The sequence below is a fragment of the Caretta caretta genome, chromosome 1 (assembly GCF_965140235.1).
Source record: "Caretta caretta isolate rCarCar2 chromosome 1, rCarCar1.hap1, whole genome shotgun sequence".
NCBI lineage: Eukaryota > Metazoa > Chordata > Testudines > Cheloniidae > Caretta > Caretta caretta.
In genome coordinates, this window is record NC_134206.1 from 54,853,105 (window position 1) to 54,925,193 (window position 72,089).

General features: G+C 41.0%; 2 protein-coding genes across 3 annotated transcripts; one reads left to right on the forward strand and one right to left on the reverse strand.

The window, feature by feature from the left end:
• Window positions 1–1,501: 1,501 nt before the first annotated feature.
• PROSER1 (proline and serine rich 1) lies at window positions 1,502–33,623 on the reverse strand. 2 transcript variants are annotated; one of them, XM_048848494.2, is made up of 14 exons: window positions 33,286–33,623; window positions 32,484–32,815; window positions 24,229–24,294; window positions 23,110–23,178; window positions 22,553–22,647; window positions 18,778–18,871; window positions 18,097–18,207; window positions 17,315–17,398; window positions 16,235–16,313; window positions 12,265–12,360; window positions 12,105–12,149; window positions 6,312–8,067; window positions 5,518–5,665; window positions 1,502–3,193 (listed from the first exon to the last, which is right to left on the reverse strand). In XM_048848494.2, exons 2-14 carry the CDS (start codon window positions 32,526–32,528, stop codon window positions 3,071–3,073), a joined length of 2,811 nt encoding a protein of 936 aa, XP_048704451.2. In that variant the 5' UTR covers window positions 32,529–32,815; window positions 33,286–33,623; the 3' UTR covers window positions 1,502–3,070. The 2 variants fall into 2 exon arrangements, with proteins under 2 accessions (XP_048704451.2, XP_074984253.1); XM_075128152.1 differs by having other exon boundaries at window positions 32,484–33,287.
• A 51-nt stretch (window positions 33,624–33,674) lies between these two features.
• Window positions 33,675–57,742, forward strand: NHLRC3 (NHL repeat containing 3). The gene is made up of 7 exons (XM_048848527.2): window positions 33,675–33,897; window positions 43,624–43,776; window positions 46,409–46,556; window positions 47,064–47,264; window positions 49,970–50,061; window positions 52,516–52,628; window positions 53,376–57,742. Exons 1-7 carry the CDS (start codon window positions 33,805–33,807, stop codon window positions 53,602–53,604), a joined length of 1,029 nt encoding a protein of 342 aa, XP_048704484.1. The 5' UTR covers window positions 33,675–33,804; the 3' UTR covers window positions 53,605–57,742.
• The last annotated feature ends 14,347 nt before the right edge of the window (window positions 57,743–72,089 follow it).

Genomic DNA, 72,089 nt, shown 5'->3' on the forward strand with positions numbered 1-72,089 from the left:
AGACAGCAAGAGACTCAATGTGAATGAGGATACTTAAAAAAAAAAAAAATTGTGAGCATATGCAAACCACAATTTCAGGAAAAACTACTAGCTCTGAGACAAAAAATACCTTGGTACAAAAAAAAAGTTTCAATTATACTGTAGTAAAATGTGTAGATTATGGAAGTTTTTTGGGAGTTCTTTTCCCCCCCAATGTTTCTAATTTTTTTTAAACTTGATTTCATCCTGGTTTTAATGTTTGGAAAATAAAATAAAAAAATTCTGGGAATGTGTGTGTTTAACAAATAAAAACTGAAAACATGGAACTAAATACACCGCACTGTTGCTTGCAGTAACAAAATCAAGGTTACTGAAGTTCCTTATCTATGATTCCATTACTCTATGGTAAAATAGTCACAAATCAGTAATTGATGTGGGAAAGAGTATGGGAAGCAAATTGACATTGGCTCTTCTGTGAACTGCTAACTTTGCTTAAAAGGTAACATTTGACTTGCACTTGGATGCCTGACCCAAGGCACTCTAGTGCTTTATAGAATTCATCTCAAGAGAGTTGAAATATCTGCTGTATCTTTGGAAAACAGATCTAACTGAGGTGGTCCACATTTTAATACAGCTGGGTCAGAAACAGTCTCCCTACATGGGGAGTGAAGTGGGTAGCTAAACCACAGCCAAATTTTCTATGTATTGTGTACAAGTATCATATCTGCTGCCTAATATTTGTTGTAAAGCACAATAATAGAGATTTGATGGGCAAACTCAACGACATAATATACCAGGGCCAAGTTCGGATTTGATGGAAACAGGTACAGCCACTGCACTGTCTTCGATGGAGTTGCACCCACTTACACTAGATCCAAATTTGACCAATTGCCTTAATGTTCTTGGACATGGACTACATATCCTGGCCCCAAAATGGTGCAGGCTCTATGTCTGACAGTATGGATCCTCACTGGCACACAATGCTTACCTTCCAAGATATTAAATTGAAACGAGAAACCTTATCTGTTACCTTATCTTCCTCCTCCTGAAAACTAACAAAGTGCTAGACAATAATAGTTGTGCAGTAGCTTTGGAGAAAAGACAGCTGAACCCGCAAGATGACCTCAAAGGAAAATGAGGCTGCTCAGCACACTGTAGGATTACGCCCAAGTTGAAGAAAACAGTGAAGAGACATCTCCTCTCCCAGCTTCAGTATCAAAGCATGCATGCAGCAACTGTTCGGTCTTGCTTTGGAAGATTTTCATTCACCAATAAGTTATATCTCAGACATTTGAAAACAGCTGTGTCACTCTTATCACTGTTGACAGTTACATGCAGTTTAAAGTATTATAGAATCAAATAATGTATTTAAATACTGGTCTGATTCAGACATATTCAGCAGGATATTTGCTGTAGTATCGCACTGTTGGTTTTTAAGTAACTACATTATATTCAGCACAAAATTCTACATTATACCATAGAATCTCTCACTTCCATTAATCTAAGATAAAACTTCAGGAAATTTTTTTGTAAAAAATTGTTTATTCAAGTGTTTTATAAACTACTAGGCAAACAGTCACGAAAGCCTTTGTGCCATGAGTGTAAACTTATTTTAAAAAATTGTGTTAAAAACTAATACAGGAATTCCCATTAAGGTTTTAAAAAAGTTTGTTCACACATTGAAAGAAAATACATTAGCAACGTCTTCCAGCAGAATCCATCTTTAAAAAAGTAAAACTCTAGGTGCAGAACTGTTCTACAGTGTATCTTCTACAGTTTATTTTAAAATCACATGATTGCATATCATCATCTCTACTGTCTTTTAGAACTTGATCAAGAGTTTTTCTTAAACAGATGATATTCAATGATGTGTTACACACTGCCACAGGTACTACAATTATTATGAGTGCACACGCTGCATTTTACTTACAAAGCAAGATCTTTCCATATGCTGTGTCATACCATTCCTAGCCAATGCAGTTAATTCAGTTATTTACCTTTAAAATCATGTAAGTTTTCCAAGGAAAAATGCTAAAAATCCATAGCCCAAATTCTGCACTCACTCACACACTTGCTAGTCCATGGAATATAACCAAGTTTTGGTTACATGAGTGTGACAGTAATATTTGGTCCATGACTGTAAACATTCACAAAAGCCTACGGCAAACAGTGATGGATAGGTAGTCTGTGTGCAATACAATTACTTCCATTAACATAGGGGGATGTTAAAGAGCATATCCTGGAGGCAAAATGAAAGGCTTGTTTGCATTTCAAAGAAGTGTTCCTCGCTAGCTAAAGTTTACTCAATTAAAAGTAACTAGTTCCTATCCCAGAATGGAGTACAGCATCATTGTCTGGCTTCCTTTTGTTCTGACTCAGATAGAGGAGTATTCAGTTCATCAGCAGGTCCACAACAATATTTCATATGGCATTTTAAGAATCTGATCTAGTCTCCCCTTGACATACTACTGATGCTAATAAAGAGTTACTCATGCATATGAAGGAGAGAATAAATCCCAAGAGCCATACACGGACCTTGATCTGCGCACACAACTCTTACTGATGGTAACCAGAGATGTGTATCTACACTAAGGATTGTCTACAGCTTTAAGTGTCTAATTTCAATCTAGATGTTCTTTCTACATTACCACATATACCATACACATTTGAGAAGAATGATGGGTGAAAAATACCACACACTATTTAGAATACCATTTTCCCCATACCGTTTCGCTGCAAATCGTTTTATTTACACAGGAAGTCTGTGTTTAAAGGGCCTGGTCCTATGAGGAAACAAACATCCAACTCCCTAGCTACAGAGGAAGTTGAGGATGTTCAGTACATCACAGGATCACGTCCTAAATTGTTTCAAAGCAAGTAATCATGGAGTTTGTAATCTGACACAAGAACAGTTTCCCAGAATCTCTTCACTCTCTTGTCTTCCTTCTCTGTCCCAATTTCTGGGCCAGATCATGTCCCCATTGAAGTCAATGTGTATTTTGCCATCGACTTAATGGCAACAGGACCAGGCTCTGTCAAGCCACCACTGCAGTCTTCAAATATGTCTTGCTTGTCAAGAAAAAGATGATATTTATTGCCATCCACTCTGGGGTAGACTTGTCTGCAGTGAAAACGGTGTTCCTGGTGCAGAGGGATAGCTAGCAAAACCATCAGGCTGAGCTGGATAGTTCTCTAGAGCTGAAGCTGAATGTGCCTTCAAGAAAGAGAAAGCAAGCAGGTTAGGAAGGAACTTTAAAAAAAAAAAAAAAAAAAAGCCATGCGGAGAACTATTTCTGTTCATGCTACAGAACTCTTAACAAAAGAAGTTTCAGAATAGCGTGTTGGGTGTGCTGCGGAGGAGGGAGACAGGGGCAGGAAGTATGACAGGGGCAGGAAGTATATCTAAGTGTAGGCGGTTCTTTAATTACATAGCAATTTCCCCCTGAAACAGAGAATCATAGAAATGAAGAGCAGAAAAGGACTTCAGGAGGTCATCTAGTTCAGCCCCCAGCACTCAGGCAGGTCCAAATAAACCTGACAGGTGTTTAAATAAACTGTTCTTAAAAACCTCCAATGATGGGGATTCTACAACCTCCTTTGGAAGCCTATTCCGGAGCTTAACAAAGCATATCATTAGAAAGTTTTTCCTAATCTAAATCTTCCTTGCTGCAGATTAAGCCATTGCTGTTCTACCTTCAGAGGACATGGAGAACAATTGAACCCCATCCTCTTTATAACAACTCTTAACATAATTTGAAGACTTTTCAGGTCCCCCTCTCAGTCTTCTTTTCTCAAGACTTAATATACAGATATTTTTCTTTTTTAGCCTTTCCTCAGAGGTCAGGTCCTTTTACCACTTTTCTTGATCTCTCCTAGATTCTCTTCAGTTTGTCCCTATCTTTCCTGCAGTGTGATACCCAGAACTGGACACAGTAGTCCAGCTAAGGCCTCATCAGTGCCAAATACAGTGGGACAATTGCCTCCTGTGTCTGACATAAGATATTCCTGTTAATAAACCCTAGAATGATATTAGCCCTTTTTGCAACTGAATCACATTGTTGATTTGTATTCAGTTTGGGATCCACTGTAATCCATAGATGCTTTTGTGCAGCACTACTGCCTGGCCAGTTATTTCCCATTTTGGAGTTGTGCATCTGACTTTTTTCTTCCTAAGTGTAGTACTTTGCACTTGTCTTTATCTTCTTGTTGATTTCAAGTCAATTTGTCAAGATTATTTTGAATTCTAATGTTGTCTTCCAAAGTCCTTGCCACCTCTACCGCAAATTTTATAAGCACACTCTCCACTCCATTATCCAAGTCATTAATGAAAATATTGAATAGTGCCAGATGCAGGACAGACCCCTGTGGGCCTGCCCCCCAGATATTTCTTCCAAATGTGACAGCAAACCATTGAGAACTACTTCTCTGAGTACAGTCTTTTACCCAGTTTTGCACCCACCTTACAGTAATTTCATCTAGACTGCATTTCCCTAGTTTGGTTATAAGAATGTCATGTGAGACTGTATGAAAAGCTTTAGTAAAATTAAGATACTATGTGTACCGCTTCCCCCATCCACTAGGCCAATAACCCTGCCAAAGAAGGAAATTAGGTTGGTTTGGAATAATATGTTCTTGACAAATTCATGCTGACTATTCCTTACAACCTATTATCCTCTAGGTGCTTAAAAAATGATTGTTTAATAATTTGTTCCAGTATCTTTCTATGTATCCAAGTTAAGCTGACTGGTCTATAATTTCCCCAGGTCCTCTTTGTTGTATATCTATGCTACAGCCACTACAGAACGCTAGGAAAGCAGTCTGATTCACAGAGACGGTAAAGAGGGGTGGTTTTCCAGATGGCTTCATTTGAGACTGAGGTTTTAAGAAGAGTTTCACTAATTTTCTAACATTAAGCCTTCCTTCACAACCTTATTGTATTTTTACTAAGATCTATATTTAAATTATAATTTCAGTGATCAAAGCATGCAAACAAGAACAATGTCTTCCATTAGTACAATATATATGGGTATAATTTTAGAATCCTGTAGGTAATTTTTTGTTCCCTTATCATTTTCCAGCTGTAGATCTTAAAGACTTTACAAAGAAAATGGTTTCTCCGTCTGTAAAAACCAATGAAGCACAGATTAAGTGATTTGCCTAAAATCACAAAATTAGCGTGAACCCAGGTCTCCCGACCACGTGGTCAGTGCACTATCAAGATACTACAAATTTTACACGTCAGATCTGTCCCCTTCTTTCCTCCTCCCCACTTTTACAATGCCACCCATAAGAAAGGTTTTAACATATCTATAGCCTTTAGAGAAAGTCAGCTGAAGCGCCACTGATGACAGTCCAGTCCCCCAAGAGCAACAGCTATCTTCAGACAACCGAATGTTGGATTATCAGAGTGTACTGTATCAGCCTCGTAGCCAATTCTTTAACGTAAGCTATGCTTTCTAAAAGCAAAGATTTGATATTGAACAATTAATGCTCAGTGGGGCCTTAAGGCAGTGCAATATCAAGAAATATGCAGCTTACCTGTAGTAGCGCTGATTGCGCTGCTGCACTATGCTGCAATTCCTGCAGGGAAGACTGTGCGGCACTTTGGGAAAATCCAGGTATACCAGGAAGAGATAAGAGTCCAGGGAAAACTGTATTTCCTGGGGTTTGCAGCCCAGAAGTCAGGCTGAAATAACCAAGACATGGCAGTTATTAGGAACACTTTCAACAATATTTTATCCTAGATTTCTTATCTCGCTAACAGCACCAGGGTTTCTAAACTTCAATTAACTAAGTTTCCCAAACAGCACACCTAAGCTGCATCCACACAATATTTGCATGTATAAGCCAGGACACTGGTACACACATGCAACTTGAGCATGCAAGCCAGTATCTCGTGTGCAGTTACTGCTTGTGCATGAATATTCTGTAGGTGAAAATGTAGTGTTGGATATTTTTCTTGACACAGAAAAGGCTAGGATATTGTCTGCTATTACCTGAGTATGTAAATTGATACATATTTTAGACCCATTCTTGCAAAATCCTAGCATGTTGTAGGAGGTGCCAAGTACCCTCAACATAGAGCTGAAGACACTCATCACCTTGCAGGATTGGACCTTATAGAAACTGGAATCCTGGACACTAGTTGCAAAATATAGACTGGCCTCCTCATTTAAATTCTAAAGACAGATGGAAATCTACTGCTGAAGTAACCATTTAAAATATTAAAAGTACTTTATAACTATGCCTGGAAATACCATCTATGTCTAAAGTAAATCAATGTTTTGCTGAGAAAGAAATGGTTTTGACCTCCTTCAGAAACAGAAACATACCCAGCCTGTGCAACAAGTGCAGAGTTGAAGTTTGAGCTAAAGGCCGAGGCAAACCCTGGCAGGACCGGAGCCGGAGATGGGGCTGTGGCAGCTGCCGGCAGCGGTGCAACTGCTGCTACTGCAGAAGATGCCTGGAGGCCAGGGAAAGAAGGGAGAGCTGGAGTGACAGTGGGTGTGTTAGAGACAGGGAAACCAGGGAAGGATGGGTTTGATGATCCCAGAGGCCCCTGGGTGACAGAAAATAGGGAGGGGACGGCACTGGACAAGTTAAGCGGAAAGGGTGAAGCAGAGACTGTTGCTGAAGCAGTGAGTCCTGAGAGAACAGCGGCTGTAGAATTCACATGAGAAGCAGACACAGATGAAGCAGTTGTAGATGGAGTGGCTAACAAAGACCCTGGGACAGTGACCGGTGGTGTAAGTGCTGGGTTACCAGTAAAAGCAAAGTTACTGGTCAGAGACGTGAAGGGAGGAAGTCCATTAAATACTGGGGCAACTGGAGCAGAGGAAGCATGTGGGGCAAGGGAAATAGAGGCAAGAGAAGTGGAGCTGTTTAAGGGAGCACTCAAAGAGGAGAGACCCGATAATGCTGGATTAAGGGAACTAGGTAAACTGACTGGCACTGAAGTTGCAGAGGTATATGCACGCCCAAGCGCTGACAATCCTAGCGTGCCATGAGATGGGCCAGCCGAATGAGAAGGGCCTTTGAAGGCTGAGAGAGTAGGGCTCATGGGTTCAGTTTTGACGAGAACTGGAATACCTGTGGCAACTGGGGCTGATGAAATCTGCTGCTCAGGATTAGTAGGGCTTGCACCATGCAAAAGCGCAACGGAGGCGCCACAGCTGACTGGTATAATAGATTGTGAAGTGGTTAATGGTGACTGTGTTGGCAATGTTGGGGGAGTGGGGCTAGGATTGGCTACAGAGGGAGATGGAAGACCCGGGAAAATGGCCAGGCCTGGCGTGGAAGAACGTTGTGGTGTAGGTGTGACAGACGGAGTATAACATTTGTTTACAGAGGAGGCAGGAGGCTCAGAGCTTTGATTAGCAAGAGCAGATAAAGAGGCAAGCTCACTCGTCACAGCAGAAGGTAAAGCATTGATTAATGAGGTATCATTTGATGTCAGAAATCCCTTTAACACAGACAGAATTGGATTAGGCAAGCTAAGTGGGCCAGAGATGCTAGTGGCAGGAGAGCTAGCAATTGCAGAGGGAATGGGACTAGATATCCCTTGAGGAGTGGGGGTCAAGGACAAAGGGAGGCCAGCAAAAACTGATGACAATGGAGTAGGATTATTAACTGAAGCAATTGAAGAGGTTGCAGGAAAAGGGAGGCCAGCAAATGGTGCAGAAGCAGATGCAAAAGCTTCATTAGAGGCAGGTGTGGCACATGGTGTGGAAGAACCTTGTGGAGCTGGCGTAGCAGCAGGGATAGAAGCCAGTCCAGAGAAAACTGCAGGAATAGGGATGGAGGTTGCACTATGAACAGATGTGACAGGAACACCAGGCAATGAAAGGGATTTGATGACAGATGGAGTCGGGGTTGATGGCTGAGATGTATGGATGGAAGAGGAGACCTGCCCTGGGAAAACAGGAAGCACAGGGGTAGACATGCTCATCCCAGAGATGACTGCAGCGGCAGGTGCTAATGGATGGCTTATCGCCTTGACAGGGGATGGGGTAGGAACTGGAGTAGCAGCAGGTGTTGAAGGATTAGAACCATGAGGAGTAAAGAGCTGATTCGCTTGTGCAGAAAAAGCTGCAAAGAAACAAAACTGGTAAGAATACTTGAAACCGACAGAAATGTTTCAGTTCAACACAAATGCATCTTATATAATTATAAAATATGATACACAAGCAGTAACATACATGTTTGTATATACACAATCTACATGGAAGGCTATGAAGATAAAATATAGAGGTATCTACATATAAGTGATATATGCCATGCAGTATGCAGAAAGTAGACTACATGTATCTATGTGTCTCCCTTCAATAATTATCTATTACACGCACGAGCAATTATGTCTAACCCATTCTATGGCATTTACAACTTCTTCATGAGCTAGTGCAAGAGAGTTTAAATCTTCAAATTTGTTCCCAGAGATCTCTCTATGTAAGAAAGGTAAACAGAAATTTCTGCCCCTAACATCTAGCAGCACCCAAAATAGGATGAGCATTCAGCACTGGTACCATTTCTGCTCTCCACATGAGCTCTATATGAGGGTCTACACTAATTCTAGAACAGGTAGAATGCCAGGATTTTACAGAAGTTTGTTGGAATCCAGTCCACAACTGCAGAGTACATAATTTTAGAAGAAGTTTGGTTATTTTATTTTATTGGTAGGTAGGCTTAATTCTTTCACTGTTTTTGATTCTCTATATCACAATCTGGACAGTAGAGGAAGCGCACTATGAGATTCATGTGTGCTACAGGTGTACTAGCTAACACTGAAACCTGCCCATAAAAACAAAGTCTTTAAAAACAGTTTGTTTCAACTGAGGATCAAATGTCCCATCTTCAAGTACCAATGCACTACAGTTAAAACCACAAAGTTCAGCTTATATCAACCCTACAAAGCAAACAAAGAGGGATGCTCTCTGGAGGAAAGCAGGAAGGCACACTACCAGATTAAATGAGAGAGAGGACACTAAGTCTAGGTCTGAAAGTTGGTGTCTCAGAGCTTATTATGGGTCTTGAAACTCTTACTAAATGTGAGTAGCCCCTTCACCTTCAATGTGGGCATTTCCATGAGTAAGAACTGTTTGACCTCAACACCCCAAAATTTGTGCTAAACTGTGTTTTAACTAATTTGGAGTGCTATGTAAATACTACATAAGGATTGAGCCCTTTAATTCTAGTCACTTCCATAGCATTTTTATAACACCTTGCTCTCCCTATAAATGCTATTGTGTTCTTTGTTCCCATTACTTTTAATTTAATTCCCTTGCTCCATTGTGGGTGAGAAATAAGGCATGTTGTAATCACTTTTATATTTTGTTTAGAAATTAACATTTTCTGTTTAACCATGAACAGAACACTGATCTAGGAGGCAAAACTTACGGCTTCTTTAACTCCATGTTATACCCTAAATTTACCTGTGCCCCCTTTATAACCTTAAGTTCTCCACCAGTGAAAACTCAGCCTTAAGATCTTAGGATACTGTTTAAACTGATATATGCAAATACTCTTAATATTTTGAAACTTAAACATCTTAGATATTTGCAAACAAAATGCAAAAAGTTTCACTTCTGTCCTCTTCTACAAAAAACCAAGATCTGTGCTCCACGTTCTGGACTCTCTTTCTACAACCTCCTCCTGAACTCCAAATTGAAGAATTAACTAGGCCTGTCAAGCGATCAAAAAAATTAATCGTATTTTATCACACTGTTAAACGATAATAGAATACCATTTATTTAAATATTTTGGATGTTTTCTACATTTTCAAATATATTAATTTCAATTACAACACAGAATACAAAGTGTACAGTGCTCACTTTATATTTATTATACGTAATTGCACTGTAAAAAACAAAAGAAACAGTATTTTTCAATTCACCTAATACAAGTACTGTAGTGCAATCTCTTTATCATGAAAGTTGAACTTACAAATGTAGAATTATGTTAAAAAAAACTGCATTCAAAAATAAAATAATGTAAAAGTTTAGAGCCTGCAAGTCCACTCAGTCCTACTTCTTGTTCAGCCAATCACTCAGACAAAAAAGTTTGTTTACATTTGCAGGAGATAATGCTGCCCGCTTCTTGTTTACAATGTCAGCTGAAAGTGAGAACAGGTGTTCTCCCAGCACTGCTGTAGGTGGCATCACAAGATATTTACGTGCCAGATGCGCTAAAGATTCATATGTCCCTTCATGCATTCTAGGGGACATGTGTCCGTGCTAATGATCGGTTCTGCTCACTTACAATCAAAAGCAGTGCGGACCGACACATGTTCACTTTCATTATCTGAGTCAGATGCCACCAGCAGAAGGTAGATTTTCTTTTTTGGTGGTTTGGGTTCTGTAGTTTCCACACTGGAGTGTTGCTCTTTTAAGAGTTCTGAAAGCATGCTCCACACCTCATCCCTCTCTGATTTTGGAAGGTACTTCAGATTCTTAAACCTTGGGTCCAGTGCTGTATCTATCTTTAGAAATCTCATGTTGGTACCTTCTTTGCATTTTGTGAGATCTGCAGTGAAAGTGTTCTTAAAATGAACATCATGTGCTGGTCATCATCCGAAACTACTATAACATGAAATATATGGCAGAATGCGAGTAAAATGGAGCAGAGGACATATAATTCTCCCCCAAGGAGTTCGGTCACAAATTTAATTAATGCATTATTTTTTTAATGAGCGTCATCAGCATGGAAGCATGTCCTCCGGAATGGTGGTCGAAGCATGAAGGGGCATACGAACGTTTTACATATCTGGCAAGTAAATACCTTGCAATGCTGGCTACACAAGTGCCATGCAAATGCCTGTTCTCACTTTCCGGTGACACTGTAAATAAGAAGAGGGCAGCGTTATCTCCTGTAAATGTAAACAGACTTGTCTGTCTTAGCGATTGGCTGAACAAGAAGTAGGACTGAGCGGACTTGTAGGCTCTGAAGTTTTACATTGTTTTGTTTTTGAATGGTTATGTAACCCCCCAAAAAAAAATCTACATATGTAAATTGCACTTTCACAACAACGAGATTGCACTACAGTACTTGTATGAGGTGAACTGAAAAGTACTATTTCTTTTGTTTATCATTTTTACAGTGCAAATATTTATAATAAAGAATAATATACACTTTAACTTCAATTACAACACAGAATACAATCTATATGAAAATGTAAAAAACATCCACAATAATTAATAAATTTCAATTGGTATTCTACTGTTTAACAGTGTAATTAATCGTGATTAATTTTTTTAATTGCAATTAATTTGTCTGAGTTAATCGCGTGAGTTAACTGCGATTAATCAACAGCCCTAGAATTAACTAATAACCACAGTTCTTGGCTCTGACCCATCAAAGTTGGTATCAGAGAAATCTAGATTCAAGAGAGCCAAGGACTGTTATTGGTACTCTGCTTTTTGATGAGGATGTTGTCCTTTTAATTGTATTGATTTACCTGTGTATCTATCATAAGCGTATAACAAAGCGTATCTTTAAGTAGCAAAATTCCTGAGCAACTACACCTGGGTACAGGGGATGGAGACAAAACAGAGAGAAAACATTCTCCCATAATTTTTAATGTTAGCTCCTTTAACATGGCCATTTTACTTTGTTTTGGTTACTTGCTTATGTGCATAACAGAAGACAAAAAATTCAGCTTGAAAAAAGTTCAGGTTATTTTGTTTTTAGCTTCTGACACATAATAGGAATGGCACAAGTAGCAACTATGAAACCTTCCCCACATACTGGATTTAAACAAGTTACAATCTGTGCACATATTGTGCTATCAGCAAAATGTGGCGGTTGTGCATTCAAATCTCCCACTGTGACTTACATACACAAAAATGCTACTTGATCAGGCCCCAAATTAGGCAAAAAGCAATTTTTTCAGCAACTGAAAAACAGTGGCTAGTAATGAATTTCAGTGCACTACATTTCTAAGAGTATTTTGTCTTTGTTGTTTGCTATATTATCTGGACGAATATGCACACAATTAAAAATACAAAGTACGAATGTTCATTCAGATTAAGTTAAAAATCTTGAGGTTTAAAAATAATTTATAACTTTCTGAAAGGAATGTTAAATTACATCAAAATACAGCAGATTTTCCCTGAAGAGCTGCTGCACTTTACCTTGATTTTGGGAAGGTTTTGCCTGATTGGAAAGGTCTTCGTTTTCTATGTAGAGAACAACAGTTATTTAAGGGCAGAACAACTTCAGAAATAAGTTATCCATTCTCACATTTAAAAAAATGCGTTTATGCCAGCATTTATACAGAAACACATGCTTTACCTGATCCCACTTGATTAGGAGTATATGGTGGAGGAGCTGGTAAGCTTGGTGCTAGGACACTGGCCATTGGAACTAGACCGGCGTTGTTGTAAGCACCTAAAAAAATGCAAAGACCACACATATGCGTCAAACAAAAGTCAATAAATACAAACAAATGGTTTAAGAGTGGACTAGTCTGTATCATTCTGTTACAAGGATACTTTCAAGGCTCTAAAATGTTCCCTTATTAGTTAAAGCAAAGCTACTTAACCCTACAGGCTGCATAGGATGAGAGGCATGTATTCCAATGTAAGTTTTAGTTAGGGCAGCTCTCTGATGGCTCATAAAAACAGTGTCAACGGGAGACTGAGATAAATGGATTTCTTGCTCTCTGAAGCAATCTAGGAGAGCAAAATTCTTGCCCCTTTCCATTCCATGCTATCTTGGGAAAAGAGATGGGAGAAAGGAAGTGATAATGGTAGCATGACAAATGGGAATGAGGATATGGAGATAGATATTACCATATCTGAGGTAGAAGCGAAACTCAAACAGCTTAATGGGACTAAATCGGGGGGGCCCATATAATCTTCATCCAAGAATATTAAAGGAATTGACACATGAAATTGCAAGCCCATTAGCAAGAATTTTTAATGAATCTGTAAACTCAGGGGTTGTATTGTATGACTGGAGAATTGCTAACATAGTTCCTATTTTTAAGAAAGGAAAAAAATGTGATCCGGGTAACTACAGGCCTGTTAGTTTGACATCTGTAGCGTGCAAGGTCTTGGAAAAAATTTTGAAGGAGAAAGTAGTTAAGGACATTGAGGTCAATGGTAAATGGGACAAAATACAACTTGGTTTTACAAAAGGTAGATCGTGCCAAACCAACCTGATCTCCTTCTTTGAGAAAGTAACAGATTTTTTAGACAAAGGAAACACAGTGGATCTAATTTACCTCAATTTCAGTAAGGCGTTTGAAACGGTGCCACACTGGGAATTATTAGTTAAATTGGAAAAGATGGGGATCAATATGAAAATTGATAGGTGGATAAGGAATTGGTTAAAGGGGAGACTACAGCGGGTCATACTGAAAGGTGAACTGTCAGGCTGGAGGGAGGTTTACCAGTAGAGTTCCTCAGGGATCGGTTTTGGGACCAATCTTATTTAATCTTTTTATCACTGACCTCAGCACAAAAAGTGGGAGTGTCCTAATAAAGTCTGCGGATGATACAAAGCTGGGAAGTATTGCCAATTTAGAGAAGGACCGGGATATCATACAGTAGGATCCGGATGACCTCGTCAACTGGAGTAAAAGGATGAAATTTAATAGTGAGAAGTGTAAGGTCATGCATTTAGGGATTAATAACAAGAATTTTAGTTATAAGCTGGGGACGCATCAATTAGAAGTAACGGAGGAGGAGAAGGACCTTGGAGTATTGGTTGACCACAGGATGACTATGAGCCACCAATGTGATATAGCCGTGAAAAAAGCTAATGTGGTCTTGAGATGCGTCAGGTGAGGTATTTCCAGTAGGGATAAGGAGGTGTTAGTACCATTATACAAGGCACTGGGGAGACCTCATCTGGAATACTGTGTGCAGTTCTGGTCTCCCATGTTTACGGAGGATGAATTCAAACTGCAACAGGTACAGAGAAGGGCTACTAGGATGATCCGAGGAATAGAAAACCTTGTCTTATGAAAGGAGACTCAAGGAGCTTGACTTGTTTAGCCTAACCAAAAGAAGGTTATGGGGAGATAGGATTGCTCTCTATAAATATATCAGAGGGATAAATACCAGAGATGGAGAGGAATTATTTAAGCTCAGTACCAATGTGGACACAAGAACAAATGGATATAAACTGGCCATCGGGAAGTTTAGACTTGAAATTAGACAAAGGTTTCTAACCATCAGAGGAGTGAAGTTCTGGAACAGCGTCCCATGGGAAGCAGTGGGGACAAAAGACCTATCTGACTTCAAGATTAAACTTGATAAGTTTATGGAGGAGAAGGTATGATGGGATAACATGATTTTGGCAATTAACTGATCTTTAACTATTCATGGTAAATTGGACCAATGGCCTGTGATGGAATGTTAGATGGGGTGGGATCTGAGTTACTACAGAGAATTCTTTCCTGGGTATCTGGCTGGTGAATCTTGCCCACACGCTCAGGGTTCAGCTGATCACCATATTTGGGGTCGGGAAGGAATTTTCCTCCAGGGCAGATTGGAAGAGGTCCTGGGGGTTTTTTGCCTTCCTGTGCAGCATGGGGCATAAGTCACTTGCTGAAGGATTCTCTGCACTTTGAAGTCTTTAAACCATGATTTGAGGACTTCAATAGCTCAGACATAGGTGAGAGGTTTATTGCAGGAGTGGGTGGGTGAGATTCGGTGGCCTGCATTGTGCAGGAGGTCAGACCAGATGATCATAATGGTCCCTTCTGACCTTAATATCTATGAATCTATGATACTAAATGCATATGTGGGTCACAGTATTTTTTGTTGTTGTTCCCATCCTAACAACTCCCACCCTAAGGCTGTTACAACCCTTGTTTTTGGCAAGGAGATTTACAAGAGAAAGAGTCTTTTCATGGTAAATGTCATACTTTGGAACTGTCGTCCTTCAGCATCTCTTTAAATGATAAGGTACTAAACTGGAATAGCAGGTGATCTTGATAGATTAGGTTTAGTAAATGTTTCCTATCATAAAAATAGCATCCTTATCTTCCTATAAGGTGTAGTAACTGGCACACACTGTTGTACTGTTTTAGTGCTGAGTTACTGTAGTGAAGAGGGACATCAGAGCTTATATGTAAAGATGTACCTACACTCCCACAAAGGGTGTTAAAAGCATATATGCAAATTCACATATATAAGATACAGACAGCACTATCAAAACCACTCAAAACATGGAAAGGAACTTATGAACATCAAGTAACTTCCGATATGCACACTTTTAATTCAAGTTTTCGAGGTTCCGTCATGCTACAGTATTAAAATTCCTTGCATGACAGTTTATGGCAAAGATCTAAGGAGCAGATTACATTCACTGAGGGGACAAACACTCCCCACCGATATATACTGAAACACCTTACACGTAAGTTTTGCTCATGACTTAAAAACAGTCAAGTGAAGGAAGGCTCAGTTCACTTTATTTACTAACTAATTACAATGCAGTTTCTTAATGCAGTGTAGCATTTGATGAAAGGAGCTTAAAGCAACTGAAATAAACTCACTTATGTTGACGATGTGGTCTTTGCCTTTAAGGATACATCTACACAGCCTGGGGCAGCGAGCCTCTGAGCTCAGGGTGACAGACTCAGGCTCACAGGGCTCATGCTACAAATAGCTTGTAGATGTCATGGCTCAGGCTGGAGCTCATGCTCCGAAGCCTAGAGAGGGAAGTGGGCTTCAGAGCCCAAGTTTCAGCTCAAGCAGCAACTTCAAAGCGGTCTACACAGCTATATTTAGTGGGGTAGCATGAGCCCAAGTCTGTTGACATGGCCTTGAAGGCTCCCTGCTGTAGGCTGCCAGTGGCTTTTCAGACATACCCTAAAAGGGATAGCAGATCTTTTTCATGGCCAGATTCAAAGAACACATCCAGCTTCCCAACAACAAACTCTATATTGGCTTTTATGATACAGAAGTCAAATATTTATATTCAATTGAGTTCTAAGAACTCTGTAGCTATCGTCCTCATCTATTCTGGAATGCATGTCACCTCCAGTAATAAGAGATTCGACAATCAGAAAGGCATTGACAGTTCTTTGAATGATGCAGAATCCGGAAAAGAAGCCCACACACTCATGGTATTGCCTCTACAGTGATAACAGGAGAAGTTAGAGCTAGGACCCAGAATACGCACAGGGAGCACAGCCAACTAAAAAGGTAACTATGGCCAGAAACGTATCACCACACTAGAACCTTTAAAAAAAAAAAAAAATCAAATAGATCAAATAATAGGATCAAGCTAAAGCACAAAGAAGCCTTACTTGGTGCAATAGTTGCATGTGGCCGGCATGGTGGGATGGGGTACGGAACAGGCTTGTGTGGGTTGTATGTTGCTGGAGCCTATATTAAAAAAAAGTGAAAAAGCATTAAGTAATATGTTTCTCTGCCAAAAATTTTAGTATTTAGATGCTTAGATACTGTACAAATCATTGTTATTTATCCTGGGAAAGAGAATTTGCTTATCAAATCATGTTGCTGATTCATTATGTTTGCTTCCCTGTCTCTAAAGCTGCCAATACTTGAATGCTTCTAAAGAAGGTGAAATACTTGTTGTAATAACATAATTGTGTAATATAGCAATAGGACAGGGAAAAAAAGGAAAGTCTTTCCTGATCCATGAAGCTTTCATGCCCTGAAGCATTGGATTGTTTTCCTTCTCTTAATTTGCATAACCACAAATGCAATCTATGGCCATAAAATTATCCAGTCCTTAAAATAAAAAAAAAAATAAAAAATACAGCCACTAGATTGGGAAACACCTGGAAACAGAAGTACTAGTCATACATTTCTGCAACACTTCTCAACTCACATTGAAAACGTCAGATTCAGTTCTTTGCTGTCCATTTGTTCAAAAAAAAAAAAAAAAAAAAAACTTTTATTTTTAATCAGAAATTTAGTTGTGTTGCCATAGAATAAATTTCCTCAGTAAGCACCTTATTTCAGGAGTTGTGTATTAGATTTTGATGTGGAAAAGCCTCACAGATCATGAAACAAAGCCAGAATGGCTGTTAAAACTTCTAGATCAGGTCATGATGAACAACGGGAACTGGCTTGGTTCCTCTTACTAGCCCAGTTGATATTTTGTCCTAGAATGCATGCATATTGTATCAAATGGAAGCCCCTGCAGAATTTCTCTCTTTATAGTGAATAAAAATATAGAAATACTGGGACACTGAATAGCATTCTTATTACAGTTAAGAAGCTTAAGTAAAGCCATCATGCTTAATGACAAGAAAGTAGAGATGGGGCTTCTTCATACCCCCTTCAAGTCTCTCTATTTTCTAGTGATGTGACAGCATTTCATAAGACTTATGATTTTTTTTTTTTTTTTAAAGACGTACTGGTTTGGATGGTCCAAGTATACGGGCTGCAATTCCCTTCCCTTCATTAGTACATTCTTCAGTCTCCTTTTTGATAGGTGTTCCCTAAGACATTAAAAAACATCAGTTATTAAGCATTTATTTAGAAATAAATAGGAGAAAGCGGAGATAAAGGTTTTCACCTTACTCTTATTCTGAATAATATTCAAATTCACAGCTACTTTGAAGTCTCAGTCACACATTCCAAAATACAGAACTGTGTTCTGGATTTGTTGCATCATAATTAAGAAAGTTTCAGTTAGGCTGCATTATAACACTGGACTTTTGTACATAGAAGCATATTAAATCGTCACAGTTTTTGCTATACCTTGAATTCTGCATTCAATTCTGGGGTCCTTGCCACCAGAAAGATAAGCTACAAGGAGTTCACAGACTGCATTTAGCATAGGACATTTAAAACTGAATCAAGACTAGTAAACCTATTGCAGAGATCAATCCCATATTATGTCAAAAAGTTAATCACTCTACTAATAAGCCTTTTACACCTTTAGTTTCCATGATTCTGTATAGCATGTTTGTGGTACAAGATAAAACATTTTCTATTTCTTGTATAAAAGAAATCTGAGTTCTTTTTAATTGTTCAGTATGAATGGTTACTGGGCAAATTATGACAAAAAGTTATTGTTTTTAATTCCACTCAGACCAAGATGTCCTCCTTTCGTTTGAATGAACAGCAGTTCAGGTATACTACAGTACATCCTAAATCAAAAGCACTTTGAAGAACTTAAGTAGACTTCACATACTGGGAAAATTCCATTTATCCGGCTTGGTTTCCCCTTGGGATAAGGGTTTCCAGGAATCATGCCACAGGAAGATATCATAGCATGAGGGGCTTTACAGCCTCCTTTGGAAGCCTGCATCATAACCAAAGAAAGTAGAATTAAAACGCTACAAATTCAGATAGTATTACATTATTTAGTGTCTGAAATTCAGCACTTTTAAAAGGATATGAATTGTAATATGCAGCCTTCATTAATAATGAATATACCTACATGGACATCCAGATTCAAAGCTCTCCATAGCTTTGCTTACCCTGTGTATTAGTTCTTCTTTCCATCTACTCCTCCCCAATTCACTGTATGCCATATGCTCTATCCAGGCTCACCTTGTTTTGATGGCTCCTTTGGGCCCAATTCTACTCCTACTGAAGTCAATGGCAGTACTCAGAATGACTTTAAAGAAAGTAGGACTGTGACCCTAGTAATCTCCCACATTACCATGGCTTTTTTCCTACACAACCCTTATGTGTGAAAAAGTCTTCCTCTTCTCCAACAACCACCAATGATTTGCTCTCCTCCTTCACAGACTCACTTCCTTCAGATTGTCAACAAATAGTTTGCATTAGCTATTAATTATATGGGCCCTGATCCTGCAGTGACCATATGGAGGGAAATAACACAATATCAGCGAACATCTTCTAATACCTGCTCAAGAATTCTCCTGCACCTTTTCTTCTCTGACATGTTAATCCTGAACAGGTCCTCAATAAGGCGGTAATTCTGAGCATCAACAATGTTGCTGCAAAGAAAACGGTTGAACAGTTACTGTCATTTCTTATACCTATCACACACACATGATCAGGACCTAACAGCTACAAGCCCATGCAATTGCACAGGCACAGTGGGGCGTGTGTGTAAAAAAGCAAAAATGGCTGAGAAGTGAAAATTGGATGGTAACAGATCACAAAACACAGTGATGGATCAACCTGGTGATATTCTGAACAAAAAGAGCTCTTGACCATGCTTATAGCTCAGGGGAAGGCAAACTTTGGCCTGAGGGCCATATCGGATTTCCAAAATTGTATGGAGGGGCGGTTAGAGGAGGCTGTCTCCCGCAAAAACAGCCAGGCGTGGCCCAGCCCCTCCCTCCTATCCGCTTCTCACCCCTGATGGCTCCCCCGGGACTCCTGCCCCATCCAATGCCCCTGTCCCCTGACGGCCGCCCCGGGACTCCTACCCCATCCACCACCCCCTACTGCCTGCCCTCTCACCACCCCCGGACCCTCTACCCCTGACTGCCCCCTGCCGCCCCATCCAACACCCCCATCTCATTCCTGACTTGCCCCCAGGGACCCCTGCCCCATGCAACCACCCCTTCTCTCTATCCCCTGACCGCCCTCGGAACCCCTGCCCCTGACTGCCCCCCCGCCGCCCCATCCAACCCCCCCTCTCCTTCCTGACTGCCCTCCGGGACCCCTGCCCCATCCAACCCCTCTGACCGCCCTGCCCCCTATCGACACCCCCGCCCCCTGACCACCACCCCGAACTCCCCTGCCCTTTATCCACACACCCCCCTTACCGTGCTACCTGGAGCACCGGTGGCTGGCGGCACTACAGCCGTGCCACCCAGTGCACCAGGTCAGGCCACAGCTCTGCAACTGTGCTGCCCGGCCACCCAGAGCATTGCACCGGTGGCACGGTACGCTGAGACTGCGGGGGAGGGGCTGGGGACTAGCCCCCAGGCCAGGATCTCAGGGGCTGAGCAGGAGGGTCCCGTGGGCCGGATGCGGCCCGTGGGCCGTGGTTTGCCCACCTCTCTTGTAGCTGCTTCCACGACTTTACATTGACTACCCAGGCATTTTAGGCTTCACAGTGATACACAGAGTGACATTCCTGGAATATTTTATATGCTAATCATTTTTGAATAGTGCATTATTTGTTCAAACAATTCTCAGTAATATACTCAAGAAAATATAATTAATTAGTCTGTGCACAAACTATTATTAAACCTATGTAGTACCGGATTTCTCCCTCTTACAGGTCAAGAAATGAACTCAACCTTACATATGCCACCAATGCTTATATCTTGAATAGGATCTCTCAATTATTTGTAAATTAATACGATACACAGGAAAATACAAACTGGAACTTCGGAGTGGCCAAAACAGCCAGGTTGAAAGGATGAGTAAACCCTAAGTTTATTGTCATAGTTCACATTAGCAGCTCTCACTCCAACTGACGAACAATTCATGTCACAGCAGCAAGGCTGCAGCTACCAGGCTTGGCACAGGCTCCTGCTCTCCACCATCTGGCAGCCTGGCAACACATTCCTCCAGGATCAAAGAAGAAGCAGCTCTTGGCAGTTACCTCCATGCTGTGGAGTGGTGGTGAAACACTCCAAATGTCACAAAATTTAAATAAAGAAATATAGCAGACAACTAACATTTCAAAGTGCAGCAGGCACTCCAATACCAGGGGTCACCGTTTTGCCTAACGGCCCTGGTAGCACCAGCCACACTGCTGTCACAGACGTTCCAGACTAGCAGCAGGGAGAGCTAATAGCAACGAACAACTACGATGATAGTTACTTTCCATTAAAATAGATTTCTTGATAGAGGAAAATGTGGTGTAAATGGGATCATCAGGGTACTGATCAAAGCTATCAGCCACACATAAGCACAATGGTGTAAAATAAAAGTGGATCAAGTTTAACTTTTTTCTGTTTTGTTAGTTTGTACAACAGCCATAACATGAATTGGTCTCTAAGGTGCCACAAGTACTCCTTTTCTTTTAACATGAACTTAGTACATTTTTTTATGGTGTTAATATTCCCTGTTTAACAGCTGCTCATATCAAGAATTTACATATTAAGAAATGCTCAAATAGGCTTTAACACTATGAACCACAGTATAAGAGTCCCCAAATGTAGAGTAAAGACACACCTGAATCCATAGGGTCTGTACCTTACATGGCTCTCTATACATCCAAAGTCTCCTACTTCTCTTTTCTTGAGCAGGTCCTGCAGCAGTGTGCTCTCCACCCACCTTTCACCCTGGCCCTCTAGGTCATTAGGCCCCTGCCCATCCCAACAAGCCACCTGAATAGGCTGAATACCATCCAGCTGGTCTGTCTCCGAACGGCACCCAGAAAACATCTGTACACATACTTCATACCATCCACTTCCTCGCCCTTATGTCCTGCCCCAACACCAAGTTCCAGGACCTGCTGACACCTGAGGAGGGTGAGGAACCTCGGTGGACCAGCCTGTACCCCACTCCGGTATCACGGCTTGCTGAGGATATTAGTTGATGGCTCCTCCATGGAGCCATAAGTACAGGCATGTATTTGGCATTATTTACGAACTCCCAACACCTGTTCTTTTTGCGGTGAGAGGAAGACTCTGGCACGCATTTAACATAGAGTACATCAGGCTGTAGTCCCTCTTCCGGCTCCTCCAGAACCTCTTACTTCACTTTCCCTCTCACTTGTTTATCCTAGCACATCCTAGCCGCAGCGCCACAAAAAGTCACGAGACCTCCTCATCAACCTCCTCTTGGTACTGGCCAAGATGGCCAACCATCATACCAGGAGGAAGAAACTGGATGGCAGGTGCTCTGCTACTGTGGGACCTATTTCTGGTTCCTTGTCCAATCATGTCCCCAGGCAGAGTTCCTCTGGATAGTGTCCACTGACTCCTCAGACACCTTTGAGGAGCATAGGGAATTGTTGAGGGATTCTCTGCTTGGGCTCCTCCTCTGGATCCTTAACTTTGAACCTTTAAGTTTCACTCCTGTCTCTTTCTTAACCCCCATTTGTTATCCTTAATATTTAATTGTGGCCTGGGTTCAATGACCCCTTTCCTTTGGTTTAGGGAGCAAGCCTTTGGCTTTGAGTGGGCTTAGGCCTACCGTCTCCCAGCAACCACAGTAAGTACACGCCCAAGAAGTCCCTCCCCACTCTACACTGCTGTTTTTAGCAGTGTAGTATCCTGCTGCCAGAGTCTTTGCCGCAGCAGGAAACGCTCAGGCAGCGGGGAGGCAGTGGGAAAAGGCTTTGGCAGGGGGAGCTGCTGGGGCATTTCCCTGCTGCTGCCCCCCTGCCAGAGCCTTTCACTGAAGCCTGTAGCTACACAGCGCCCTACATGCTGCTGCTAGTGAGATGCTGGGTAGACATAGCCTAAAAGGCTTTTGAATATATCATTATGTTTGGCACAATTGTCAGTTTTCACTTGGGTAGCAGGGGCATTGCAGTTCAAGAGAGATGAACTTAGGAAGTTTTGGCAACACCTATCTCCATTATTACAAGCTACAGCTATTACTTTTTCCATTCATGAACACCAAATCATTTTAAAGCAAGTACGTGTTTTGCCTTAATTGTCCAAAGTGGTTCCTCTGAAACTTTCCTTTGTCAACATATTCAGACATGAGTAAAAACAGTAACATCTCAATAGGTAAATACAACACATAAAAGAGATACTTACGAAGCTAAGAGTTCTAGAGCAACAAGCTTGTCTTTACTAAAGGTGAAGCAGTTAAGAATATTAACCACTTTTGATGCTGGAACAGCTACCATTTTCTGACAACAAAAGAAGGGAAAATAAAAAATAAGACAGTATACTTATTTTTAGTACAGTATGTAACTTTAAAATCTTCATTATCAGGAATTTCAATAAACAATTAATCATCTTACACTCTCTGGGGAACAGTATTCTTAAGTGCTAAATGCTGAATACATAACAGAACCCCAATTCTGGCAAACTGTATGCTACTGCAAAACGTTTACATTAATTAGTCATAATTACCAAGAACTAAATTATTCCCTGGGATATATGGTACAGAAACAGTAAAATCAAGATACTCCCGATAGAAGCAGAGAGTAAGAGAAGCTACATAGCATGATGCCATCAGAAGAAAAAGAGGCGAAGAAGAAAGCACACAGATTATAAACTATGCCCATGCGATGGGAATATAGATGTGGTTATGGAAATTAAGGGCAGAGGAAACAGGCGGAGACAAGGATTGCTCCATGAAAACATACATGTTGTAAAGCCTTCATTGCCTTTAGTTGTGGTTCAGCCCAAGAAAAGTATCTCAGTAATTCAACAATCTGAAACAGAAAAACCTACAGTTCACCTCTTATATATACACATATGTTTTGCTGACAATGTTAAATATCTTTGCGGCCACTCTAGTCATTGAGTGTGGTGGCATTTTGCTAAGCACTGTGTGCATATATAGGTGATAGCTGATCAGGAATTATTACACAACAGTATCAGTCATTAGCCAGGATGGGCAGGGATGGTGTCCCTAGCCTCTGTTTGCCAGAAGCTAGGAATGGATGACAGGGAATGGATCACATTTGATGATTATCTGTTCTGTTCATTCCCTCTGGGGCACCTGATATTGGCCAGTGTCTGAAGACAGGATACCTGGCTAGATGGACCTTTGGTCTGACCCAGTATGGAGGTTCTTATCCAGTGTATTTTTTGTTTTATCTAATTCCTTAAAACCCCATCGGGTAGCAAGGTAGATTTTTAGGTAATTATTTAAAATAAACATATTTTATAGTCTTCTTTTCATATACACAAATACCTGATCAAATATCACACATGCTAGAGTATTATACACTTTTAAAAAAGAAGCCTTAGAGAAGATTATAATCATTTAGTTTAAAACAATAGCATCCAAATTTATACACACACACACACACACACATATATATATACACACATACATACACATACACATACACACACACACACACAGAAAAACCCATAACATTATTTTACCTAGCACCAAAGTAACAGTCTTTATTTTCTAAGCTTATAAGTAAAGACAGGTTCAAAATATTCCATCATCATTAAGGTTCCGATTTCCATGATAATTAACTGTAGATAATTCCCTCTCACACGCTAAGAGCAAAAATCTGATCTCTATTAATTGGTAAAAATCTGGACCCCATTATTATGTTACTCCAGATTAAAACTGGCGTAACAAAGAATTTATCACAAATCTCCTAAATTAGTAGAAAGACAACTAGTGAAATCTGACCTGGCTTTGCATAGTAGGAGGAATTGTCTTTGTACATGAATGTATAGAGTGAATCCTGAATTTTAATTTTTCCATAAATACATAGCCATATGTTGAATATTATTACCTGTTCACTAGAGAAGTATCCATGCACATATTCTATAGCTTTTAATTTGTATTCAGTCAACACAGCCTAAAAGACAAAGAAAGGCATTTAGTTGACAAAAGAACAATTAAAACATACCAGCTTCAGGACAAATGTATTCAAGAGAAAAACATATCTAATCTCACAAAAGTTTGCATCAATTACACTGAAATATTTCTATACCACAGAATACTCCTTGAACAATTATGTGAATATTTTCAAGTGGAGGGAGATTTAAAATAAATAAATAAGATGAACTTCTTAATAAAAAGAAACTAACAAAGTAAAAGAGTTTACCATATCTCTGTTTAGGTTCAGACTGGAAGAATACCATAATGCTCCTCCTTTCAAGCTTTAGATACACTGGCTTTAATATTGTCTCTCTAATGGCTCTTGAAACCAAGAGATGGCAGTTAATTACTTCAAACTGCAGCTTATATATATTCCTATTTAAGGCACTTAGTTGTATATCTTGCTTTAGTTACTTTTATGAAAAATCTAGACACACTCATTCTGGGCATTTCTTGGGGACAGGCTGCTAGAAATATAAAGGTGATGATAACTAAAATTATGGTCATGAAAGTTAGCTCTAGAAAATGATGTGATTCTCCTGTCACACATGTTTAATACACACTTGTACAAAACATATGGAAGCAGAGTGGCACAGTGGTTAGGGAACTGGACTGGTACTTAGGAGATTGGTTCTATTCCACCTTCTGCCACTGATCTGCTGTAAGACCTTGGACAAATCACTTCATCCTTCTGTGCCTCTGTTTGGCCATCTATAAAAGGGGGATGATACTTACCTCCTTTATAAAATACTTTGAGATTCGCAGGTGAAAAATCACTACATAAGAGCAGTTATAATAATTAGGCCAGGTCTTGGGGTCACGTATGAGCAAAGGGTGCTTTAACTACTCCAAAGGTCCAAAACTAAAAACATATTCAGTGATCATCATTGCATGAGGGTGTCGCAACCTTAGGTAGACAATCCTGGGGCAAGTTATGCTATCTTTAGGGCCCGCACAAAGAAACTGCACTAGACTGACCCATTATTTCTATATTAGATGTTTTTTGATACGATGATATCTGTTAGATGTCCAAGCTTACGGCCCGTAACAAGATCTTCAAACTAGAGGCAATATTATTTCAGTGCATTCCTACCTAGCAAACATAACTATTCTGTTGTGAAACTCAACAATCAAGTTGTTAAATCTAACTTAACCATAACAAAAATAATCACTCTGGTTTTATCCCCTCTAGAAGTCAAGGAAAAGGTAGAAAGGAAAAGAACTCTCTCTTTGTGTACAGTATGTAGCCTCCTTCCCCCCACCCCCTCCAGCTCAGGCCTCTAGGGACTACAACATTAGTAAATGCTCTCTCTGTACCATACCACTCTAGTATGATCAAGCTATTTATAAACAAAATTCATCTCTACCCATAAAGTTGGGACTAAATAACGGCATTCTTACTGAACTCCTAAATTCCTATTCCTCTGCTTCCATTTAAAAAGTTATTTCCAGAAATCAAGACATCATCATAACATGTGGTATGTTTAGAGGAAGTGAAATGGGCTGCAGACCTTAGAATGATACCAGTATCTCTTTTTTGTTTGTTTGTTTGTTTTTAAAAGATTCTGGGAGATTCTTATTTACTGTGTCCAAATATCCAGGAAGATCGCATAAAATTTTAAGATATTACACATCTATACACTTCTGAAAAACCTTGTTTCAGAATTTTATTCAAAATACACAGTTCTGAACTTGTTCCCAGTACTTTGTTTTTATTTACAATAGAACCCACAATGTCCTAGGAGCTGTACAACCAGTCAAAAAAGGTCTGTGCTTGAAGGAGTTTAGTCTCGGGACAGAAACAGACTGGCAAGGAAAGAGAGGTCAGGGGAAAGGTCAGGAGTCACTGTAAGTAGCTCCGCAGAAGTGGTTCTTTCAAAGGGACCTAAATGAGGAGTTTAAAAGCCTTGTGGATGGTCATATGGATAGCGGGCTGTACGGAAGAAGGCAGAGAAATGGTTGTGTAATAAGACAAATGGGTCAACCAGGCTGAGAGCACTAGACGAGTGGAGATTGGCAACATGAAACTTCACAGAGAAGAAAAGTTACGTAGAGATTTACAGGAGGTGACAAGAAGCTTAATTTTAATGCAATAGCAGATGGGGGACCAGTGGAGGGATTCAAAGGAAAGAGTTATCTGATCAAATACATGTGTTCCAGAGTGCAGTGATGAGATTCTGAACCAAAAGGTTTGGCTGCAGGGATGGAAATGAACAGAACGGAATTTGAAGGTTCTGAGAAGGCAGCAGCAGGAGGATTCGGATATGGCCTTAATATGCAAGAGAGCAAAAGAAGTCAAACAGTCACAAGATTATAGGCCTGAGAAATGGCGGGCATGTTGCTGATAGTCATGAAGAACTTCTGTTTTGGGCATATTCAATTGGAGACGACAAAACATCCAAGGAGAGATATATGATTGGAGAGAAGGAGTTAGTGGCAAAGCTATATCTACAAGTCATCAGCATAAAGATAATGTCTTGTGTCATGTGAGCCAATGACTAAGATCGCTTCTTTAAAAGGACTGAACAGTTTTATAAGGAACAATACATTAGTTTGTGTTTTCAGAGATTGCAGGTAAATGCTCAGGTATGTCTATACTACAAATTACTTCGGTATAATTTACATCACTCAGTGGTGTGAATAATCCACATCCCTGCCCGATATAAGTTATACCGACCTTAGCACTGGTGTGGACAGCGCTATGTCGGCAGGAGAACTTCTTCTGCCTACGTAGCTACTGCCTTTCACGGAAGCAGGAGTTATTAAGATGACCAGCTCAGAGTGTCTTCACCAGAAATGCTGCAACGGCGCAGCTGCACCACTGCAGCTGCTGTAGTGTAGACAGAGCCTCAGACACATAGCACAGTTGCTCAAGTTCTTTTCCAGTTAGAAATAAGATACTCAAGTTATAGCTCAAGCATTAGATTGTTTCCTTAATTACACCCCAGCACTTGGAAGCTGGCATTCTAAAGCCACAACTCTTTGGGGAAAAGAAAAAAAATATCAGTGATATTGTTTCAGCTTTAGACTAGCAGTCAATGCTGCACATTGGTAACTCCCCTTGAAAACAAAAGAAACTGAAAGGATATATTCAGGGAAAGAATTAAGTGATATTCATGCCAAAATAGCTTGCTGTTCAATTACAGATCACATTTTAAATTATTTATTTCCAGTTTCATAATAAAAGGATACAAGAATTATTTGTCACTGTGGTACAGACCTGGTCTTAAAATTTTTACACAAGTGGTTCTAGTCAGTCAATGGGCCTACTCATCAATAATTTACTAGAAAGGGACTTGGATTGTAGGTACAGTACTAACAAGAAAAAGTGGTAACCTTTCCTTCAGTCACATGTTTAGAGCGAAGTTGTTAACAGTCTGAGTAACAACAGCATGATAAAACTTGCATTTAAGGTATTTTAAGTTAGACCAAAAAGCAGCTGGTATCTCTAAAATATAACTCAGAAATCTGAACTTTATTTAATGGAAGGCTATGAAATTAATTCTGACAGAAAATTTTACGCTATTGTTACAAGTAGTAGAAGACACCTAAAACACTACAGGAAGCTGAGGTTTCCTTTAGTTTCATCCAGATAGAAAGAATAGTAAATATGGCAGGCGACCAGCTTGGCTTCACAGTGAAATCCTTGCTGATCTTAAACACAAAAAAGAGGCTTACAAGAAGTGGAAGATTGGACAAATGACCAGGGATGAGTATATAAATATTGCTCGGGCATGTAGGAATGGAATCAGGAAGGCTAAATCACACCTGGAGTTGCAGCTAGCGAGGAATGTTAAGAGTAACAAGAAGGGTTTCTTCAGGTATGTTGGCAATAAGAAGAAAGCCAAGGAAAGTGTGGGCCCCTTACTAAATGAGGAAGGCAACCTAGTGACAGAGGATGTGGAAAAAGCTAGTGTACTCAATGCTTTTTTTGCCTCTGTCTTCATGAACAAGGTCAGCTCCCAGACTACTGCACTGGGCAGCACAGCATGGGGAGGAGGTGGCCAGCCCTCTGTGAAGGAAGAAGTGATTCGGGACTATTTAGAAAAGCTGGACGTGCACAAGTCCATGGGGCCGGATGCGTTGCATCCGAGAGTGCGAAAGGAATTGGCGGATGTGGTTGCAGAGCCATTGGCCATTATCTTTGAAATCTCATGGCGATCGGGAGAAGTCCCGGAAGACTGGAAAAAGGCTAATGTAGTGCCAATCTTTAAAAAAGGGAAGAAGGAGGATCCTGGGAACTATAGGCTGGTCAGCCTCACCTCAGTCCCCGGAAAAATCATGGAGCATGTCCTCAAATAATCAATTCTGAAGCACTTAGAGGAGAGGAAAGTGATCAGGAACAGTCAGCATGGATTCACCAAGGGAAAGTCATGCCTGACTAATCTAATTGCCTTCTATGATGAGATAACTGGTTCTGTGGATGAAGGGAAAGCAGTGGACGTGTTATTCCTCGACTTTAGCAAAGCTTTTGACACGGTCTCCCACAGTATTCTTGTCAGCAAGTTAAAGAAGTATGGGCTGGATAGATGCACTACAAGGTGGGTAGAAAGTTGGCTAGATTGTCGGGCTCAACGGGTAGTGATCAATGGCTCCATGTCTAGTTGGCAGCCGGTATCTAGCGGAGTGCCCCAAGGGTCGGTCCTGGGGCCAGTTTTGTTCAATATCTTTGTTAATGATCTGGAGGATGGCGTAGATTGCACCCTCTGCAAGTTTGCAGATGACACTAAACTGGGAGGAGTGGCAGATACGCTGGAGGGGAGGGATAGGATACAGAGGGACCTAGACAAATTGGAGGATTGGGCCAAAAGAAATCTGATGAGGTTCAACAAGGACAAGTGCAGAGTCCTGCACTTAGGATGGAAGAATCCAATGCACAGCTACAGACTAGGGACTGAATGGCTAGGCAGCAGTTCTGCAGAGAAGGACCTAGGGGTGACAGTGGACGAGAAGCTGGGTATGAGTCAACAGTGTGCCCTTGTTGCCAAGAAGGCCAATGGCATTTTGGGGTGTATAAGTAGGGGCATTGCCAGCAGATCGAGGGACGTGATCGTTCCCCTTTATTCGACATTGGTGAGGCCTCATCTGGAGTACTGTGTCCAGTTTTGGGCCCCACACTACAAGAAGGATGGGGATAAATTGGAGAGAGTCCAGCGAAGGGCAACAAAAATGATTAGGGGACTGGAACACATGAGTTATGAGGAGAGGCTGAGGGAACTGGGATTGTTTAGTCTACGGAAGAGAAGAACGAGGGGGGATTTGATAGCTGCTTTTAACTACAGATAGCAGATGTCAGGACAAGGAGTAATGGTCTCAAGTTGCAGTGGGGGAGGTTTAGGTTGGATATTAGGAAAAACTTTTTCACTAGGAGGGTGGTGAAACACTGGAATGCGTTACCTACGGAGGTGGTGGAATCCCCTTCCTTAGAAGCTTTTAAGGTCAGGCTTGACAAAGCCCTAGCTGCGATGATTTAGTTGGGATTGGTCCTGCTCTGGGCAGGGGGTTGGACTAGATGGCCTCCAGAGGTCCCTTCCAACTCTGTTATTCTATGATTCTATGAGTTGCCATAAACCTTTTACATAATGAAAAGCAGAGAGAACATATTTTAAAAACAACAAAATAAAATTGCAAAAATTGACATGGGAATTCAGGGAGAGACACAGTATCTGAAACTACTTTCAATACATTTTTAAAGTTGACTAGATTTCAAGTTCACCCTGAATACTTAGTTTCTCTCTCATATACATATATACCACTTCACTATTTTTACAGTGCCTTCAATACTAGGATCTGAAATCACTTACATATCATGAGTTAAGACTCACAAACATATCTAATGTTGGGAAGTGTTAATCCCATTTTACAGACTGGGAAATGGAGGCAAACAAGTTATGCAATTCATTCATCATCACTGTCATTAGCTCTGCAGAACATTCCAGTAGAACATTTCAGGCTAGCGGTTTGTCAGACAAGAAAACGTTTAACCTACTTTTAAAGATTAGAGACCCAAATTTAATTTAACCAACCAGTAAGTTATTTTTAAAATTGCACTTTTTATGAATTTCTTCTTTTATCATTGATCAAAAGTATTTGCTGGGGAAGATTTAGCCTCATATCCATAATAAGTATTTAATGTCACTAGCACTCAGTAAAATTTTATTTTCAAAGTATTATATCCTCTAAAAGAATTATGGTTTCAAGATTAACAAAATTTTTTTTAAAAAATGCCAGTTTAGGCAGGGCCTTTGACTAATGGGATAACAAATTAATTCAATGTGTGATTAACTTTTAGGGGTGTTCTTTTAAGATACTGAATTAATTTTACTTGAAATCAAAAATTTTATTTAAACGTGGATGTTGCTGCCACTTTACAAACAACTCAATTCTAAACGGAACACCTATGATGTAAAAATGTATGTTAAAGAGAAAGTGTGGGAAACAGATCAAAATAAGATGTATTACATATAAAGACAAATACATGTCAGTGTTAGTCAAATTCCACATGAAATAGTAGCAGTATTTAACTTTCCAACTATCTTCTATCCCATGAATTTTTAGCATAATACAACTTTATAAACATATTTCCTAAATCTGGTCAAGGAAGAAAATGATGCAAATTTAAAATATACCTAAGATAAATGGGTCATTTTGGTGTTCCTTAAATCTTCATCACATCTGGGATGAGAATACAAGCTTTAGAACTGGCTAGTCCATTTAAACAACTTAAAGTTAGCCAGTATCAAACATAAATGTTTTGATAGCGCATGATCCAGTTTAATATTAAAATGCCTGCCAGTTTTCTGAGCAAATGAAAAGTGTTCGAAAACTTGTTCATACATGATCAAAAGTCAGGGAGGGATTACGCATACTTTTTAAAAAAAGTACAAAATGCAAAATATAGCATTAATTTTGAAACCTTTATAATATGTTGAACTTCCCTAACACCTTTCATCTAAGAATCTCACGGTATTTTACAGACATGAACGAACTAAGTCTCATAGCATGCCTCGTTCCATGTAAAGACTGAGGAAACCTGAGGCTTCAAGAGACTGAGGGACTTGTCTACACTTACCGGGGAATCCACACATGGTAATTGATGCATCGGCGGTCGATTTAGCATGTCTAGTGAAGACCCGCTAAATTGACTGCAGATCGCTCTCCCGTCAACTCCTGTACCCCACCTGAACGAGAAGGGCAAGGGGAGTCGATGTGAGAGCATCTTCCATCGTGAGAGCATCTTCTGTCAACATAGCATAGTGTGGACCCCACGGTAAGTAGATATAAGTACATCAACTTTAGCTATATGAATAACGTAGCTGAAATTTTGTAACTTAGATCGATCTCCCCCCGTAGCGTAGACAAGGCCTAAGTAACTAGATAGAGACTGCACAGGAACTCTAGAACAGCAAGAAAATCAAAGCAGGTCTGCTGTCTTTCACTCTCATGCCTTAACTATACAATGTAATATATGCTACTTACAAGTCCAGAACAAAATAATTTAGAACAGTGATTTTTAACCTGTGGTCCTCTGAGCTTGGGGGTCCGCTGACTATATCTAAGAGGTCCATGAAAAGTTGTCAACATGCATCCAATGAAGCGAGCTGTAGCTCACGAAAGCTTATGCTCAAATAAATTGGTCAGTCTCTAAGGTGCCACAAGTGCTCCTTTTCTTTTTGCGGATACAGACTAAGGACGGCTGCTACTCTGAAACTTACAACAGTGGTTTTCAACATGTGGTCCACAGACCCCTGGAGGTCTGCAGACTAAGATTTCCACCTCATTTGAAAATTTTTACAGGTCTGCAAATGAAGAAAGGTTGAAACCCACTTTTTAAAAAATCTATTATACATTTATATTTTTAACCTTTTATGAACTATTCAAGTTTCAACACAATCTCATGAGATGTAATCTCTCTGTCATGAGGAATGCAGATGGAAGCAAACATGCCACACAAGATGAATCTCGACTAAATTTGGTTTACATTCAGCAAAAACTAGTAAGTCTTATCACCGTATCATTCTGCTCTTTGAAGAGCGGGCAATAATTTGACTTTTACTGCCTTCCAGAAGTAACAACAATTAAGGCAAACAGTGGTTAACTAACTGTACTCCAGCAAGGAGTTTTGCATTTACACAATTAAACCAAAAATGTAAAAAGATAAGTTACCTTTCTAATTTCATCAAGCACGGTCTCAAATGATTTCTTATCCATCTTTACTTGTTCATCCAATGCAGATTTTTATTTAAAGAAAAAATACATCCAGGCCAGACTCTTTACTGCAGAAGTGTCTTTTTTATTGTAGAAGAAAAGCACGGGAAAGAGACACTTTACAGAGCTGAAAAAAATCCGTTGACACGCTCAATAAGAAAAAGGGTCAGGGCAGGGGATGCGACACTTCTGGACAGCGGTGCGGATTTCAGTCACAATATAAATGCTTGGTCCAATGCACTGTTCAGCAGGAGACGGGGATTAACGCTCCCTGCCTCGGAACTGGCACACTGAAGGGGGGGAAAGAGTTACATGGTTTTGTGAGGACGGGGAGAGAAAGGGGACGAAGAAGAAACAAGGGGAGCAGGGGGCAGTAGAAAGGGGGGTGGGACGCGGGGCAGCGCCTGGCTCAGGTGCCGCCGGGGACACGGGGCGATAGGGCTGTGCAACTGCCTCAGCCTCTTGCCGCTCCCGTCAGCGCGCGGCCCTCAGGCCCGGCAGCCCCCGGGCTCCGCCGCTGCCCATCGCCAGCAAAGCTCCCCGGCTCTTTGTTACCAGCAGCAACAAAAGCCACGGCACTGCCGCGATGGGCGGGGGAGGCCGCCAGGGAAACGGCCCCGGCTCAGAACCTGGCACGGCCAACCCTCAGCCCGGGGCCGTCGCCGCCACCAGTGAGCTGTAGAGCGCCCTGCCCAAGCAATAACCATCAGCGACGAGGTTTCTCCTCGCCACTGGGGTCCACAATATCCATGAATCGCACCCCGATGACATCATCAACCTGCGTCCATTGTATCTCTCCGACGACCCCTCATGCGGCAGAAACCCCAACAGAAGTTGACTGAGCAGAATGCCTGAATCCGAGCGGAATGGTCTCTCGTCTCTCTCTTGCAGCGATCAGAACCCCAGCTACTGTGATCCTAGCATCCTGCCGAAAGGCCTGCTATCGAGTGTTTAAAGATTCCTGGATACCGAACATTGTTGTCCTGCGCTCAGGCACTCAAGTAGACAACCCCAAAGGCGAGCAACAGGGTATAAAAAATTGCGAGGGAGGCCTGACCGCACCGTCTCCGCGTCTGAAGTCACGTGACTGACACACGCCCAGGCGCCGCCTGTTGTCACGTGACAAAGCTGCAGTCTTCCAGGCAGGAACCGTGGCTCTGCCTGGAGCCTGCCATGGCATGCCCGGCTCGCGCACGCTGAGGGGGTGGGGCCTCGGCCTGACGTGCGCCGGCTCGGGGGCGGGCGAGGGCGAGCCCGGCGGTGACGCTGTCCGGGCTGCATGAAGCTGCGCGGCAGGCCCGGCCTGGCGGTTGCCATGGGCAGCGCGGTAGCAGCGCTGCTGGTTTTCTATTGCGCGCTCTCGGGATCCCAGGTGGGTCTGGGCAGGGGGCGCGGGCCGGGGCTCCGCTAGGCGCCGTGGAGAGCGCGGGGGGATCCGCCTACAAGTGGGTGGGGTGGGCTTAGCCCCCCCTCCCCCCGTGCCTGCTGGCTCCGTAGCGCCCCGCCGTGTCCTTCATCCCCACCCTGGGCCTGTCCCCGGCCCCACGCCCGGATCCAGGTGTCCAGGTACCTCGCTCGGGCAGGGGGAGATGACTGCTGGAGGAAGGGGGAGCCGGCTCCTTCCTCTCTGTCTCTTCCCAAGCCAAACCCTCTCCCTCTCCCAAAGAGCTGAACTTGGGTCTCTGCTCCCAGATCCTTATTTCTGGTGCCTAGTTAACTTAGTCAAAGGGCAGCATTATTTAAAAATGTATCAGGGTAAGAGTCACTTTTTAGAAATGTCATCTAATGAACATGATAAAAATGTAAAGTACTAATTACTGTACTAGTTATTCAGGTAAGAAGCTGGGTGTTGACTGGCTCTTTGTGACAAAATAAGCCTCAGGTCCCCTAACAGGCATGTCCCTGCAACAGTCAGCCTGTTCTGAAGGAACTGGGGCACCCCACTCACTGATCCCAAAGCTTTGTTCCTGTGCAGTGTGCTGTCGCATAGCACCCCATCCCCCTTCCATAGTGTAAATCAGGGGTCTCAAACACGCGGCAGCCACAGAGTTATTTGCTGTGGCCCGCCAAGCTTCCTGTGCCCCCCCCACCCGAGTTATTTCCTGCAGCCACCAAGCTCCCCTCCCCCGCCGCCTCCCCTCCCCCCCACCCCCAGCGTGCTGCATCCCCTCTCCTCTGCCTACCTGCAGGTGCTTCCCGCCACCAAACAGCTGTTTGGTGGCGCTTAGCGCTTTCCAGAAGAGAGGGGAGAAGAGGTGGGGCAGGGGCATGGATTTGGGGAAGGGGTTGGAATAGGGGCAGGGAGGGGGAAGAGTTGGGTTGGGGGCTTTGGGGAAGGGATTGGAATGGGGGTGGGGAAGGGGGCAGGGGATGTCAGTGATGTGGCCCTCGGGCCAATGTACTAGTCCTCATGTGGCCCTTGTGGTGATTCGAGTTTGAGATTCCAGCTGTAAATGGTGATGGAATAAGGAAGTGGGTTTGACTGGCTGTGCATGACAAACTGTTTCTCAGGTCACCCAAAATGACATATTGCCACAACCATCTGACTGTTTGGAAGGAACTAGGCCATGCTGCCACTCACTAACCTGAAGCTTTGTTCTTGGATAGCATGCTGCCACTTGTTATGCCCCATAGCATGCTGCCACTTGTTATGCCCCCACCCCATTTCCATATTGTAAATGGTGCTTGAATAGGGAACTGGATTTTGACTGGCTATAAGTGATAAAATAAGTCTTTGGTCACCCTAAGTGACATGTCCTCACAACCATTAAGCTGTTCTAATGTAGCTGAGACATGGAACTGCCTTACTTGAAACTTTTATATTGCAAAAAATTGTGGCCCATTTCCCCCCACCCCCACACAATCTCTTGTGAAATGGGCCGCAATTTTTGCAGAGTTTCAAGAAAGATAGGTCTATGGGTCAGCTACATCAGAACAGCTTAATAGTTGTGGGGACATGTCACCAAAGACATATTTTATCACATACAGCCAGTCAAAATCCAGTTCCCTGTTCAAGTATTGTTTACAATGTGGAAGTAGGATAGAGGCATAAGAGATGGGTGTAGTTAGAGTTTGCTGTCAAAGTGAGGGGATGTATCTAGTGGGGTCCTGCTGGGGTCTAGTCTGGGTCTGGTACTAGTCAATAGTTTCAGTAATGACATAGCTAATGGAGTGAAGAGTATGCTTATACAATTTGCAGATGACACCAAAGTGGGAGGGGTTGCAAAGTTTTGGAGGAAAGAATAGAATTCAAAATGACCTTGACAAAGTCAAGAATTGGTTGGAAATCAGCAATATGAAATTCAATAAAGACAAGTTCAAAGTGTCACAGTTCATGGCAACTGCATTTGTATTCATCCTCCATGGTCCTATGAGGGAACCCACTCTAGGCTTCCGGTTCCTCAGATGTCACTTAGCTTGAGCAGAGACCCATGTTTCTTTCCCTCCTAACCAGGGGTGCACAGCTCCCTAGCTACACTGTGAGATTTCCAGCAAGCCAAGCTGCCTAATGAGGCCAGCATCTACACTTCACTTTCTCTTTGAAGGATATGAACAGTGTAATTGCCTTCATTTGCAAGTTACCATATAGCCCTTTATAAGCAAGCACATTTATTCTTAAGGTGAAAGTATCATAGAGAAAACATATTAAAACAACAAAAGAACCTACATGCATACTAATAAGCGTACTATAGATCACCCTCAACTCCACCAAGGGCTCTGGTAGGAGACAGTCCTTCAAACTCCACAAAAGGGTTTTTCTGTGGTTACAAGTTCATAACAACCGCAGCTCAGAACCAGAATTGCTAGGAAAGGTCACTCTTTCCTTGATTAGATTCTGGGAACGTGTAAGTAGTAGACAGTGAGCCCCTATGAAGAGCGTAACTTCTAAAGTCTGTTGTTTTTTTTTGCAAAACCAGAGGGGGGAAATTTGCATTCCCCTACCCATAGCGATCCTCAGGAAAATCACTTGACACCACCCTAATTGTCCGTTCTTGTCTGGCCCGTTGTTCGGTATACTTCTCTGAAGTTATTAACACTTCCTGGGGTTTACATCCTATTTCTCCATTAGAGAAGTGAAGACAATCCTCGTCCACAATAATACATAACCGTTGCATTTAATGCAATGGACTTGAAATATACTTAACCTTAATTCAGGAAGGTTTCCTAGGGATATTGCAGGAAATTGCCATATATGTCACACAAAGTATTATACATAGGAAGGAAAAATCAAACGGATAACTACAAACTGAGGAATAACTGGCTAGGTGGTAGTACTGCTGAAAATGATCTGGGGCTTTTAGTGGATCACAGATTGAATATGAGTCAGGCTACATTTTAGTCACGGGTATTTTTAGTAAAAGTCATGGGCACTAAACAAATATTCACGGCCTGTGAGCTGTCCATGACTTGACTAAAACTTGAGGGGCTGCTGCAGGATTCTTGGGGGGGGGCGGGGGAGGGCATTGCAGGTACTGGGGAGGCTTGTGGGGCTGGGGCAGGCTCCCTACCCGGCTCCTGAGCTCCATGTGCTGCCTCCACTCCGCCCCAAGCCCTGGTTCTACAGCTCCTATTGGCTGGGAACCGCGGCCAATGGGAGCTGCAGGGGTGGTGCCTGCTGTTAGAGGCAGCTCATGGAGCTAGGAGCTGAGGGAGGGGAGCCCCCCTCCAGGTAAACACCACCCCGCACCCCAGCCCTGAGCCCCACCACACCCAACTCCTGCTGCTGGGGGGCTGAGGTGGGAAGACTGCTCCAGCAGTCGCCGGTGTGCCTGGCTGCCCGAGCTGATCAGTCCAGAGGAGAAAAGCAAAAATGATAAAAGGTTTAGCAAACATGACCTAAAAGGAGAGATGGGCAAGTTTAGTCTTGAGAAAAGAAGATTGAAGGGTCATGACAACAGTTTTGAAATATGTTAAAGGTTGTTATAAAGAGGACAGTGATCAATTGTTCGGCATGTCCACTTAGGTTAGGACAAGAAGTCATTGGCTTAATCTGCTACAAGGAAGATTTAGGTTAGGCATTAGTAAAAACTTTCTAACTGTCAAGATAGATAAACACTGGATTAGGCTTCCAGGGGAGGTTGCAGAATCCCCATCATTGGATGTTTTTAAGAACAGATTACCTAGACCATCCCTGCCAGGTGTTTATCTATACTTGAGAATCTATGAAATCCTGTTACTGGCCGTTCTGCACACACACTTTTATCAAAGTTTCCCCTCCATGTGGATGTTTGGTGCAATAGGTGGTTGTGTCAGGATTACAGACCATAAAGCAGCAGACAGCACCAGATTATGCAGCAATTCTATGCAGAAGTTTATGAAGAAACTTCCCTTCTGTGCAAAACAGGGTCTGACCATACAGATCCTTAGGAATGCTTAAATATAGGTGTCACCAATAATCAGCACTAACAGCAGCAACCATTGCTCAATTAATAAAAATATTATAATAAATAGCAACATCTATACTTATTTTACAGTTTCAGAGTAAACATGAACAAATGCAATGGATTACGTCAGTTGAGTAGACATCATTTCATTAATGGTGAACCATGCATCTTATTCATTATTGTTAAGTCTGATCACAGAAAGATTCAAAAATTTTACCCTGGGGTATTTCCAGCATAGATTTCTATGTATGTTAGCAAGTAAGTTGAAAGACAACAGACGCATTTTGGTGGATGCGCTTCAGAGTAGTTACTTGTCTTTTTCAAATACCATTCATTGAATATTCAGACAAAAATGCAGTTCCCCTACTACAGAAAAATACGCCAACTGCCCTCTCTGTACTACCTTTTTATGTAACTTGAATATCGTATTAATATTTACAAGTGTTTCAGATATTGATTAGTTCAATAGAAGTCATCAATATTATTTGTATAAGCAGTAAAGTTAATGAAAATAAAGGTGGTGTCATTATATGTACAAAGTTGTTGGAATGACACACAACACTGGGGACCATTTTGTTTGTTTCTACAAATTGGTCAAACTGAGGGCTGGCATTTCTATGATGGAATTTTGGAATTAAAAAGGAAAGGAGGTAGAGATATTCTACTTACGGATAGATTCTTGAAATTCCAGTAAAGTGTACCAGTGTACATTTGTATTATCTGAGTCTCACAGCCACACAAGACACAAACTGGTTCAACTAACACAGCTACAACTACATTACATATTCGTTTAAGTAGAATGTGAACACTCTAGTGTTCACTGTTGTCTGTATTTTAGAAGCCATCAGAAACCATTCAGAACAGCAGAATGCATTGATAGGCCTTTTATGTTTGCATGTAGCTCATAAACATGATTATTGGAAGGCAACTGTGCCCTTGAAGTGTCTTTTCTTTATTTTTTCTTGTGTAATGAGCAAAACACACAACTGTAATTGGCACAGCTGTTTTTATGTGTGTACCAGAATTTTAAAAAAATTGATACATTTTTCATCTAAAAACAAATCAAAGTTCCAATGGACTTCTTCATTTGTAACTATCATATAATTTCTATGAAAACATTACAGACTGATTTGCAGCAAATTCATTGAATATTGGTTCTGTTGATTTTTACATGCAATATTGCGTATTGTATGTTAACTAACACAGAAAAAACACACACAAAAATTGGGCCAATATATCTGTCAGACCAGAAATAAAGGTTCACCTCTGGAAGGGGCAAATCCTCATTCTTCAAAATGAAATAATGGTTGCAGGGACTTGTCACTTGGGGTAACTCAATACGTATTTTGTCCCATACAGCCAGTCAAAAGCCAGCTCCTTAATCACTATGTACAATACAGAACTGGGGTTGGGGTGTGAAAAGTAGCAGTATATTCCTGAAGAACAAATCCTTGGGTTGACAAGTGGCATAGAATCCTAGAACCACTGGGTTAAAAGGGACCACAAGGGTCATCTAGTCTAACACCTGGCATGTCTCAGCTACTTCAGAACAGTCTGACAGTTGTGGGGATATGTCACTTGGAGTGACCCAGATTGAATTATCTCACGTATAGTCTGTCAAAACCCAGATCCTTATTTAAGCCCTCTACAGTATGGAATGGGTGGGGAAGCATATAGCCCAAGAACAGACTTTGTGGTCGGCAAGGGGCATATTCCAGCCCCTTCAGAACATCCTGACAATCGCTGGGCCATGTCACCTGAAGCGACCTGATGTTACACCAATAAAATAAAAACCAGCAGGATCTTATTAAAGGGGAAAAGGCAAAATACCACATTTATTGTGAATACAGAAAGAATCATAGTAAGCCGTTAGTTATAGCTATAACATTCCATTCAATCTCATATTTATTCACACATTCATTCATACAAACACACACACACAGGTTCTGCAAGGTTGTTATCATAGTTACCAGCCTTAGAGTTGCTCATGCCAAGCCACTGGCCAGGTGGCCTGGACATGAGGAGGGAGCAGGGCCTTGTCAGATGCTCATCTGATGCTCCTGGAAGTTGGTTTGCAGAATCAGACCCCAGTTCTCACTTTCTAGAGTCCATTTTTATAGGAATTTCTTCCTATGCCAGTCTATGGGAATTGCTTCATCATGCTGTTGCTGAATCAATCATCAGATAGCACATTCCTGAGGGCTCCGTGCTGCCAGATGTTATCTTGTTCTTTGGTTCTCCCATTCTTGAGGCTGTTGGGGGGATTCCAGTCTGCCCTCCGGGGGTCCTCTGCTTATTTCCACTTGATGCCTTCCTCAGCTGATGGACACTGGATTCTTAGGCTGGCACCTCGCTGATCATTCAGTTATTATCCACACCAAGCATCCATCCACATACATCCTCTATCTCTATTTTAATCACAATTGTTAATACAACAAAATGGCGGGGAGTCTCTGGGTGCTGTTTCTGTTGTTACAGAGTATTGCTTTGAGTCTCTCTCTGTGTGAATTGCTTTGAGAACAGACTCTGTCTTAGAATGTATTAACGCAATTAGCAGCTTGCAGGTTTCACACACAGAGGGAGAGAAACAGTACCAAAAACCAAGAGACCTCTTAATTAGTAATACCCTGGAATTTAAACTATGGGGAATCAAACTTATCTGTGATTTTAATACAGAACTTCTTTAATATGATCCAACACTGAGACGCATTTTGTCATATACAGGCAGTCAAATCCCTGCTCCTTATTCAAGCAGTGTGGAATGGGAGTAACATGTGGCAGCACATTGTGTAACAACAAAGCTTCAGGTTGGCGAGTGGGATGTCCCAGCTTCTTCAGAAGACTCTGATGATCACAGGGCCATGTCACTTGGGATAACCCGAGACACGTGTTGTCTTGTACAGCCAATCAAAATCCGATTCCCTATTCAATTTTCATATACAAAATGGAAGTGGGTTGGGGGTGTGGCATGTGGCAGCACATTACGCATAACCAAATCTTCAGATCGGTGAGTGGCATGGCCAGTCTTCTTCAGAACAGCCTGATAGTCATAGGGAGGTGTGTCTCGGGTCACCTTAAATGACATTTTGTCATGTACATTTAGTCAAATCCCAATTTCCTTATTCAATCACCATTTATAAAATGGAAGTGGAGAGGAGGTATGACATTTTGTAGCATACTATGCAACAACAAAGCTTCGGGTCAGTGAGTTGGATTCCCAGCTCCTTAAGAACAGTCTGATGGTCACAGGGATGTGTCACTTCGGATGTCCCAAGACTCATTTATTCGCATACAGTCTGTCAAAACCCACCTGCTTATTCAAACTCTGTGTATGATATGGAAGTGTGGTAGGGGTGTGACATGTGGCCAGTATATTGCACAGAAACAAAACTTGGGCTTGGGGAGTGTCTTGTCTCAGCTCCTTCAGAACAGTCATGTGGTTCAGAACAGAACATGTCACAGGGACATGTCACTTGGAGTGATCAAGACTTACTTTGTCACATGCTTGCAGTCAAAACCCAGCTCTCTGATTATTCACTTAATAAATAATTAAGGAATTAGTAATTCAAATTAATTAATTCACATTAATCTGATGACATTTCAAAAAAATTTTATCTTACATTTATATATTTTGTAAATAATTTTGGCCTTTGAATAAGGAACTGGGTACCATGAATGTGGAGCTGGTACCACAAATAAGGAACTGAGAATAACAAACCAAACTTCAGCCTTGTGTCTCTCCCTGACTCTCTTCTCTTGATTAAGAAAAAGAGTACCAGCTATATGACAGTAAAGGATGAGGAGTTAGAAAACATTTTCTCTCTCTATGTTCCCTCTACTATATTTTCTACCATGTGTCTGCAAGTCTAACTTTTATTAGGAGAATGCAATTCTATGGCTGCTTAATTTGGTAGAGTCCAGAGGGCCCTGATTGAAATGAATGGGACAAGTCACCCCATCAGAGCTATTGTTTCAGGCTCTCTCCAGATGCTGGTAGATGATGCAGATAGTTTGTGCGTGGCTCACATTTGAGTTTTTATCCATGACTGTAAGGGCTAGAACATACATTTTATATATATATATATATTAGATTTTGGCACACAGTTCTGTGGCGAGATAAATTCTGTAGCAAATCCCGTTGTCATGGAATCATGGAGCGTCCAGGGCCCTGCATATTTCTTGCTCTTTTTCTTGTCTTTACGCTTCTTGCCCTCTTGGTCTGTCTGTGGTCACAGGATTCTGGCTTTTATCCTCTTTTTTTCACTTCCCTGCTCATTCCTTCTCTCCCTCTGTTTCAACCTATTCCTCTCTTTCCTCTTTGCCACATTCATTCTCTCTGTACTTTGTTTTCCCTCTTCTGTCCCCTCCTTAAACTAAGTCCCCCCCCCCCCCTTTGCTCATTTGCCCTGCATAATCCGGCATTTTACCTTTGGAGAGAGGAGGTGAGGTAAAGCTAGATGCCTTCCCAGTTCTGCCAGGATCAGTAGCCAGCTGCATATTGTGGCCAGGAGGCTGAGTTCCTTGCAGGGCTGCTAATCAAGTGTTTCTTTAAGAGTTTTGGCTCTCCTTGTGCGTAAGGAAAGGCTGAAGGTCTCTATTGGAGGCTTCTGGCACGGTGACAAAATGTGTTAGACCTGGTTGGATGTGGTCTTTGAAACGCACGTGTGCTCATCCTGTCTACTGTCACCCCCTTCATCTCCAGTGCCCACCTCTGTGTGTATGAATCCTTCCGTCTATGGTAACATTCTGGTTTTACGTGTAGAAGAGTGAGCATGATGTTGCCCTTCAGCAAAGACCATCAAGTGCATAAGGAGCCTACAATTAGAATAAGCCACTAGAGATCTTCTTTAGTTTAAGTTGTAGAGAGCTGTAGGGAGCTGAAGAACTAGGATTCCAGTCCTGGCTGTAGCAGGATAGAGTCATGATGAACTCTGTGGTTGTGGCAGCAGGAGTCTTGATATCCATTGGCTGCTTTGTGATGGAGCTGTCAACTACCTATTAACACACACAGGTGTTACGCAGTAAAGGTCCCTTGATAATGGAAACTGCTTTGGGAAATTAAATCTAGCCACCATCCAGTTCACACAACCTCTTTAAACACAGGTGGTATGACTTGTTTCCATATTATCCAATTCAAAACTATATCATTGCTCAGGGTGCTTGGGGTGAATTGTCTTGAACATGATTCTGATCAACATGGTTTAGCCAGCACATCAGATACAGCTACTGGAAGGCTATTGTGGACACACCATCCAGAATTGTTACAAGAGCTTAGCAGTTTTAAAAAGTTTTTTAAAAGAGCTCAGCACATTTTGAGTGCCAAAAACTACACACCTGGGAAACAATTGTGTAATTTTGCATCAGTAATTCTACAACATCCCTGCACTCTATTTAGAGACAATCTCTTCTACAGCATCCTTGCACTCCATTTAGAGACAATCCCATGTCAGAATAATATTTGTTATTGAGTACACTTGATTTAATGTTTCAAGTGTGCTGATTCATTTGGCTCTAACAAAGAAGATTTACAAAGGCCCAAATAGCAGCTAGCTGGGGAACTTCCGTTGACTTTCAGTCCAAATTGGACACCCAACCACCATTTGTGTCTTTGAAAATCTCACCCTAATAATAACTAATAAAAAGCTGAAGAGTTATAGAAAGTGGAATCTCATGGAATTTAACTATTAATGGTTATTTACTTTTACATTTTTAAGGTATTAAGAGCAATTGCTTTTTACTCCCCTTGGAGGATAGAGCAACAGCTTTACAAGCTGGATGTAGGCTGGCCTAAACGTCCAGAATATTTCACTGGGCAAACATTTTGTGTTGCTGTTGACCCTCTCCATGATCTGGTCTATGTTGCACAAGTAAGTAATAGCACTGGAATTTTGTCCTTATTAGCATTATATTGTTTTTCTCCTCTGGAATTCCCATTTGCATTTATATTAAGATGATTATAACCGTTTATTGTATTAAATTCTAGATGTAAATTTGACTAGGTTATTAATAGTATACATTTCTTTAAAGTAGTTCTGGATATGAAGGGTCTTCCTGTGCATATTGGGCTTGTTGCTTTTATGTTTTTTACAGGCTTCACGTTTTAAAAAAATAGTTTTGAAATGGCAAGTGTCACAAGGAAAGATACAAATCAGTTAGCCTACAACGTGGAAGCCTGCTAGGAGAATGGAGGCAACTGTAGATGTCACTTCTGCTGCTGTTCTTCACATCCCTGCCTCAACTAAGTAAACCTCAAAAGAAGGATGGCCCAGTGGGCTATGGGAGACCTGGGTTCAATTCCTGCACTGCCACAAACATCCTGTGTGAATTTGGGCAAGATACTTACAGGGATGTAAAAGATTAACCTGTAAGCATAGTCTTACCGGTTAAGCACCTTAACTGTTAATCCAGCTGTCCCCAGGAGCTCCGCACCGGCCAGCCCAGTGGGCCCAGCTGTGCCACCTGGAGTGGCCCGAGCAGCACCGCCCACCCAGAGCAGGCCCAGATGCGGTGCCTGCCCGGAGCAGGGCCGCCTGCCCGGAGTGGGCCCAGCTGAAGCACCCAGACGGAGCAGGGCCACCCAGACGGAGCAGGCCCAGCCACGCCGGCCAGATGGGCCCCAGCCACTTAAACGGTTAGCTGTTTAAACAACATTTTTTAAAAATGTTTAAACAACATTTTTTTAAATTGTTTAAACAGTTCACTTTTTTAATGGTATTTACATCCCTAGATACTTAGTCTCTCTCTGCCTCTCTTTCCTATCTGTAAAATGGGGATAATAATACTCACAGGAGTGTTGTGAGGATTAATAAATCAGAAACTGTGAGGTGCTCAGGTACTCCAGTGTTCGGGGGTGTCACAGGTCAGGGTAACTGCACCTGCATTCACGTCCATGTTCCATCAAAGGCACCCCTTCTAGGCTCCCAGCTCCTCAGCTGTTAACTCTCTTGGGGAGAGACCTAATCTCTGCCTCCTGACCAGGGGGCTTTCCCGGTTGCACAGTAGCCTGGCTACACTCTGATATTCCCAGAAAGCCAGACTGCCTAAACAGGGCAAGCTTTTTCTCAAGGCAATTATGCACAACATAATTACCAGCAGTTGAAAGTTACCACAGAGCCCTTTATAAGCAAGCACATTTAATCTTAAGGTGAAAGTGCTACAGAGAAAACATATTAAAACAACAAAAGCACCTACATACAAACTAATAAGCTTATCAGAGATTACCTTCCAACTCCAGCCAGGGCTCTGGTAGGAGCCAGTCCTTCAAACCCCATTTCAGAAGCATTTAGAAATACATCCATGTCATTCCCTAAAGCCAGGAAGAAATTTGGAGTTGATGCCACTCACCAGGACAGGTACCTAGTTCCTGGCTCCACTTACCAGACTATGGTGCAGTTTCTCTTTTTTGAGCTGATGTTATTGAACCTGGTCCTGCTGGCACAGTCTCTCCATCTTGACAATATTACTTCTTCTCCACGTGTTCTGACACTGGCACAGCTGGATTTCCAGAGGCATCCGATGAAGTGAGCTGTAGCTCACGAAAGCTTATGCTCAAATAAATCGGTTAGTCTCTAAGGTGCCATAAATACTCCTTTTCTTTTTGCGGATACAGACTAACACGGCTGCTACTCTGAAACTAGTCTGAGCTAGTATATGTAAGCATCCCCACAAGGTGGTACCTCCTTGGGGGATTACAACTTGGCTGATTTTCCACTGTTTTTAGTTCCTGTAAGAACTGTGGTGGCCTTTCCCCCTGGAGTGGAACACAATAAAACATTAATTTAAACAGTGGACCCCGAAGATACACATGGGGTTGCAGTATTTGTCACATCTCTCTCATACAGAAGTTACATATAGTCCTGGCCCACAATAATAGACACATAAGACTTTCAGGGATATTGCAGGAAATTACCATATCTGTCACAGTGGCCACATTACTACCTAGGATGGATAGACAGAAAATCAGCCATCCCAAGCAACTGTTATAATAGAATTTTACTAACTGTACTAGTCATGCCTACATGTTGGTATCTAGATTCTGGTTGAGACTCTCTGTCTTCAGCAATGCAAACAAAGGTGGTGAGATTTTTATTTATAAAACACAGCCATGGCACCTGAAATCCTGGACAATTAAGTACAATTAAAAATGTGTGTCCATCTTGGGAGACCTAGGGCATGATGTTTTTTTCAGAGATTGCGTGCAATCACAATTCAAAATGAAGACAATGAGAGCAGCAGTGGCTCAGCGCCTCTGAAAATCAGGCTTTAAGTGTCCCAAGATTAATGAACACTGTTGCAAACTTAACCTTTCTGTGTTTTTCCCCAGCTGTAAAATGGGGTTAGTACTTGCCCACATCACACAGGTTGTTGTGAGCATTATTAATTAATGTCTGTAAAGGTTTTTGACATGAAAATTACGAACATTTAAACAGAATTGTCAAAAGTGAGATTATTTGCTTGATAAGATCCTTTTTTCAATTGACTATTTTTGTACACCTTCAGAGAGGGGCTAATGTACCAAAGGTACTAGTGTTTTCAGATGAAGGATATTTCCTGCATGCATGGAATTCCACACTTGAAATGCCTCATGGTATCTTTGCAGTCAGCACCCCTACAGATACCTCAATATGGATCACAGATGTTGGAACTGGTATGTATAATGGGAACATGTTAAAAATATTGTGCCACAGAGAAAATAGTTTTTTTGCAGGTATCCCTTTGAACAGTAATTTTAATTGTTTGAATAAGGTACCAAAAGAACATTAAGCCAGATTCATGCTCCCCGAGTCCTATCTGTGCATTGATCCAGTTCCCCAGTACAAGGCAGAGCAGTTTGAAGGCTCATGAGTTGTGCCATGTGCTCATTTGCCAGAGCTGATAATCTTGGCCAACATTTCCAGATCTTAGTCGAGAAACAGGGCCAGAAAAGCATGCATTTAAATGCATAATTTGTGTCCTCTATCTCATCCTGACAGCTCCAGTACTTTGCACATGTCCATTTGATGCCTTGTTAATCTGAAATCATTCTCTTACTACAGAGTTTTCTTAGTTCAGTTTCATTCTTAAAGTGACAGTGGATTTTTATCTTGTTGTTACTGTGTTGATGTCAAAGAGCCATGGTTTTGCTGAGAAATGTCTATGCCTTTCCTTATTACAGGGGAGTATGGGCACACAGTTAAACAGTACAGTCCTTCTGGTAAACTTATTCAGGTCCTGGGCACTCAAGGTAAAGCTGGCTCAGGTTTAAATCCGCTGCAGTTTGATCAGCCAGCAGAAATATTTGTGGAACAAACAGGGGAGATCTACATTGTGGATGGAGATGGAGGGATGAACAACAGATTATTCAAACTGTCCACAGGTATGTGAAAAGAGAACGTACACAGGAGCTGACATCTGAAAATTTAGAGGCCTAATAATAGTTTTAAACATCACCATTGCTAACTGTGGGCCTGATCTTATGCCCATTAGAGTTAATTGACAGACTCCCCATTGATTTTGATGAGCTTTGAATCAGAGCCTATTTCACTGCTGATCATTTTAGCAAAAACACCCAGCTAATCAGCTAACTCCTTGATTGTCATGTTTTTAATACCTGTCACTGCTATTTTAACCCTTGCCTGTTTTCTCATTGTTTTTGTAAAGATTAAGGCCCTAGCTTGTGAGTAGTCCCAGTGACTTCAGTAAAAAGAACAGGAGGACTTGTGGCACCTTAGAGGCTAACAAATTTATTAGAGCATAAGATTTCGTGGGCTACAGCCCACTTCATCGGATGCATAGAATGGAACATATAGTAAGAAGATATATATATATACATATAGAGAAGGTGGAAGTTGCCATACAAACTGTAAGAGGCTAATTAATTAAGATGAGCTACTATCAGCAGGAGAAAAAAATTTTGTAGTGATAATCAAGATGGCCCATTTAGACAAGAAGGTGTGAGGATACTTAACATGGGGAAATAGATTCAATATGTGCAATATTTAATCTGTTTTCCCATGTTAAGTATCCTCACACCTTCTTGTCAACTGTCTAAATGGGCCATCTTAATTATCACTACAAAATTTTTTTTCTCCTGCTGATAGTAGCTCATCTTAATTAATTAGCCTCTTACAGTTTGTATGGCAACTTCCACCTTCTCTATATGTATATATATATATCTTCTTACTATATGTTCCATTCTATGCATCCGATGAAATGGGCTGTAGCCCACCAAAGCTTATGCTGTAATAAATTTGTTAGTCTCTAACGTGCCACAAGTACTCCTGTTCTTTTTGCGGAAACAGACCAACACGGCTGCTTATCTGAAACCAGTGACTTCACTGTGAATATTCACGTGCTTGAAATTAAGCATGTGTAAATGTTTGCAGAATTGGGACTGTGATGAATTGGGGCTGTACCAGTACAATTTATTAATTCTGATTGATACTGTGAAGGTGTATTTTGACAAACTGCTATATCATGAGTGTCTATATGTATTGGATTCACCATTGCTGAAGGGGCCTATAGCAGGTACATACCAGATAGACACAGTAGGAGGTGCTTAGGACACAATGACTCTATTCAGGTGCAAACATCTGGGAACACTGGGTGAGCTGGGAACACTGGATGAGCTGCATCCTTAGAAAATCAGGCTAACTGACTCCTCTGAAGCGACAGGAGAAAGGCAGGGGCAGTGGACACAGAAACAAAACAGTGCTGGCCACAGCGTTTAAATAGGGGAACCCACAGGACTATAGGGCTGAGAGAAAGAGGAAGCATGGAACAGGAGACAGCAAGGTCACAAAAGCTGGGTAAGAGGGAGAGATCACCCAGCAGGTAGCAGCCTGCATGAGGCAGGGGACACCCTGCCCGCCTAGATATCATGGTCCATAAGGACTCCCAAGGGAAGGATGAGATGGTAAAGGGCATGCATTGTAACTTTTATTGTTTTGAATGATCTGTACTATCCTGTGCTTGCTTTACATGATTAAGTATAAAGGAGCATTAATGTGTTAAGTGTGCAAAGTGTCTGAGTGTGTATCGACCGCTTCACAACTGCTGCATGTCCTTGAAAGAGTTAAACTGTGCACCAGAAGTTTCACACTTTGGTGTGGAGTTCTGGGAGAGGGATGTGTTTGAGTAACTGGTGTATCTCGGAGGGCAGCGCTGGTCCTGGGCAGGTGGGCTGAGGAGCTCCATTTCCAAGAAGGATAGCAGACTGAGAGTCAGTGCCCAGGAAATGTGCCAGAGAGGCTAACGGAGGAAACAGTGCTGCAGCCTACTGGGGCTTCAGAAGCTTAACACCCTCCACCCCTCCCCCTGGGACCCAGAGGAGCAGAGGCTTGGATTCCCCCTCAGAGCAGTCCAACTGGTGGCCAGCAGGGGGTGCTTGCTAGGATCTGTGTCAGAGGTCTACAATGAGCTTTAACCCTGTAGTTTCTCATGTAGGTCATACTTCTGTTATTCATGCATCTTGAAAATGTCTTTTTATTTTTAAAGAAACCAACACATCGTCATGACCATGAACTTATTTTTTGGCAAAATTAGACCTTTGTATATTGCCAGTTATACTCTTCCATTTTGTATTATTGTGAGCAGTAGATAGATAAATCTAAGCAATATATTTTATTATAGTTTATTTTGGGTGAAAAATTTCTTTGCCTCTCTAGCATGACCAGGAGAGAGATTTTTCCCTTTTCTGTCTCTGCTTGATATTGCAGCTTTCTTTTTAACATACACAGACACCAAATGGATTAATAATGAAAAACAAATATGTCCTGCATGGAAAAATTAGTGAGACACAAATGTAAATAGAATTGTCTCCTTATGAATAGTAAAGTTTGAAATTAGGAATAACAGTCTAATCCTGCTCCCATTGAAGTTATTGGGACTATCCCCTGGACTTCAAGAAGAGGAAGATTGTGTTTTAAATCCCTTTAAAGTCCTGTCTTATAAAAATGACTTGTATTTCTGTTGCTAAGAATCATTTAAAAGGAAATAAGGTCAAACATATTTCACTCATTCATACTACATAATACAAGTGAAAACTACTTTTTCATTATTTATCATGATTTCTGCTATTAGATTTCAAGGAAATATGGCTGCGTGGGGAAAATGGTACAGGTGTTGGTCAGTTCAAGATTCCTCACAGTGTCACAGTGGATTCTGTTGGACGGGTAAAGAATTAAAACTATTTTTCAATGTTTTAGAGACAACTTTTATGCCTTCTCTGGTATATGTCTACATGTGTTTTTGGTACTTAATGTTCTTTGCCAAAAAAAAAAAGACAACCTAAAAAGTGCCATTCTTTCATCTTTGATAATTGAGATCTGGCCTACTGCGTACAATTTTAATCATGGGAGCAGTCATGTGTAACTTTTTCACATTGAAAACTTTTTCTTGACGTGGCTGGGAGGGTAAGAGGGAGTCTTGACAATTTGACATAATCTCTTCACATACATATATACACGGACATCCTACAGTCCCCAGGAGGAGGCTGCTACTCCTACAGACCTTTAAAGGATTTGCACTGCAAGGGGGCAGGAAGAAGGAAGTTCCCCTAATATGCTGCCACCCCACCCTGTTCCAGTGCATTTTATGGGATCTGCAAGGTGGGAGCATTGACTCTGAGGACCTTTGGTGTTGTTGCTCCAAAGCTCCTTCAGAGACTCTTAGGACAATTTTAAAAACTAAGGAAATTCCCTGACATATAACTCAGTTAAGGTTCTATCTAAGTTATAACTCATCACAGTGCCTCAGAGGTTGAGTACACATTGTGACACTTCCCAGGTAAACTCAGGGTTATGTGGCACCTCACCACCACCTGCCCTTAGTGTGAGAAAGCTTTGTCTTGGATTGCTGTGGGTCAGCTCTCCAACCTTACTAGCCATAGGCAACACAAGTAATCCCCTCTAGGCCTCGCAGGCTCTGCTGTCCCTCTACAGGTTAACAATAGGCACACTGGAACTTTTGAGCTCTCCAAGCGTCTCCCTGGAGTGTCCAGACTTTTGTCCACAGGACACTCGCAGTATTCACCAAATCGCTGCTTCCAAAGAAACTACAAGTCACCTTAACAGTTTAACTTCAGATCACCACTCTGCTTAACTCGCAGCACTTAAATTTGTTTATAGTGAAATCAGGTATAAATATATTTAACAAAACATAGAGATTCAAGTAGTAGCAAGTGGAAATATTAGAAACAAATAATTATATGTAAAATAAAATCATAATATGCACTCTGGAGCCTAGATTTAATTGACAAGAAACCCTCTTGTCTAGTGGGATAGGATACTGCTTGCCCAAACTCCTTGCAGCACTTTACAGCTAGGGCGGCTGTGACCCTTCTTTCATAAGACATGCATGCTGTCAGTTTGCCTCCGAGATGAAGGATTCAGTGTGTCTCTTAGCACTCCAAGATATACCAGACCAATTCTTTGTCTTTATTCATAAACAGGACACACCCCTGCTCTTTGTTTCTTCCTGTACATTTCCTCTCCTGTATATTTCTCAATCTCTCAATTTGTACTTGGCTCAGTATGCAAATAGGCATACAGTGTGTGGCATACAATACACCAATGGCCAGACAGGGAAATAGGTATCAGTTACCTCCTGTGTGAAAGGAATATCTTTGAGGTATGTCACTCCTGGTGACCTGCCTTAACTCCAAGACCATAAGAACATAATTTTTAGTATATGTTAGGGAATCCCTGTAAAAACATGCTTGCCCCCTCTGCCAGTTGGCACCAGTCAGTGAGTCCCTGGATCGCACACAGTCTTACAGAAATGCTTTAATTTCTCAAATAAACAACTTTAAAAATGTAAACTTTTATTTTTAAAATTCAAAGTATGGAAATTCACAGGTAAGGTACCCAAACTGTCACTTACCTCTGCCCCTGCAGCAATAATCTGAGAAAGCTAAAATGTTTGATGGACATGATTGTCTATAACAAAACAGTTTCATCCTGTCAGCGATCGCAATAATGGGATGCCTTAATGTAATGTACAGTGTTATTACAACCCATTCACAATCCACAGAAAAAAGCCTACTCCACATATTTCTGATTAGACAAGGGGCATACTGAAGATAACCAATCCCCAGAATTCCCTGTGCCAGCCAGTTTTCAAAGTGTCATTGCACAGATATGTATTTACATATGCAAACCTCCTAGATCCTGCTCATGAAATTATATAATGTAGCTGAAAAAAAAGAGCAATTATTAGTTTGGTGACATGATACTTAGCATCGGATAAGTGTATGTATATGAGCACTGAAAAACCTGTGTTCTGTGGTGAACATTTCTGTCTTGCAACCACAAAAGAGGGGAGCATAAGACACTGGCATCTCTACTGCGGCAGAGTAAAGTAGTTTGTGTATCTTACCTCTGATTTTCGATATATAGTTTAAATTCATTGTAAGGATTTTTTTTTTTTTGAGAGGGAGTCTGAGAATTAATACCTGGTTAGTCAACTTTGTAAAATAAAAGCAGAGACAAATTCATTCCCGATGTACCCTCTTTTCTTCACTATATTTGGCCCATTATGTGTAAGGAACTGATGCTTTTGGTGTAGCTATTTATAGCAGTATATATACTGTATAGCTGTATTATAGCTGTATTTACTGTGTACAACAGGTGTGGGTTGCTGACCGAGGAAACAAACGAATCCAGGTTTTCGATAAAGTCACAGGGGAATGGCTGGGGTCCTGGAGTAGTTGTTTTGTAGAAGATGGTCCCTCTTCTGTCAGGTACTGTAACTATGTATTTCCACAAAAACATTTCAAAGGAAACAGAATGCTACTTTTTCTCCAGTAAGATTCCACATTACTTTAAGTTGATAGCAAATGCTTGACATCAGACTCTGGAATTAGCGAGTGGAATTGCTATGGAATCATGTCCTGACTCCTGATCCTGGAATAGGATCTGTAAAGGTGAATCCTTGCAATCACATGACTTCATAAGATCTGCCTATGTGGATCCGACTGGTGGATTGGGACTTTCATTTTAATTTAAAGTTGTGAGTTTCATAGACATTGGGGAACACAATTAGGAGCTTGATATTGCCCCCCTTACTCAGATGTGTAAAGGCTACAGGCACAGGCCCTAACTTCCATTGTGTAAATTCCTATTCATTTGCTGTTACACCAAAATCTGTGGCTCCAAGGAGCAGCAGCAGCACGTAGAGCAAGTCCTGTATGCTTACTCTGTACACTCTACAGCACTGTAAGATTGAGAACGTTAGAATCGTTTTCATTTGATTTGAGAACTTCAGCAGCTGGATGTTAAGTGACTGACACATGGGCTATACATGAGAGTACCCTAAACCTCAGATTTGAAGCCCAAATCAGAAAGTTAGAAAACTGATTGCCTACTCTGCACATGAACACTGTTTGCTCACCTAGATATGGATAATAATTTTTAAAGCACATAGTATAGCAGTGTTAATATGAATTGTTCTAATGAATGTTCATTCTAATTATTTTCTTTATTTTTAGATTAACTACCAATGAGGAATATCTAATTGTAGCTCAGCTGAGTATTAACAGAGTGACTGTCTTGGCAGCACCACCAATAGGATCCATTGGAGAGTGCCATGTGGTAAACACAATCCAGCTAGCTGATGAGGTTAAACCACACCTTGTGGATGTAAATGTGAAGACTGGAGCAATTTATGTTGCAGAAATTGGTGCACAACAAGTACAAAAATATGTACCCTTAAACTAGTGGTTTTCTTTGGTTCATTCAGCACAAGCCATTTCTTCTGGATTACAAGACCCATGCTGGATTTCCTTACATTCATTGCAGACTGTGCTTCCACTCATAAGCACAGCATGTTGCACCACTAGAATGCATAAAAAAACTGCTTTGTGACCTGCTCTCACTTTTATTTTCTGTGTCAAACTCAGGGAGCTATTTTCTCTTGATCTGTCATCATTTGTTTTTACTGGCATGTTTTGTGTGTTTTGTTTCATTTTTGTTAGTTGTTGGGATTTGGAGAATTGGAGAATATTAGTTCCATTTTACCATGTTTTACCCTGCTTTTAACTTCAGGGTAGTTTTTCCCCTTGTCTCTTGATAAATCATAAGACATTAGGTTTGTAATTATTCTGCTTGTCTAGGCATAATTTCCATTGTTAATCAATATACACACTCTACCTCCAGTGTCCAGAGTGAATCTTGTGACTTCTTTGCCTAGCCAGTGCACTCTGTTACCTCCTAAGGTCCTAGCTGGCAGAGAGAAATGTCTACATATTTAATTTTCTAGAAGCCTTGTCCACTTGAGGCCCTAGACTCTAGCTTAATATTGCTTCAGGTTTCCTTGGCTCTCTATGCTAACATTGTCCAACTCAGAACAAAAAGATGCAGCATATCATAGTCTCCTTGGCTTCAGTGAGACCTTTGATACTTATAGCCAGTGCTGAGGCTTTAGCATCTCTGGCATCTACCTTAGGTAATCATTGGTACCGCTGTTGACATCAGAGGCATCAGTTCTTTACTGATTTAAGCTAACTCCATATAAAGCACTTTAAATGAAATTAAGCGTGTCTTCACAATGAGGTGACACAGATTTTTAACTAACTGAGTTTCTAAATTGATTTAGTTAAATGGGTACAAGTTTTATGTGTAAGCAAGGCCTCAGAGTAGAGTGTGTTGAAGTTTAGCACATCTGAGCTCCGTGAGGCACATACTCGGGATTTACTAGGAGACTTTTAATCAGCCTTAGGCCTGATAACATGCTTTCGCCCTCTTAATCTTGTCGAAACTCAGACACATCATCTACAGCAATATTTGGCTTTTGGATTATTGTTTTTTGAGACCAGTCTGATCTTTTATTCTGTCTTCAGATTTTCAAGGATATTATTTCAATATTAAGCTGTGACTTTCCACTTCTTTTTGAGGGACTTCTGCTAATACATCAGCAGCTGATTTCTCTTTAGCACAGAACTTGCAAACTTCTTTGTGACTGTTCCAGAGTCATTGTCTTTATAGTTCTTCTCCAGGAAGTATTCACTATCATGGATGTCCCAGCAGTTTAATGTGTTATTGCTTAGTTCAATACCAGGTTCACTGAAATTGAGGTATGCTCAGTTTAGCCTTGAAGACCTTTCTTGCTACGGTGTCTAGATCCTTATGTAACATGTTACAGCAACAGTCTACGTGAATCATCAAGGAAGAGTCAGATTTGGTTGCCATGTCTGGACATTATTGCTGCTTTGAAACCAGGCAATCCTGAACAAAGAGGACTTTGTATAGATGGTTGTGATACTGAAAAAGACACTGTACTGGCAGATACTTTCAGATTGGCAGCTCAAGAAGCCTTCCAAGTGATGTAGATAATGAAGTTTTGCATGTGCCTTAGAGACCTCTGTGTCTTTGAGACTTGTCACTCAGACATCAATTTTTTAAAACCCTTTTTGGCTGACTTTTTCTGCCCCCCTCATCCTTGGAATCAGTGGGAGCTAGGTGCCTAAGTGCCTTTGAGAATCTGGGCCAAAGTGTGTTTGTTCATTTTATAGGTGCTTGTGGTATGAACAGATGTCACCTGGTGATTAGTAGGATGCTATCAAACTCCTTTTCACTGCTATACTTGTGACCTAGTTCAAGAGGTGACCGATAAGTGCTTGAAATTGATTTATTACAAATAATTGAGCAAAATTACATTTTAGCATAATCTGGCAAAAAGTAAGTTAGGTTTTCACAATGGAGGACCTTATGACTTAGTTTGAAAGTGCTCCTCATTTCTGTAGTCTGGTGCGATGACTTTGGCTGCATGGGATTTTTTGATCTGGGGGAAAATGGGAAAAATCAGACTGGCAAACTTGAACTGTTCATCTAAATGACAATGTTTTGTATAAAAAAAAATTTTTAAACACATTTTTCCTGATTTGCACACTGCTTAGTAAAATTACTTACTTGGAAGCTAAAATTCTGTGTCCCTTTTCTCTTCCTACCTCACCACACTTGTTACTTTCTCTCTCTCTGTATGACATCGATAGTAAATTGAAAATGGATGCATAAATCTTAATTATTACAGTTTATCATATGGTTCCCTCAGAGTAATTACTAATATGTGATGATTGAGTTACATAAACCTTGATATGAAAACAACAATATAATCATTTCTAGCTACCCAGAGTCTTTTATAGAGGATTAGACTAATTCTTTAAAAAAATCCAGACAGTAAATTAAGATTTTAAATCCCTCATTGATTTCAGAGTTTAAATTGTTCAGCTTGTCAAAAAGAAGATCAAGAGGTGACTTGATTACAATGTATAAAGAACCTTCATGGGGAGAAAATATCAGATACTACAGGGCTCTAATCTAGAAGAAAAGAGCATAACAAGAACTAATGGCTGGAAGTTAAAGCCAGACAAATATAAAATTAGAAATAAGGCACACATTTTTAATAGTGAGGGGATGAATCATTGAAACAAACTACCAAGGGAAATTGTGGATTCTCTATCTCTTGATGGCTTCAAATCAAGATTGGATGATTTCTGGAACACAAGTTATTGGGTTCAATACAGGATTAACTGGGTGAAATCCAAGACCTATGTTTATACAGGAGGTCACAGTACATCTAATGGTCCTTACTGGCCTTAAAATCTAGTGACTGAATTGGACTACAACAATCTGCCTTAAAACTCTATCTAGGTGAGGAACACTGTGTTTGTTTCTGGTTGGGTGAGTAATACATCAGAAGGGTATTTTTAATTGATTATTTTCAATATAAGTGTGAGCAAGCAGGTGAATTTTAATAACGGTTTTGTGAAGCTGGACTTCCTACACTATGAGGAGGATGGATGGGTGGCTGTTTGTTCTGAGTTAATGTAACCTATCTTACTTTTCTTGTGTGTATCAGTAGTACCAATCTTTCAAACAAACAATTTCTGTAGTGCCAGAGGCGGTAGTTCTTCCTCAAAATGAGGTTTATTTATGTAATTTACTTTCTGAATTGTGTGCCAGCAATTTGTTACCAGTATCTTTAAATACCATTATTGATATCTTTTCAGCCATGCAAACCATTTTGGGTGAAAGCGAGGCTGTTCAGATTTTTTTTTCTTTTCATTAAGGAGAGTGGGAAACTATATCGTGCACTTGCAGAAAACAGCAGGGTGGTACTGGTGCATTTCTTCCTCCATGCCTTAAGAAAAATTGACCACATTTTGTCAAAGACAAAGGATTTGCTTGGTGACATTTTCCATTATTCAGTATAACCAGGCTATACAAAAAAAGTTAATTTCATTGCTGGTAGAAAAATGCAGAAAAGTTTTCATGGTTTTTTTTGTTTTTGTTTTGTTTTGTTTTTTTGAAACTTCAGGCTTTGGTCAGCTGACATCAGTTTTCCTTAGTGTGTGCACCTTCCTCAAACCTTAATGGAAAGTACAGGACTTTCATGCACGTGTTTTCATCCTGTGGGAAATCTGCTGTGCAGCCAGTAGTTACACAGTGTAGAGGGGCCTTGGTAATGACCCCATGGGAAGAGCAAACTCTTGGATGACTATATGAATGTGGTGAGAATTATTATTTGTATTATAATAGAGCTAACTTCTGTATGCAAAATCAGTAACCACGCTGTGCTAACTACTAAGAGACACCTATGCTAGAAAGCCTTGTAAGACACTTTGAAACATGTTACTGTCTAGGCTGCTGCAAAGCAAGTATACTCCCAGTTTCTAGTGACAACAAGTTAACAGCATTTAAATATGTTACGACACTGCAACATGACATTGGTTAATAACATTGTATAACAATTGTACCCGTTTATCCTGTTAACAATCCCTGAGCGAGGGATAACTCCGAAGATTTTTTTGTTTTTTGTTTTGTTAAAGTTGATTTAGAAATAAAACAAGTTGAACTATTTCAGTCTGAAAAATAGCTACTAAACTGTTCATTGGTTTGTCTAAATCATGTTCAAATCAGACATTATCAGTGATTAGTACTGTGGAAAATCCCCTTGCAGCAGAGTGGATGGAGCTTCTGTGACACATGTAAAACAAGTGATTGTTATCCTCTCTGATACATTATCAAGGAATTAAGTAACCTGAGCAAACAGGTAAACCCATAGAAGTTTACATCTGAAACAAATGTGTAAATATGGGTTAGAGAGTCAAGGTGGGTGAGGTAATAGATTTTATTGGACCAACTTCTGCTGGTGAAAGAGTCACGCTTTCAGGCTTACGCAGAGCTTGAAGAAAAGATTTTAAAATGTTATTAAAGCTAATGTTAGAATTATATAATACAGAGGTTAAGGAAAGACTCTGTACAGCTGGGTATAGTGCTTAGATTATCCACAAATACAAAGTTTGTTTTAAAAGTTATAAGATACATATAGTACAGAATCTGAAACAACCCAAATTTAGGTGAATAAATTTAACAATACTGTTTAGATATTAGCATCCAAGTATTTGGGTATATCACTCATGAAAAGTTATACAGAGAAATGGTTGTAGAAAGCAAATATAGGAATGAATGTAGATTGAGTGAATCATCAGTGATTGAGAATTTAGGATAGGTTGTCCCTTAGAAAATACAATCCATCAGGGAAATATGTCTGTTATTACTTCAACACCTTGTCCCTCTAATATCCTGGGACCAACACCGCAACAGCAACACTGCAAACAGGTACATTTTGGCAGTTACTGAAATTGCTTATATGAAACACAAGAGGGCACCAAAACTCTGTTATTGATGGCTGGCATCTTCAATGTACAAAGCAAGCACAAACAACAAATCACATCCGAAAGTCAACAGTAATCAATTGTTCTTTATTTTCTCTTTTCAAACCAGATAATTCAGTTACAACTGATTGTGTATTGTTACAGGTTTTTATGGTCATTTTTATTTGTTTCCGTTACATTTTCTAGTTGAACGAAATCCTTTCAGTAATCTCATGTCCATATATCTGAACTGATTCTTCTCTTCTTATACCAGAGATTTCAGTGGAGTTTGTTGCTTTAGAAGTGACATATGTAAAACCAAAAAAGATCACTGTTATTCCAAAAACTGTGTCCACGTGAATTACTGGTATAACTGTAGCAGTAAGATAATGCTGGAATAATGCTAGCAAATTTTCCCGTAAAGGCAAGCTTTAAGTGAAGTCAGAACTAAGCTTGCTGATTCTGATTCATCAGTCCTCATTCTACCACCTGTAATCTGTTGTTGAGTAATAACTCACTCCATGAGAATTCCCATTGTGATCAATGGGGTTACTTCTGGAGTAAGCTTGTCAGAATCAGGCCTTACGTCAGCAGCATCATGTTATCATATTTGGGGATTGGTCCTGCTTTGAGCAGGGGGTTGGACTAGATGACCTCCTGAGGTCCCTTCCAACCCTGATATTCTATGATTCTATCCACAATAACACACTGCATAAAGAGTTTGCATATCTGGGTTGTTTATGATAAGTGGTTGAAAGAACCTGAGACTTGCAGTGTTCTGCATAAAACAACTTGTAATGTGCTACTGCTTATAGGAAACGTGAAATGGTGATAATTGTAATTATTAATTCACACATAGCGCAGTTTGTCACAATGCTGAACACTAAGTAACACCCATGCAACTAGGTATAAATAATAAACAGTCATAGAAGAGCTAGGCAGTTTTTTTTCCAGCAAATAGTAAATTTGATGAAAAATGCATTATTCAGAGCACCAAAACTATTCACAAATTCAGGTTAAATTTGGCAAATAGTTTAAGTGCAAAAAAAAACAAAAAAAAAAACAAAAAAAACCCCACCCTGAAAACAATTTTTGGAAGTGTCTAAATGAACCATTTTGACACTTTGTTTCAAACTGACATTTTCAAAATTAAATGTTTAATTTGAACTGACTCTCAAAATGTTTTGGCCAGAATGAATGTTTTTGATTTTTCATTTCATCAAGAAAAACTGAAAAATACAGTTTCAGGCCAAATTGTAACAGTTATTTTTGCTGTTGTTTTGTGCCTCTGAACTAAAGCTATAAATCCTAGATTCTAAGTCATAGATTTATAGATTCTAGGGCCAGAAGGAACCATTATGACTTTCTAGTCTGACCTCCTGCATATTACACCCCACAGACCCTCACCCAGAAGTTTCTGATCAAGACCATAAGTTCTGTGTGAGCTATTGCTCAGTTTTTTAGAAATACATCCAATCTTTAAGACCTTCAAGTAACCTCACTCACTAGATAAACTGTTCCAATAATTGAGTACCCTCACTGTTAAAAAATTGCACTTTATTTCTGACGAAGTTTGTCTCGTTTCAGATTCCAGCCACAGTTTTGCCTTTTTCTGCTAGATTGAGCTATCTATCAGGAATTTCTTCTCCCTGTATTTGCAGACTATGATCAAGTCACTTCTTAATCTTTTCTTGGATAAACTAAATACACTGAGAATAAGGCAGGTTTTCCAGACAGTGAATCATTTTTGTAGCTCCTTTTTTAACCCTTTTCAGTTTTTGAGCATCCTTTTTGAAGTGTGGATTCTAGAACAGGACACAGTATTCCGGTAATGGCCTCTGTGAAAGGGTGAACTCACCATTAGAGCACCTCCTCGTGGCTGGGCATGGTGGCTCTCTCCCCATGTGGCATCCCCCTGTCAACAGGTGCTCTGCTTCTTCGGTGGTCCACCTCTTCCTGTCATTTGGTCCTCTGGTCTCCAGCTGACAGTGATCTGGCAACTGTCCAGTTCCTCTAGGGTTAAGCTGTAAAAAACACTTTTCTTTCTGCATGTGGGCAATCCAAAAATTGCTGAGCAGAATCATGCCATATTTTCCGCAACCCAGAGTCACAGTTAGGCTGAGACAAACATGAGGAACTCCAGCCACAGGCTAAGTTCTGTGGATAGTTAGAAGCATTTGAAAAAATCTAGGATTTAAAAGGAAAGTGCTTCCTTCAAACATATTCAGGAACCCTAGGTAGCAACTGCTGCTACCGGCCCCACTGACTTATCTTCACGTGGCTGGGGTGTGTCCATAGTAGCCATATGTGTGCTACTAGATACATATATGCTTGTGTCTATGATCAGCTGACACATAGATCAATTTCAATATTCATGTTAGTGTGCTTGGCTTATAAGCAAGTAAAGATGGTAACCATGTACATCTTTTCTGTAATAAAGTGAGAGAGACACACAATAGGAATAAAGAACAGGAGTACTTGTGGCACCTTAGAGACTAACAAATGTATTAGAGCATAAGCTTTCATGGGCTACAGCCCACTTCATCAGATACATAGAATGGAACATATAGTACAGAGAAGGTGGAAGTTGAAACTGTAAGAGGCTAATTAATTAAGATGATCTGTTATCAGCAGGAGAAAAAAAACTTTTGTAGTGATAATCAAGATGGCCCATTTAGACAGTTGACAAGAAGGTGTGAGGATACTTAGCATAGGGAAATAAATTCAATATGTGTAATGACCCAGCCACTCCCAGTCTCTATTCAAACCCAAGTTAATGGTATCTAGTTTGCATATTAATTCAAGCTCAGCAGTTTTTCATTGGAGTCTGTTTTTGAAGCTTTTCTTTTGCAAAATTGCCACCCTTAAGTCTTTTACTGAGTGACCAGAGAGGTTGAAGTGTTCTCCTACCGGTTTTTGATGTTATGATTCCTGATGTCAGATTTGTGTCCATTTATTCTTTTGCGTAGAGACTGACCGGTTTGGCCAATGTACATGGCAGGGGGACATTGGTGGCACATGATGGCATATATCACATTGGTAGATGTGCAGGTGAATGAGCCCCTGATGGCATGGCTAATGTGATTCGGTCCTATGATGGTGTCACTTGAAAAAATATGTGGACAGAGTTGGCATCGGGCTTTGTTGCAAGGATAGGTTCCTGGGTTAGTGTTTTTGTTGTGTGGTGTGTGGTTGCTGGAGAGCATTTGCTTCAGGTTGGGGGGCTGTCTGTAAGTGAGGACTGGTCTGTCTCCTAAGATCTGTTAGAGTGAGGGATCATTTTTCAGGATAGGTTGTAAATCTTTGATGATGCTCTGGAGAGGTTTTAGTTGGGGGCTGAAGGTGACAGCTAGTGGCGTTCTGTTATTTTCTTTGTTGGGCCTGTCCTGTAGTAGGTGACTTCTGGGTACTCTTCTGGCTCTGTCAGTCTGTTTTTTCACTTCAGCAGGTGGGTATTATAGTTTTAAGAATGCTTGACAGAGATCTTGTAGGTGTTTGTCTCTGTCTGAGGGATTGGAGCAAATGTGGTTGTATCTTAGAGCTTGGCTGTAGACAATGGATCATGTGGTGTGTCCTGGATGGAAGCTGGAGGCATGTAGGTAACTATAGCGGTCAGTAGGTTTCCGGTATAGGGTGGTGTTTATGTGACCATCGCTCATTTGCACAATAGTGTCCAGGAAATGGACCACTTATGTGGATTGGTCTAGGCTGAGATTGATGGTGGGATGGAAATTGTTGAAATCATGGTGGAATTCCTCAAAGACTTCTTTTCCATGGGTCCAGATGATGAAGATGTCATCAATGTAGCGCAAGTAGAGAAGGGTTGTTAGGGGACGAGAGCTAAGGAAGCGTTGTTCTAAATCAGCCATAAAAATGTTGGCCTACTGTGGGGCCATGCGGGTACCCATAGCAGTGCCACTGACTTGAAGCTATACATTGTCCTGAAATGTGAAATAATTGTGGGTGAGGACAAAGTCACAAAGGTCAGCCACCAGGTTTGCCATGACATTATCAGGGATACTGTTCCTGACGGCTTGTAGTCCATCTTTGTGTGGAATGTTGGTGTAGAGGCCTTCTACATCCATAGTGGCCAGGATGGTTTCTGGAAGATCACTGATGGATTGTAGTTTCCTCAGAAAGTCAGTGGTGTCTCGAAGATAGCAAGGAGTGCTGGTAGCATAGGGCCTGAGGAGAGAGTCCACATAACCAGACAATCCTGCTGTTAGGGTGCCAATGCCTGAGATGATGGGGCATCCAGGATTTCCAGGTTTATGCATCTTGGGTAGCAAATAGAATACCCCTGGTTGGGGTTCTAGGCATGTAATATTTCACCAACATATAATTCTCGTAAAAGGAATATTTCTTTAATAAGTATTTTTAAAGGGATAGGTTGGAGGTGTGGTTCTACTCTACATATTTTGCAATGACAATTCTGCTGTAAGGTCTGCAGTGTCTAATCCCCAGTATTATTTGATACCCTGTCAAAATTTAGACACAGGGAATTGCTGTGAGAGCAGGGATTATGCTGCACCTAAGGGCTGGCATACAACACTGCAGGGCTGTCGCTTTCTCAGGATACATCTACACTGTAATAAAAAACCTGCAGCATTGAGTCTCAGAGTCCAGGTCAATTGACTGAGGCTCACAGGGCGAAAAATTGCAGTGTAGATGTTCAGGCTTGGGCTGGAGCCCAGGCTTTGAGACCCACCCCCTTCACAGAGTCTTGTAGCCCGCGGGCTCCAGACTGAGCCCAAACATCTACACTGCAATTTTTAGCCCCGCAGCCAGAGTTATCTAAGCCGGGCCAGGCATGACTGTGCCACATGTCTTTTATTGCAGTGTAGACGTACCCTCAGTGGGGCTTGTGACAGATGATGCTATCAGATTAAAGTAGCTTTGGGTCATCAAAAAAACAGGTAAGAAGCTGGAGGAACGTAAACAGTTGGAGAACATTTTTAAGAAGCCACATTTTAATTAATTTGAAAAACACCACATAGTTTATTCTATTCTTATGTAGATACATGGCCCAGCAGATAGAATCATAGAAGATTAGGGTTGGCAGACACCTCAGGAGGTCATCTAGTCCAATCCCCTGCTCAAAGCAGGACCAGCATGAATAAAAATAAACATGATACTTTCTGTTGGGTCAGATCATTTCCTCATTATAAAATGGGGAGAACAAAGTGAGTGATCTGAATAGTGTGGCTATGAAATTCTGACATGAGAGAGAGAGAATTTTTGTACATTTCCATACCAATTTTCAGACACAGCTAATGGGGTGATTGAGTAGATCATGGGATGAATAGTAGATTTCAAAGCCTTTCACCTCTCAGTCTTCGGTTGTAATTCAGATAGGTAGTCATTTCCACCTCACAGCAGTGTAATGGCTTTTGTGAAAGAAGTTTCAGCCTAGTTCCTAAGAGATAGACATTCATATCACAAAAACCACCACAACTGGCAGCCTTGGTGACATTCTCACTAGAGAGGACACCTGCAGAACAATCTTGGATACTGAACTATCCTAGAAATAAACCTTTCAGACCAGGATAGAACACACAGGCCCTGATGAGTACTACATTTATTCTAAGAAAGGGAGAAAGTGTTCAGAAGAGAGGAATCAGTAATGGGATAAATAAATTGTTGGATTTTAGATATATCATAATTCCTTGGTTTTTTGATTATTTTGTTGTTGCGTTAGAATAGTGTGGATTCCAGTTAGTTCGGGAGAGAGTGGAGTAGTAGTAAATATTATACTATGGTATTGCCCTAAGGTCCTAGTAGAGATTGAGGTTACCCACTGTACTGGGTGCTGTACAATCATAGAAAACAAACAATGTTTTCCCTGAAAGGTTTACATTCTAAAGACAGAACAGTGTGAGTACTCAAGAACTCCCATTACACAAGTCTAACAGACATCATTACTTGCTATATTAAGGTTTTAGCCGACTTTATGGAGTCTTCATCTCTCTTCTTTTGGTTATGGGATGTGCTGCTTGAGATAGGGAAGGGGTAGTACTTACATGGTGGAAAAGCTTTATCAAAAGAGCAAAACTTGCAGCCTGACCAAAAGGTCAAAAGACTCCAGATTATTATTATTTCCTTATTAATTATTTGTTGAGCTTCAAATGTGCTTGGCACTGTGTAACACATACACAAAAATGCTTGGTCGAAAGAGTTTACTGTCTAAAATATAGGCACAGAGAAGATGGGAAACACTGGAAAAAATCAAGAGATGGGGAACCCTGAAAAACATTTAAAATGGTTTATTTTTTAAGAATTCACTTGTGGGCCTTGTGGAATGGGTTTTTCTTTTCTTTTTTTTTTTTTCCCTTGTGTGTTTATATATGCACTCAAGTAAAAAGCATTCAAAATATAATTAGACCTACAGTGCAATGTAATGGAGGCATGAGTCCATAAGACAGACTGGAAACATACCCTTTCTCTAGGTCATGCTTCATATAAGCTGAGTCAAATTAAATGTGACCAACAATGCATGCATTCAGAGCTTTAGATGGGTGCTCTTCCTATGTTAGCAGTTTCAAATCTGAAACACAGATTAGATTCCAAATCAAATGTGGCAGTTGGTGATATGTAACTAAGTACAAATACACAGACTGACTTGGCATTTGATCAATTTTCTGTTTCTAGATCTCGTTTCCTCTGTAAGAAAGATCGGAAAAGGCAAAACAGGATATATTTCATGAAGCGTAATAATTAAAATGGGCTAAATTCTGAATGGTTGAGTGTTCAAAAACGCTGCTGCTGCTGCTTTAAGCCTAGCTAAGAATTTATTAGCCTTTAATATAGATAATCAAACACACAGAAGGATAAAATTAAAATTGTCTACTTAAAAATCACAGGCCAAGTTAAATCGTTTTGGTTCATTGTTGTTATGGGGTCAGTACAGTTTGGCTGCTGGATTTGGTTGAGTTCCATGATGTGTGTTTTAAGTAAGTGGGAGGCTTTCCGGTGCCCGGGGTAAATGCTCTGTTCTCTCTTTTTATGCAGTGAAAGGAAAATTAAAACCTGGCCTTGATTCCCCACAGCTGGGGACCCCAGTTCGGCTCCACAACCTGGTTGAGTTTTGCAGCTGCAGAGCAATGGGCATCCCTGTTCTGCAGCAACCGTACTGAAGCGCAGAGGCTGCCAGCCCCATCACCTGCCTCTGGAGCTGAAGTTCGTTAAGTATCTCACATATACACACACTGCCAAATGAAACAGCCTTGGTTGAAGACCTTCCCCCCGGCAACTTCCCCAAGCTAAAAAAAAAAAAAATGCTGGGAACAGTGCAGACCCTCGGAAGCCACTGGTTCCAGTTCCATTCAGGCATCGGTTGTGTTAGGTTGTAGAGTGAGCCCCCCAGTCCTGGTCCTCCCATGTCTCTCCTTCGTGTAGGCAGGGCCATTGGAGGTACTGCTAACCCAGGGCAGTAGTAGCCTCCAGGGTCCCTAGGAAAGGAAAACAGAGGAATGAGGACTTGTGGGGAACCTGTTGTCTGATTTCCACATTCCATTGTGTGGCTCTGTAGGTCATGGCTATCCAGTGATTGAGCCTTCTGCCCTCCTAGCCTGACCATCCTCCCAGGACTGAACAGGCCAGCGTGGCCCTCCCTCAATGGCTTCACTGTTTCACCTCATGTTGAATCATGTTTGTAACACCACCTCCAAAATGTACTCCATCCCAGTACTCTTCAGTTGGATTCTCTCTTTGCAACTGCCCCCCTCGCTCTCCTCACCCACACATTTGTAAAATGGAAGCACATTTTCTGTACATCCTGCTAGTTGCACAGCAATCTTCATTCTGGCATTTCCTAATCTTTGAATGCTCAACTTTTCAACCTTATCACTGTTCTTTTACCATGGTTTTGTGTGTGTGTAAGAGTATATGTGATCTGACAATGTCCTGTTAATCATCTCATTCAGTTTGCAGCACACAGTAGCTTTGGTGGTCAAGTCCTGTTTCTCCCTGAAAGTAATTGTATCACAACAGTGTAGCTGAGCAGTACAAAGAGGGCTTGAGGTAAAGTTTCTCCTTTTTATCTGGGCTTTCTTTGTAATTGTTCTCAAACCAAATTGCAACTATATTTTGTATCGTTTGCAATCTACATCTTTAAACAGAAAGAGTATTTGTTCAAGGACAGGTTTCAGAGTAGCAGCCGTGTTAGTCTGTATTTGCAAAAAGAAAAGGAGGACTTGTGGCACCTTAGAGACTAACCAATTTATTTGAGCATAAGCATCCGATGAAGTGAGCTGTGACTCACGAAAGCTTATGCTCAAATAAATTGGTTAGTCTCTAAGGTGCCACAAGTCCTCCTTTTCTTTTTGTTCAAGAACTCAGGAATCTATGATTACTTTGTACCATATTTCAGCAAATGCATTCATGGTGTTTAAAGTACACTCAATTACTCAACTTAATTGCTTTTGTAATATGCTGAATCTTTTGACCCACCACATATGTTGGTTTGAAATTAGTTGATTTTATACAAAATCATAACTTTGTCTTCCCAGTTCTTTCTGCCCCCATATATGCAGAGCGTGTTGGAGTATATCTGGCAGTTTTCTAGAAACGTATATATGAAAGATGCTTAATAAGTACAGTGAAATGAATACCAGAGGGGAAAAAGCCTTCCACAAATATTCTGATTTTAAAATGAATTCACTGTGATAGTGTCCAGTGTTTTGAGTTCACTTTCCACATGTATTTTGGAAATGAGTTTACGGGCAGGAATGTTAATTGAAACAGAAAACATTAAGCAAATAATTCCCTTCGCCCAGCTATGATAAGAATTTTCCCCATTCCCATGCTGCTGCTGCTTCACTAGTACTATATTGTTATTAGTTTGTATTAAGATAACACTTAAGTTGCTTTCATCCTCATGAACTTTTGCATGTTTAAAAACGTTTCTTCTGAGCTGTTCTCTGAGCTCAGGTGAGCAGAACTGGGTTCTGGTTTGTCTCCTTAGCATTTGATTTCCCCCTATACATTCAGTTTTATGAGTGATGTTACTTTGTTAAAAGTTGCAAATCAAATTCCTTCTAATTTAGAAGAGAATGATCTAGTAGTTGGTTCATTGCGTTGTGGTAGAATAAATCAGTAGACACACAGCCTAACTGGGATTGCATTGAAGGTGCGAAGGCAATCACATTTTAAATTTGGGAGGCGGGGAGGGTGGAGGTGATGATTATACTGCTAAAGAAAATGAAAAACAGATGGCACTTGCCAGAGCCAGACATAGTGCAATTATGCACACTACAAGCATTATCACCTAGCATGTATGCGAATTGAAGCTGCCTGCAACACCTCTGTTATTCAAATCATGGGTCCCTCTGAGTAGACCGTAGTGAAGTTTGAATTTCATTAAAGTGTGTGATTACAATGTTTTTTGTATGAATAAGATGAAGTTGTGACTTGGGCCAAATAAGCCCAGCTGTTACGCACACCAGACCCTGCAGGGTCTCTCTTCATGGGGTGGGGATAGCATGCCCAAGCCTTGCTGTTTCTGCTGGAGGTTCAGGATTTCATATGCACTAATCCTGGAAAAGTTGTAGAAGAGAAGAGCTAGGATCTAGGGAGGATAAAGTGGGGATTTTTTTAACTCCATTGAAGTATATGGTGTGATGCTGTGTATATTTATAACACGGTTGTTACCACTGTTACACAATTTCTATAAGTCTTGTACAAAGTATATTATGTAAGGTATCAATGGAAAAGTTATGATTTGCTAAGTTTGATTATCCTGTTTATATGCATGTATCATCTTTCTATCTGATGTTATGGATCACCTTTGTATCTGATGTTATGAATATTGGCTATGTACTTCTATCTTAAACATGTGTTGTATTGGGTGATACCCCCCAGATAGATTTACATCAGAGCTACATCAGATACATCAGAGCTAGACAGCAATGTGCTGATGGCCATTAAGGACACTCAGCTCTCACAAAGGGCTACTGAAGAAACTCATCCTGCCCAATAGGCCTTCCTGCAGCTGCCTCAGACAGCAGGGCACCAATGGCCACCCCTGTGATTCAGCAAAGCATATAAAGACATGTGATGAGGACATGTGATCTAAGACTCCATCTTTTACCAGTAGCTTTCTATGCTTATGTGACCCTAGCCTCTATGTTAGGCCAGTAACTTTCTATACACGGGCTGTGGGCTTTGTTTGGGACAGTAAATTTCCGTGCACATGGCAGAGGGTATGAAAGACCCCTGAGATATCTCCATTTTGCTTTTTTCCTGCTCCTAATTCTCTGGACTGTGGATTTACAACTAAAAGGAGTATCTTGAACTATGGACTGAGAACCTTCCAATCTTTTTGAAGTTACCGGAGAGACTTTTGCAAGCCAGCCATCTATTCCCTCACCGGTACAAACCTGATATATGGTCTTTGCAATCATTTGTATGTATATGATCTATTAACTATTTATAACTCTCTTCTTTTATTAATAAATCTTTAGTTAGTTTACTAAGGATTGGCTGACCGCGTGATATTTGGGTAAGATCTGAGATACATATTGACCTGGAGGTAAGTGTCTGATCCTTTGGGATTAGTAGAACCCCACATATGGTGAATTGGGTTTTCAGTAACCTCTCACTATATTAGACCTTTTTGTCTGGATGGGAGTCAACAGCTGGACTGTCTAAAGAGGACTGTGTTTGGCTTCTGATTAACCAGTGTAGTATTTGCAGAAGCTCTTTTGATACTGGCTTGGTGAATCTAATTATAGAATAAAACACCAATTTTGGGGGATTGTCTGCCCTGATTCTTACAGTCTGCCCTGTGTGTGGCATTATCAGTGTGGTCCATCCCAGACACCCAGTCACACATGGGACCCAGCGAACTTTGTGGAAGAACAAAGTAAGAAAATGGCATATATATATTGCTAAAAGTGGATGGACTGTGTCCCAAAAACATAGCATATATGGGTTCTACAAAACCAAAGCATCATGAACCCCTTTCCCTCACTGGCATACCCTGATGAAGAGCATGGTCATACATACTGTGAAACTTAGGGTAAGACGGGACCCCACAAGAAGGCACAATTACGCTAGTAGAAATTTTGCCTGGATCACTCTTCGTGTGCAGTACCTGAGTAGCGTAAAGTGCTTGACTATGATGCTGAAGGTTGTGGCTTTGTGTCTTGCTTCATTTCACACTGGAAGGCCACCTTCAGTTCACCCTGCTGCAGAATGGGTACCTGATCTGTCAGGTTAGAGCAGTCAAAGTCATCAGACTCGAAGGTGGCCACATTGCTCCCTTGTGTACCAGTAGCTGTGAAACTGGTGCACCTTAACCACATCAGCCTGATGAGCCACAGGCTTGGGGGGAATTTTTTAGTGGGGAGCAGTGTGGCCTCGCTCCTGGTTCTTTATATGGAGGAAAAGGGGAGAGAGATGGCAAAATGGCCCAGGCACCACTAGTTATTTTTTAAACTATTTTTGAAGTGAGGCATGCGGTGTTCCCTGAACCACCATTCTTTTAAAGGGGAAGAGGCGCAGAGTGGTCCAGGTGAAGGAAGAGGAGGAGCTGGAAGACTGAAGTAGCAACTGAGGAACTGTGCAAAGATGGGGGAAAGATGGAGAGGAAGAATTGACTGATTTATTTGGGAAAGGGAAGCAAAATTGGTTGCTGGGGGGTGGCTGGTTTTTTTTGGCAGGAACAGAGTTATCTGATTCGTTTGGAGGAATAGATATAATGAGAAATCGGTGGAGAGATATTTTATTTGTGGAGGACCAGACCTGATTTATTCAGAGGAGACATGGACAATCTTCGTTAGATCTGGGTGGTTTCTCCTGGTTCTGAACCCAATGGGATTCAGCTTCCTGCTCCTCTGAAGAGACCTGAAGGGGGAAATGGCTGTTTCTGATGCCTCACTCCTCCTACCCCTAGAGGAGTGGCCATCTAACACAACCAGGAGGCAAAAGGGGAAAATAGCCATCCAACCACAGGAGGCAGAGAATGGAGGGTCAGGCCCCTGGATCCCTCCCCCACAATGACAACAGTGCTAACAAGCAGGAATCTGGTGTGTAGGAGGAGGGGTGGCAGATGGACTGGTTGCAGGGAGTACTGGGCCAGCACTGTTTATATTGCTGAACTTTTTGGAACTTGGCCTAATGTCTGTGGTTCCACTAGAACCCAGAAACTACTCTGGTTTTAGGTTTAAGTGGAATCTTTTGCATTGCCTTAGTTAAGACTCACATAGTTTCTTACACTTGAATGGCCTCAGACAGATTGGAAATGAGACCTTCAAATGTACTTTGATTCCAAGTTTGCTCTGGTGAAAGGAGAAATATTTTCAGTGAAGGACTAAATTATTACTGGTGAAATCCCAGCTGCACTGAAGTCGATGGCAAAATTCCCATGAACTACAATGGAGCTAGTATTTCATACTATGCCAGTTAATTTCATTTGATTAGTGTAATTAAGATGACTGCATTGCCCAGAGACCCAATCACAATCAGGGCCCTGCTGCGCTAGCTGTTTTAACAAACACAGTGGTAGATATAATTCCTGCACTAAGGAGTTATTAACACTTGAAGTGAGTTGTTTCTGCTGCTGCAGAATGTCTGCAGTTTGCAAGATGCAGAGGTGAACTGCATATAACAGTTGGTTGTATATAGATAACATATAAAGTTAGCAAAAAGAAAAGGAGGACTTGTGGCACCTTAGAGACTAACCAATTTATTTGAGCATAAGCTTTCGTGAGCTACAGCTCACTTCATCGGAAGCTCACGAAAGCTTATGCTCAAATAAATTGGTTAGTCTCTAAGGTGCCACAAGTACTCCTTTTCTTTTTGAGAATACAGACTAACACGGCTGTTACTCTGAAACCTGTCATATAAAGTTAGTGCTATCATTCAAGTTTCCTGCCAACATTAAAGCAGATTCCCCAAACAGAAGGTGAGCCATTCCCCTAATCCTTTTTATATTGTTAAAAGAAACGTAAAAGGACTTGCTGATGTACAGACTTGCATATTCCCATATTATCATCACACAAAGATTCCAGAGGACTGGAAAAGGGCAAATATAGTGCCAATCTATAAAAAGGGGAATGAGGACAATCTGGGGAATTACAGACCAGTCAGCTTAATTTCTGTACCCGGAAAGATAATGGAGCAAATAATTAAGCAATCAATTTGCAAACACCTAGAAGATAATAAGGTGATAAATAACAGTCAGCATGGATTTGTCAAGAACAAATCATGTCAAAGCAACCTGATATCTTTCTTTGACAGGGAAACAAGCCTTGTAGGTAGGGGTATATCTTGACTTTAGTAAAGCTTTTGATACTGTCTCACATGACTCTCTCATAAACAAACTAGGGAAATACAATCTAGATGGAGCTACTGTAACATGGGTGCATAACTGGTTAGAAAACCCTTTCTGGAGAATAGTTATCAGTAGTTCACAGTCAAGCTGGAAGGGCATAACGCATAGGGTCCTGCAGGGGTCAGTTCTGGGTCTGGTTCTGTTCAATATCTTCATCAATGATTTAGATAACAGCATAGAGATTACACTTATAAAGTTTGCAGATGATACCATGC

Bases quoted from the DNA above. Each gene is read 5' to 3' on its own strand.
- PROSER1 (XM_048848494.2), bottom strand. From the start codon at position 32,528: ATGGATAAGAAATCATTTGAGACCGTGCTTGATGAAATTAGAAAG. The intron at 23,179-24,228 runs GTAATAATATTC...TTTCTGTTTCAG, and splicing joins GATACTTCTCTAGTGAACAG to ATTGTTGAATTACTGAGATA. The intron at 8,068-12,104 runs GTAAAGTGCAGC...GTTTCTTTGCAG, and splicing joins AAAACCTTCCCAAAATCAAG to CTTTTTCTGCACAAGCGAAT.
- NHLRC3 (XM_048848527.2), top strand. From the start codon at position 33,805: ATGAAGCTGCGCGGCAGGCCCGGCCTGGCGGTTGCCATGGGCAGCGCG. The intron at 43,777-46,408 runs GTAAGTAATAGC...GTACACCTTCAG, and splicing joins ATCTGGTCTATGTTGCACAA to AGAGGGGCTAATGTACCAAA. The intron at 47,265-49,969 runs GTATGTGAAAAG...TTCTGCTATTAG, and splicing joins ATTATTCAAACTGTCCACAG to ATTTCAAGGAAATATGGCTG.